Below are 55,930 nucleotides of genomic sequence, written 5' to 3' on the forward strand. Positions count from 1 at the left end.
GAGAAGGTTCTGAGGTGCCAGATGGTTGGCCCCTCGAGGCCGGGTGGGGGCTGCCCAGTCGCCTCCTCTTACAGCCACAGAGCGCAGTGCAGGCCCTGGCACAGACAGAACCCGGCTAGGAGCTGGGGATGCCTTTGTCTCTCCATTCCATCTCTTGGCTCCTCGCCCTTTCTCTGCACGTGGCCCCAAGCAAGGGGGCCCAGGGAAAAGCAAGGCACAACAGCTCTTTGACACATCTGGGCTGCAGTGTGGACTCTTTCTGGCTGCCCACTGGGCATCAGGCAGCTCCATTAGTCTGGGCAGAGCCTGCGAGGTCTTTGCTGTGCCTTCCTGCTTCTAATGAAGGAGGCCGGGGCTCTAGCTCAGGCCATCTCCGAAACACTTTGTCCCTGGGACCCCACCCCGGGACCCATCCCAGCCCCTCCCAGCACTCCAGCCCTCTTCACTTGTCTCCTCTGTGAGCTTCTTGAGACGGGAAGGGGTGTCTGGTTACCCTTGCATGAGGGTTACCAGGCTGTGGCGTGAGCCCTCCTCCAAGCAGTGCCATTCAATGGAAAGTTTGAATGGCCACTCTCTCCTTGACTAGCTGTGTAACCTTACACAAGTGACCCCGCTTCTCTGTACCTCTAATTCTCTCATCGTTAAAGTGCAGACAGCACATCGCATTGCGGCGAGGGTCTGGCGAGACGATGCGTTAGCACAGTACCCAGTATATTACAAGCCCTCTGGAGAATAAGCTGTTATTATTCCTCTCTCCCTGGGTCCCTGGAAATCAGCACCAGGCCTGAGAGAGTGTAGCAAATGAGTGGGCAAATGCATGCTCAGCCCCAGGCCCAGGGCGCTGGCTCCGCAGCCCCTCCTTGCAGTTTCTGGCTGGGTGGGAGATGCTGTCAGTTCTGCGTGGTTTCTCCTCATGGGGAAAGCTGCCCAGACACCTGGGGGCAGCAGGATGACTCTGCCTGGGCAGCCTCGCAGCCCACAGCTGCCCTGGGCAGACGGGACCCTTGGAGCACATTCCTGGGTGGGGAGCTGGGCCTGCCCACCTGCACCACTGGGCTCAGCCTCAACGTTTTCTGTCTGATGAGTTGGCCTCATCTATCAACCCGGCTGCTCCTCACCGTGCATCCGTGTCAGCTGCACGGAGCCGCACCTTCCTTTCCATGCCCCCGGGAAGCCCCTTCTCACCTGCCTACCAGCAGTTCTCACTCTCATGGCTCCTCACAAAGTCTCCTGAGGAGATTAGCCCAGGGCCTTCTTCCACCTTGGACCTGCTCCTCTCCATCTAAGTCACCTTTGGAGGGTGGGGTGAGGCTGGGGAGCAGCTGAGGGACACCTTAACCTGCTCTCTCTCTCTTGGCCAATGCTGGCCCTCCGGGGAGCGAAGGGGAGGCCCAGGTCTCCTCCCTCCCAGGCTCTCTCTCAGGCGAGGGACTGAGGATGTTTCTCGAGGGTCTCCAGGCTACTTGGGCACCAGTTGCCTTGCAGACCAGGGTGGGGGAAGGCAGACCCAGTTCCTCTTACCGAACGTGAGTGGGTGGCTAGGCACAGCCTGTGGGGAGCTGGTCTGGACAGACAGAAGGCACGAGGCTGGACCACCTGACCTTTGTGAGCCCAGAGGCGACAATTCCTGTGTGATTCTTCCCTCCAAGGAGCTGTCCTGGGAAAGCCCGCAGGTCTGAGTCAAGGGGAGGGAGTCTGGTATGGACCATATTCAGGGGCGGATTAGCTGGGGGAACTGCTCCCACCAGCAGGGAGGGGAGAGATAAAGCCTGGGAGCTGGAGAAGGGGGCCCAGCACCGAGACGTTCCCTTCCCTGACCCCAGGCCCGCAGCGGAGCTGTGCCTGGGGCGGGGGCGGGGCGCCCTTTTCCCAGGGTATGGCCGGTGGTGGAGCCCAGCATTTTCTCAGGCCCTTTATTAAATTTCTCAGGAGCATGAGGGGAGGTTATCCCTCCCCCTCTTCCCTGGGCTCCCCTTCTTTTGTCTCCCTTCCCAGGAGGGTCGGAAAGGAGCTTTTCTCATTATTGTGGTTATTAAAAAATAAATGAGCCAGAGACAGAGAGACGCACAGAGAGACAGGGAGGCTGAGAGACGGAGGCGAGCGAAAGGGGGACAAAGGGGACTGGCCGGCAGGAGAGGGAGCCGGGAAGCATGAGACGGAAGGAGGTGGTCCTGGGGACTTCGAGAAAAGTGGGTGGGAGAAGGGAGGCTTTGGAACTGCTGGGCTCTGTGTGGAGTCTCACTTGGTACATGGCAGTGTGGCCGTGGGCGAGCTCCTTCGTCTGCCCAAGCCTCAGTTTCTGTTGTCTGCAAAATGGAAGTCGTAATTCTCACTTTGAACCAGAAGAGTACCACTGTGGGACATGGGAAGAGGTCTGTGTAACACTGAGTGCAAGACCTAAACACCGATGTCCGCAGCATGGCTTCACATGTAGTGCCTGCTATGTGTGTGGGGGGAGGACATGGCAGCCAGAACTCCGTGGCACCGGGTGAAGCCCCGTCCCCTAGGCAGGGCCAGGCCTGTGAGTGACAGACAGAAAACCTTCTCTGGGGAACGACCGTTCCAGGGGGGCCAGCCCGGCTTCCTCGCTTCTTCCCTCCTGTGAGCTGGTTCTTGGCTACTGAGTGGAAAACAAACATGTTTTTCGTGGTTTCCTTTTATCTTCCAAATTAAGGACCTGAATAATGGACTCTGGGAGCAAACACCTGGCATGGAATTCCAACAGGTCACTGGGAACATCTTTAAGGGCAAAGGGGCTGATACTGTTTGTCCCCTAGGTTGCTTTTAGAATTGCTTTCCTGAAGTGTGAATTTCACTTGCACGACCATGCACTTTAAGTGCACAATGCAATGACCTTCGGTGAGAGTCACGCGACCGTCATCAAGGTGCAATGGGAGAACCTGTCCACGCCCCGCCCCAGACACCCCTCGAGCATGGTTGAGTTCATTCCCTGTCCTCACACCAAAGGGTGGCCCTTGGTGTCTGACTTCCGTCACTGGGCATCACCTTTTGAGCCTGACCCGTGCCACGGCCTGCAGCTGTATCTCACTCCTTTTCACTGCTGAGTTGCGTTCCATCCACGGGTGGACCTCAGGCGGTCTATCCGTTCACCCAGCTGGTAGACATGTGGGTGTCCACAGGGCATTTTAAGGGTTATCAAAATACTGCCCACAAAGTGATGAGGTCAGTATGTGTCAGACAATTTTAAACAGAGGAAGGAGTGAAAGAAAGTTCTTTGCAGGCTGACCCGGTGGCAGGCCCAGCTGGGGGCCCTTGACAGCAATTTACTCCTGTCTCCAGCCCCTGGGGTGGGCTGACTAGCACCCTCCCTGAGTGACGGAGGAGGAGGAGGCCGTGGCTTGTGGCTTGGAGAAGGGACTGGTCTGTCAGCAGTCACCCTGGGTAAGTGTGGAGTGGGGACTGAGCCCTGGGAATTGGCTGCAGGCTTGCGGAGCAGAGCAGGAGTGGGGGAGGGACAGGACCTTCCCACTGCCGCCCCCCACCCCCCACCCCAGCTGAATTCACACAGGCCTGGGCTCTGCACACCAGCGCCTGCCTCCACCCACAGGGCCTGCTGTCGCCTTTAGACCCCCTCTCCCGCCACATTCCCGCCCAGGCCCCAGGTGCGTCACAGCCATCCTGTCAGGCACTGCTTCACAGGTGCTGCATCAGTGATCCGCTGTAACCCGCAGGCAACCCCCGGGCGTGGGGCCATTGGTGCGAAGACTCAGAGGTTNCACACCAGCGCCTGCCTCCACCCACAGGGCCTGCTGCCACCTTTAGACCCCCTCTCCCGCCACATTTCCGCCCAGGCCCCAGGTGCAGTCACAGCCATCCTGTCAGGCACTGCTTCACAGGTGCTGCATCAGTGATCCGCTGTAACCCGCAGGCAACCCCCGGGCGTGGGGCCATTGGTGCGAAGACTCAGAGGTTCAGAAGTTTGCCAGAGGTCGCGTAGTTCACGCAAGAGGTGGAGCCCGGATTCCAGTATCGGCAGCTCTTTGATTCCAGAAGCCACTCTCCCTCCCCTCGCTCTGCTCCCACCCTCCCAGGGGCTGGAGCTCCACATCTGGCTCCCAAATGACCCCCCAGGGAAGGCAAAGGACACTGGGCAAAGGAAGGGGGTTCAGGAGGTAGGTAAGGCACCTCTTCCCTAGGGCTGGCAGGCGGCTCAGCCCCACGGCCCTCCCTTGAGCCCCAGGGCAGTAAGGGGTGCGGAGCCTCCCTCTCCTCTCCTCCCAGCTGCTGCTGGGAGGCAATGCTCTTCACAGTGGGCTGGCGTTGGGATGTGCAGGCCCTGAATCTGACTGTGAAGGTTTGGGGGTGACTGCACATGTACTCCTCATCTCACCTGTGTGAAAGGGAGAGGGGTCAGGCCTCTCCCACTTCCCGGGTGACTCCCAGCACACAGCTGTGCCTTGTCCTCTGAGTGCCAGCCCGGACAGGCAGGGAGCGGGTTTCCACGGAGAAGGCCATCAGAGCAGGGGTGTCAGTGGGGGCTGAGGGTAGGCCGCACGGCCTTCCTCTGTGTCGGTCTGTCCAGGGATGGATGAAGCCTCCAGCTCTGCGTTCCTCCAGTTACCTCCCCTCTGAGTAGGGGTCCCCGAAGGCAGGGCTGGGATTTCAGCCTTTCCCCACACCCAGCAGGAGGACAGCAGGAGGCAGCAGAGCTGGGCTAGGGGGCAGCAACTGCCCAGCAGCAGCTTTGGGTTCACAGTGGAGAAGCTGCGTGATGAGCGTGTAACTGAGTTAGGCCCACGGGAGGCTCTGAAGGCTCCGGTTTCCTCCCCACCAGCAGGTCTGTCTGGGTGATTGTGAGGGGCTGGGATGTAGCCGCCTTCTCAAAGGTTCCAGAATCCTCTGAGAGTCTGAGCCAGGCCTGGGGCAAGGCAGGGGCCACCCAGGACAGGGCAGGATGTGAATGTCACGCTGCCGGAGCTCCCTGTTGCTTCCCACTGTGCTTGAACACACCCTGTCACAGCCACACAGAGACCCACACGAGACCCTCGCTCCGACACGCACACACTCAGATGCCCTCTGCCCAGACGGGCAATGTCTGTCCTTCCAGTCACACACACTGCCAAGGGCTAACACACATGGACAGCTGCCCTGCGCAGGCACTTAGAGTCACTTGCACACTCACATGCACTTCTGGGGGCACACACACCCAGGCATGCACACGTCACTGGGCTCACTGTCAAGTGCACAGATTGAGACCTGTCGCAGACACACTCAGCATGTCCTCATTCCCAGGGCAGGTTCAGGGCCGAAGGGACCGTGAAAGCACACCTCTAGCAGCCTCAGCCCCCGCCTGGCAGCCCCCGCCTGGCAGCCCCCGCCTGGCAGCCCCCCCTACACACACCGCAGCTGCTGCACTATCACCCAGGGAGAGCCCAGCTCTTGCTCCTCACTCCAAGGTCAAGGAGTTCTCAAGACGTCCGTCTTTAGTCCAGTGGACCTTGTTGATCTAGTCCATTGGGAACCGCCTCTGGTGACTCACAACCTCAGGTGCTGGAGCCCAAGGCTCCCTCTCAAAGGGAAGGGGCTCTGGGAAGGGGTGGGCCAGTGGGAGGGTTCACAGGCGGCCCCGGCCAAAGAGAAAAATTGGTTTGGATTAGGGAGGACACCTTGTCCCATCCAAGCTCAGAACATCCGTTTTATTTGTTTCCTTAAACAAAAGGAGGAGCGAGGGGCCCAGTCCTCCATCCCTGTGATGTCCTCAGCAGACAGGGGAGACACGGGGGTGAGGTCCAAGGCAGGGACAGGTCAGCAAACCTGAGCAGGAGGGCTGGTCTCCACGCCCTCCGCCTGGTTCCCCCATCTGTGCAGAATGGTTTGGTAGGGAGGAGAGGCAGCCTGGGCTTTGAGGGAAGGGAAAGGGAAGGGCTGAGGGTCAAGTGATGGAGGAGAGGCCCCACCCTGTCCACAGCCAGAGGACCGGAGTGGGCACTTTGAGAATGAGCTAGAACAAGACTAGCCTCCAGTGGGGCCTGAGGCCTGAGCTCCAGGTCACTGGAGCTCCGTTCACTTACTCCCCTCATTCATTCCTCGGTTAGAGCCTTCCTCTGGGTTCCCACGGCTCCTGGACCGCAACTGGTGTCTCTCTGTTGTGACTAGTTATCTGCCTCCCTCACGAGATGGTGACCTTATTTGGCGTCATTCATTCATTCACTCATTCATTCTTTACTAGATGCATACCCTGGGGCTATTATTCATCTTCTCTAAAGGATGGGTAATAATAGTAGCCTCCTCAAGGATTTCAAGATCAAATACGTTATTATATGTGAAGCTCACGGAACACCACTTGGCAAAAGTAAGTGCTATGGAAATGTTAGCTTTAAAAATATATAGCCACATGCTGGACACTAACAGGCACTGGGGACACAACAGTAAGGTGGACACAGTGTCTACCCTCAAGGAGCTCCAAGTCTTGGGGGCTAGGGAATAGAATGGTGTGTCACCCCCCTCCCCCTGCTTTTTGTTTTAAGAGAAAAAGAGGAACATCGATATGTTGTTCCACTTAGTTATGCATTCATTGGTTGACTTTTGTAAGTGCCCTGATCAGGAATCGAACCTGTGAACTTGGAGTATCTGGAGGATGCTCTAACCAACTGAGCTACCCGACCAGGGCTATGGGTGCTATCCTGATCAAGCAGTCACCAGAATGGGTGATGGCTGCTGTGGTGGGGGAAGCAGGATTTTACGGAAGCACCAGGCAGGGGTCCTCACCTACACAGTGGCCTGGGAAGAGGCCTCTGGAGGCAAGGACATTCAAGGTGAGACCTGAAGCTTCCTTACCCTCACTCTTCTTCCTGAGCTGGGTCTCTGACATCAAAATCCGTCCATCCTGCCCCAACTGGTGTGGCTCAGTGGGTTGGGCAACGTTCCACAAAGTGAAAGGTTGCCTGTTGGGAACCACCCTGCCTGGTGTCAGAAGCTGTAACCCCCATGACTGAGGCTGGGTGACCTTTGGACCATAAGACACTAAGGAGACAAAGCTTATCTCCCTGTTAGGGGCGCCGCCTCTGCCCCTTTTACTTCACCCTGCCTGGCCCCCAGTGCATGATCAGTTAGCCAGTGATGGAGTCCTCAAGGGAGGGATGACCTAAGACAGGCACAATCACAGGGGCCCCCAGGGAAGGACTTGGGGGGCTATAGCAAAGGAGGTGATGGACCCTCGCTCCTCGGCTCTGACATAGCCTGAGTCCTCATTCTGTCTGCAAGAAGTCTCCTAATCTCTTGGCTGCCTTACTTCCCCTGCCCGACTTAAGCCTGAAACAATGACAGAGGGCGAGTTCCTCCGGTGATCAGGCCTAAGAAAGAATACATAAAATCCCATGAAACCTGCTTTGCTAAGAATGCTCTCAATTAAACGATAAGGGTGAAACAGGAAGTGAGTTTGTTTCCCAAAGTTTTGTAGCCCTTTAGCTAACAGACCCTGACTCAGAATAAGCCCTCCTAGTTCTCGGTATGTTATCTATTGTTTGATCCTTACTGCCTGACAATGACTAATGAGCTTTACCTGTATTCCTGTGCTAATTGAACCCAGTAAAAGCCCATTGAGGAAAGGGCTCTTGGCCCTTCTCCTTTGAGAGATTGGCCACCTTTCCTCCCCAAGCAGATCAGGTCCTGGCAGACTTATTCTCATCCGTGGCGCTGGCAGGGCCCTGCAGGCAGAGCCCCCCCACAGTTGCCGGTTCATTTCCTGGTCAGGGCACATGCGTAGATTGTGGGTTCAGTCCCCAGTCTGGGCACGAATGAGAGGGAACCAATTGATTGATGTTCTCTCTCACATTGATGTTTCTCTCCCTCTCTTTCTCCCTCCCTTCCTCTTTCTCTAAAAATAAATAAAATCTTAAAAAAAAATCTGTCCATCCTGAGCCTGTGGTCTGACCTCCCACACCTGGCTTCTCAATGGCCTGGACTGGAGACCCTGGCTCACTAGGCCTACCTCTGCCCATCTCTCCCTCCCTAGAATTCCTGGGCGCTGCATCTGGCTTCTGTCAGAGCAAGGCCTTGGGGCCTCCACTTGCCGGGCAGTTCTCAGGAGTGTGTCTGCAGCTGTGGCAGATGTGAGCCTGGGCTGAGGCCATGGTGTGGGGTGGGGGTGAGGCCTGCGAGCACACCCCACTTCCAACACCCCTCACTAGGCCCCTGCCCGGCTCCACCAGCCCAGCTGTAGTTTTCTTACCGGACCCTTCAGACCAACACATCTGGGGACAGCAAGGACAGTGTGTCTTTCTTCAGAAAAGTGAAGTCCGGGAGGAGGCCGTGTGTGACTGTGAGGGTGCAGGGCTGGGGGTGCTCAGGCCTTGCTGGTGGCCCTCAGCACCGTGTCTGGTCAACCGCCAGCCTGTCTCCAAGTTTAAAAGGCTTCTCCCTCAGGGTGCCACATCTCAGACCCCAGCACAAACACCAAGCCCACTACACAGATAGGAAAACTGAGGCCTGGGATGCTCGGAGGGGTTGGGGGCAGGTCTGTCTGCCCATCCTCCCAAGGCAATCTGTCTTTTGTGGGAGAGAGGAGGCCAGTCTGTCTGTCACCCCACCCTCCTGTCCTCGGGCCACTCAGCCCCCAGCCCCTCTTGATACTCCCTGGCCTGTCCCCACCGACCCCCTTCCAGGGAATGTGACGAAAGGTCTATTTATTATACTTTAGCTCACACAGTTGTTTCAGATGTTTCCAATTCATTCGCCTGCTCAGACATCTGTTCCTGGTTGAAGTCAGAAAAGAGAAAGAAAAAAAGACCACTTGGTGCATTTCGCGCACCCTCAGTCCAAGACATGGCCGAGCACTTCCCACCCTCTTTCTCTCCCATGCCCACCAACGGACCCTCACAACCCGCTCCTTGCCCCCACCCACACTCAGGCCCCATTCGCTTTCTCTCCACCGCATGTGTGTGCACACCCCCACAGAGGTGCTCAACCCAGGTGTGCCTTGTTTTATTGAGTGGTGTGCTTCGCAGAGCTTCACAGATGATGTTTCTTACAACCTGAAGGTGAGCCCTTCCACCAGCAGAAGATTATAACTTGCCTTATTGCTGTGCTGTCTTCACTGCAGCGGTCAGCAAGTGACTTGCGACATCTCTGAGGTGTGTCTACACCCAGCTGACGCTGCAACCTCGCTTGCAGAGCCTCATGCCTGAACGCCTCCCGCATCTGTCCCCTTTCGGGGATGCACACCCCCTTCCCCAGGTCCTTCACTGTCCGAACACCCTACAGGCCACAGACGAGCCTCACAGCCCCAGAGGGTGGCCTGTAGGCTGGGTTCCTGACCCTCTGAGTCCTGTGACCTTGCTCTGGTCCTTTGAGTGTCCATTCCCTTGTTTATGGAATGGGGTCGTCACCTTCCTTACTTTATGGGGCTATTGGGCTGGTTAAAATCTTGTGTGTAAGCACCTGGCCTGGTGCCTGGCAGATGGTGCACCTGGATCAGCACCTGGTCATTGTTACTGTCCCTGCTCCCCCTACTGCTATGCACGCACATGCACCCCCCACACAGCTGCTCCGGCACTAACTACATGGGCTCAGGACGGGACCAAAAGGTCTCCGGGTCCCTGGGAACCTGACGCCGCCCCCCCAGATGTGCACAGCTGCACATGCATTTGTGCTTAGCAATCCAGGCCAACTCTCACACGGGAGCAAATGCACATGCGCTCAGAAGCAAAGCCTCCCACTTACACACTTTTTTCCCCACTGAACAAACGATCCTTTTTATTTAATTTTCAGAACTATGAATTGACTCATTTAAATAGAAAAGTTTGCATATGTGTGTGTCTGAACACTGTCATAGTGGAGATTAAACCATTTTTTTTCAGTTATGTATACTGGAAATGATAATGCAGTGTGAGTGTGGGCGGGTGTGCTTGTAAATCACCCATCATGAAATGGCTAATGCATTGAGTCTTCAAAAAAAAATTCACTGAGGTGGAACACAGCCTCTCACAACAATGCCAGCTGGCACACTGTTACAGATGGGTTCCTAGAACACTCACCTAGTGGGGGAAGCCTGTACTACAAGGGGCCTGCCCTCCAGAAGATAATTCCAGTTTTTTTGGAAGGGTCCTCCTTTGTACTCATATTATTTTTCCTTTTTTAAAAAAAATCAAAACACAAACTTTATTTTTTTGTTTCATAAATTACTTTATTGTTGCTCAATTACAGTTGTCTGCATTTTCTCCCCACCACACCTCCCCAACCCATCCAAACGCACCTCCCTCCCTTGCTTCCACCCTCCCCCTTAGTTTTGTCCATGTGACCTTTATAGTAGTTCCTGAAAACTCTCTGCCCACAGTGCCCTCCCCCTCCCCTCTGGCTGTTGTTAGATTGTTCTTAATTTCAATGTCTCTGGTTATATTTTGGTTTTTTCTTTTGTTGATTATGTTCACTTACACACTTCTTAACACATGCATACCACCACAGTGCACACTGTACTTGCACTACCCTTCTCTCAGCCCATTCACGCATTTACACGCAGCTCTTACATACGGTAATCCCCAGAGGGAGGGGTTAAAATTAGTGGGGTGGGGCAGGTCTGTGTTCCTGGGCCAAGGGCTGGGGTGGGGATGGAGAGGGGAAGTCAGCCTCTCCCCAGCTTCTCTGGGGCCACGGGTTGGAGGGCGGGGAGATGATAAACACCTCTCCTGATGCCTGGCCTTGTCCACCCCAGCCCCGCCCCCACCTCTGAGGAACCCCTGAGCAGCTCTGAGTGAAAGGGATGCTCTGAGTGGGGGTGGGTGAATCCATAGGGTCAGAGTGATGACTCTCCTGCCCAGACGGTTCATTGGTTGGCATGTCAGACCTAGGCCATGAACTTGGAAACAGCAGTCCCCCTCTCTCCTCTCGCCTTTCCCAGTTCCCTGCGACCACAGGTGGCCTCCATCACCGCCAGTCAGACCAGCCCAGGACCTCTCCTGCCTGGGGTGCTCCAGGCAGACCTAGCTGACCCCTTGCTGGGTTCCTGGAGGACACAGCAGAACGAGTGTGGTGGTGGCGGGCTGCTGCGGGACTCAAGAGCCCTGAGAATAGGGGGCAAGGAGAAGGGTGTCCAGGGCCCCACCTGGCACCCTCCACTTTTTCCCCAGCTGACCGACTCCGGTGTCTGTCTGAGTCACGGCCCCTACCCCCGACACTGCACACCCCAAAGCAGCTGGAAGGATGGACTTTGCTTGTTAGAGCTCAGAGATCCCAGAGCAGCCGAGGCACCCCTGCCCTGGCAGCCAGCTCAGCACGTGTGTGTGTGTGTGTGTGTGTTGGGGGGTCCTGAGTCAGGGCCCCGCTGCCAGGAGCTCCCCAGTTCCCCAGCTCCCTTCCCTGCCTGAAGGGGTTCTTAGGCAAACCGGGGCCTCCTCCTCCTTCTCTCCTCTGTTCTTAGAGTCAGAACAGACCTGAGCTCTCAGCTGTTGACTTGCTTTGTGATTTGGGGTGAAGCATTTAACCCCTTCGAGCTTTGGTTTGCTTCCCTGCCAAGTGGGAGGCCAGAGGCCTTGTGGGGAGAACCTGTGAAGATCATGACCACAAAGGCCTTGACCCTACCTAGGTGCTCACAGAAAGCTTGTTGACTCGGGGCTGGGGCCAGGCCGCCTGTCTCCCCTCCAGGGCGGGCTGCACCCTCAGTGGGAGGGGTGTCCTTCCTGGGTGAGGAGGGGCAGCACCCCCCTCAGGGAGCCTTCCCTGCCTCTTCCAGTTGTCCTGTCCAATCTCCTACATCGTAAAGGCTACAGGCCCTGTGGGGACAGGGGTTCTACTTGGCGGCAGGCAGTGCGGATGGTGCTTGGAGGTGCCCCGTGCCCTCTGAGGGCGACCTCTTCTCCCACCCATAAGCGGGGACATCCAGGACATGAGCCCTTCTTCCCCTCCCCATCCCAAGGCCAAGGGCAGCCAGCACTTGCTACTGCAACACTTTTAACTATTGCACATCTGCAGGCTTTGCAGTCCCGTGCCCTCCCCATTTCTACCCCTGAAGAAGGCTTCTGTGGGTTTGCGGGCTGGGGTCAGGAACTATGGAGGGAGGAAAGGAGGAAAGGAGAGAGGCTCTTGCCTTGATCCTCACCCAGGAAATAACAGATGGGAGGGGGTAATAAGGACTAAACATTTATTGCCGCCCACAGTGTGCCGGGCACCGCATTGAGACCGTGTGTGTGCACCAGAACGCGGCTCCATGAGGGCAGAGGTTTTTCTGTTTTGTTCGCTCCAGTGCCTGGCACACGGTGGGCACTCAGTCAACACATGCTGACTAAATGAATCGTACCTGTCATTCTCTCCTAACACCGTGAAACTGATGTAACTATTATCTCCGTGCTGTGTTATCTTCACCTGAGGCTCAGAGGGGTTAAGTGACTTGCTTAAGGTCACACAGCCAAGGGGATGACAGATCTAGGCCCATCTCCGACCGCCTGACTCCTGAGCAGGCCCAGATGACTGATCTACAGACACACACGTCACAAGGAACGGATTCAGTCCCACCCTGGGAGCTCCTGCCTGACTCGGCTCCCTGCCCCATCCACACTGTCCCTCCACCTATGCCCCCCTTTCCTCAGCCCTGAGTGCATTGCAGGCCTGGCTGCACTGAACTGAGCGTTCACTCCCCAGGGTGGGGGAGGGGCTCTCTGTTGCCTGTCTCCTCCCCTCCGAGTCCAGGGCCCCAAGCACCTGAACCCCCTTGGCTGTCCAGCCTGCTCTGGGAAACTGCTGTCTGAGGTGGGCTGGCAGAAGGAAGGACTGGCAAGAGCTCTGTGGACTAGGACCCAGGACCCCTGCCCTCCCACCCTACCCCCAGGCTAGCTCTCCAGCTGGGTCTCCAGGAACCAGGACCAAGACCCTCTGCCCTCGTTGCCCATGTGCGTGTCTCTGGCCGGCCGCCTCGCCTGCACACTGTCCCCCTCCAGTCTGCCAGTCTGCCCCACGCATTGCAGTGAGGGTGGCCAGGCTCCCAGAAACCCGGCCGTGTGACACCCCTGCTAAAAAAAAGGAGTCCTTGCACCTCACAGTGAGCACTCCATCATCTCCTACTTCCACCTCCGGACCTTTCCCTGAGGCTTATGGAAGCTAAGTGGCTTGGTCAAGGTCACACAGCCCAGTAAATAGCAGACCGACCTGTGCTCTCAGGTCCCAGCTGAGAGCCAATTTCTCCGGGAAATTTTATGGCTTGTCCCTCTCCGTTCAGGGATCCCTTGGCCTCCAATTCACCTGGAAGGAAGCGCAGTCCCTCTGAACTGCAACCGCTGCTGCCATATCTGCCCCTCTTCCCCTCTGGGCAGGAATGGAGCCTGTCTTGTCACTGTTTCTAGTTTTTGTTGTTGTCTGTTGTCCTTGTTTTCGTTTAGAACTCGATATATAGTAAGTGCTTAAATTCTGATGGAATAAACGAAATGAGCGAGTGAATGGGAACTTCAGCCGGCTCCGTATAGACACCCTGCTTTTGTTTGGAAAGGCCGGGCCACTGGAATTGGGACACGTGGGTTCTGTTCTCTAAGCTGCAGTGTGACCTTGGGCACGTCACCTCTCCTCTGGGGCTGGTTCCCTCCTCCGTGAGGTGGAGGAGAGCTGATGGCCAGAGGCTCCTGGAGGCTGTTTCTGCTCTGCCCGCCATGTGCCCAGGGTGCCCGGCCCGGCCCTGCAGTCCCTGGGCAGTGGGCCATTGCTTTGTGATTGCTCTGCGTATCCTTCATTCCACAGAATAAAGCCTGACTCTCTGGTTTGGCATTCAAAGACAATCCAGTCTCAGCCCCAAGTTCTTCCTGATTTCCTCCCCTCATTCCACGCAATGCACGCACACGCACACACACGCGCACACGCACACACGTGTACTTGCTCACGGACATTGGGCAAAGCAACCACTCGGCTGAGGCTTCGAGTCCAACCCCGAAAGAAAAGAGGGTTGGGGCCAGCACATGTTGCTGGTTCCAGGCCTGGGCTTTCCCCAGCATCTCGCTCGGGGCGACAGAGGAGCATGACACTTGAGTTCGTATCCAGGCTGATGGTGTGGTCATGGGCACGTCACTCAGTGTCTCTGGACCTCAGCTCCCTTAGGAGAAAACTGGAAACGGTAATACTGTCCCTGTGGGGGAGCTTCGATCAAAAGGAGGGAGAGTGGCCACGAAGCACACTGGGTGCCGTGTCACCTGGAGAACAATTTAGTCAGCGCCTGCTCTGTGCCCTGGCTGCTCTGGCTCAGCGGGCTGAGCACCAGCCTGCAGCGCACAGGCCTGCTGGGTGGGGGCGCTGGAGAGGCAACCGATGGGTGTTTCTCGTGTCGATGTTTCTCTCCTCTTTTTTTCCTCCCTTCCCCTCTCTCTAAAATAAAAAAAATGAAACCTTTTAAAGCAAATCTGCTTTGTGCTGAGGCCCCTGGCGAGGATCTGAGAGACCCAAATGCGTCCAAGGTCCAGGTGCTTCTTCCTCAAGGTCCCTCCAGGAGAAGGTCTCGCTGGTCATGTGATGGACGGGACAGATCGCAGGCTGGGGGAAAGCGTTACAATGAATAGGACAGGCAAATAATTACAACTCAGGCCACATGACAATTTATACAACTTAAAGGGAAAACCCCTCAAAGACCCCAGCACACTAATAGCTCAATCATATGGATATAAAATTCACAGGAGACAAATTATAAATGTTCGGTGGTAGGCAATTGTTAAGTATATTCCATCTTACCAATTATCAATGAGAGAGGCAAGTTAAAGGAATGATAACATTGAATCATTGTTGCTATCATTGTTGCTATCGAATCAGCAAAGTTACTGTGCTTGAAAGAAAATACCCAGTGTAGGCCACATCATTATGGAAAGACGACCTCAAACACCGCCACCCCTTTCATTCATCAGTTCAGTGTTTCTCAGGCACCTCTCTGGGGGCCGGAAGGCAGGTTGGCAATAGAGCTACAGAGGCTTAAAGGCACTCACACCAGCGACGCGCCCAGGAGCCGCGTCTGCGACGCTGACTGCGGCGGCTCACACAGCTGTGCTTCCAAACCCAGAGTCTGTCGTTGCTGGGTGCAACTCCTCACAGGGGCTGCCTCAGTGGGCAAGCCCTGTCTCCTGGTCTGCACAATGAGGGTAAGAGTACCCAGCCCACGGCATTGCCATGAGCACCGAGAGAAACAGCAGGTACCAGCATACCTTGGAGATAGTGTGGGTTTGGCTCCAGACCACGGCAGGAAAGGAAATATCTCCACAAAGCCAGGGACTCACACAAATTTTTTGGTTTCTCAGTGCATATAAAAGTTAGGTTCATACTGTAGTCCATTAAGTGTGCAATAGCGTTATGCCTAAAAAGAGGTGCATACCTTAATGAAAACATACTTTATTTCTAAAACATGTTATCACCTGAGCTTTTAATGAGCCATGATCTTTTGGCTGCTGGAGGGTCTTACCTTTGATTTGTAAAAAACGCAATATCCACAAAATGCAATGGAGTGCAGCACAGTGAAATGAGCCACACTTGCATGAACCACCAGGCCTCACGTGGCTGCCCTGTGGCGGGACCTGTGTAGTCAGGGCGTGTACTGCGCACTATTTACAACAGGGGAACCCACCTAAGGGGCTAGCAGTGGAGGAGGGGAAATGTGTGTTGTTACATTCACCACTTCCCCTCCAGGAGCTGTTCAAAATGGCACTTCAAAAGATCTCTAATGACACAGCCCAAAACTAGCAAAATGACAGGGGACAGAGACTGTATGTGACGAGTTGCATAATTGTTGTAAAGCAGCCTATGTGGAAGGAAGGAATTCTACCACAATGGTGGTGGTGGAGGGCGGTGGTAAAGGGCAGTTCTAATCTCTCAGGCAGTCACCTGTGTCCTCTGACCTCAGTATCCCACCCCCAGGGACTGCATCAGGGGCTGACCAGAGCCTCCACGCAGGGCAGCTGAACCCTGTCTCCCTGCTGGGGAGACAGGCTGGGACACTGAGGACAAGCAGACACTGGGCAGGACGATGTGTGGTCACAGAGGGTGGAGGCCGTGTGGGGCCGCGAGTGGACGTGCGGAAGCAGGAGAGGCTGGTCTTCCGAAAGGAGGCACAGGTGGGCACGCAGAAGCGGTGCAGAGGGAGAGCTGGGCCACGGCGACCGTCACTCCCCCGGTTCCTGGGAAGCAGCCCGTCTCTCCTGCACCTGCGTTCCTCTCCCGAACCCTGGTCCGACTGTGGGTTGCAGCATTTTTATGAACCTCCTTTGCCTTAAGCTGGCTTCAGAGGGTTTCTGGGGTTTTTGCCACCAAAACCTTGCATTAAGATGGGAACATTCCATCTTACGCGTCAAGTCCCCGGTGAAGTGCCCGACTCGTTACTGGCAACAAAATATAGTCAATATTATTATTTCATGTACTCCTCGTCGTAAGCTGATGAGACAGAACGCATCACACCCATTGGAAAAATGAGGGAATTGAGGCTCACCGGTGCATTCACCGATACTCCTAGTGGAGTTCCAGTGCTGGGCATACGGAGAGACAAGGTCCCAGCTTCGAAGGTGCCTGTGTTCTAATGGGGAATGCGGACACTGAAGAAATGAGTAATAAACAAGAAGGCGTCAGGCAGAGCTGAAGCGCCATGAAAAAACCATGCAGTCTGGCTCATTAGAGCTACTGTGGACAAGAGCAAGCCTCTCCGAGGAGGTGGCATTTGAGCTGAGACCTAAATGACAAGAACGGGCAGGCCACATGGCAGAAGGAAATGCAAGAGAAAGGCTTTCAGGCAGGATTGGGTTTGGGGCCTTCAAAGGACAGTGAGGGGACCCCCGGGGGCAGGGTAGGCAAGCAGGGGCAGGCCACCCAGAGTCTTGTGAATCAGGGGATGTGTTGCTTGTAATTCTAGGTGCGGCAGATGGATTTAAGAGTTTTGCTAAACAGTCCCCCCCAAAATATCTACATCTGAATCCCTAAGCCTGTGAATGTGGCCAAAGGGATTTTGCAGAGGTGGTTAAGGTTCTCGAGATGGAGAGAGCAGCCTGCATCACGCAGGTGGGCCTGATATGATCACAAGGGCCTTTCAGAAAGGGAGGCAGGAGAATCAGAGTCGGAGAAGGATATAGGTGATAGAAGTGGACATCAGAGAGATGCGGGGAAGGAGCCATCAGCCAAGGAATGTGTGTGGCCTCTAGAAGGTGCAGGAGGCAAGGAAACAGACCTTCCCCAGAGCCTCAATAGGAATGCAGCCCCAATAACCCACTGTAGACTATTGACCTCTAGAACTGTCGGACAATGAACATGTATCTTATCTCACAGTGCTTGTGGTAGTTGGTTATAGCAGCAGCAGGAAACTAATACAAGCGCTATGTCCTATTAGTTTGAGTGATGTTTCTTTAAAAGTCAAAGTGGTGTTGCGGATGTAGGTGGGATGTTGCAGGTGCAGGAGGGAAGCCGGAGGCCAGGCAGGCAGTGGTGGTGCTTGGAGCAGACGCTGGTAGAGGAGGTGGAACCCCATTCATGGATCCAGACCTCTTCTGGAGGCAGGGGAGAAATTGCTTGCTGCTGGGTCAGATGTAGGTAGGGAGTAAAGGCAAGATGCCACCCAAGGACAAAAACTCCTGGGTTTTGCCTCCAGCAGTTGGGTGGCTGGAGATGCCGTTTATTGAGATGGGAAAGAGAGGCGGAAAAGCAAGCTTAAAAAACTCAAGGGTCTTGGATGGGATCCTCTAGCCAGCAGGTGGCAGATGTGGCACTAGCACCCGGGTGTCCTAGGGTCAGGCCCAACACACTGGTATCTGTGAGCAACTCGCATTAAGGAAAAGAGTTTAGGAGATTTTCAGTCAACATTTAGTTAATACTGGATTACAATTCTCCTGAGAAACAGAACCAATAGTGTGTGAGTTTTAAGGAATTGGCTCAAAATCTTTAGGGCAGGCCAGCAGGTTGGAGACCTGGGGAAGAGTTGGTGTTACCTTTGAGTCCAAAGGCCATCTGCTGGCAGAATCCCCTTTTCCTCAGAGGAGGTCAGTCTCCTTTGCATGGAAGCCTGCAACTGATTGGGTAAGGCCCACCCACATTATGGAGGGTAATCTGCTTCACTTAAAGTGCACCAACCTAAATGTTAATCTCATCTAAAAAAATACCTTCACAGAAATACCTGGAATAATGTCTGTACCATGGCCTAGCCAAGTTGAAACATAAAATTAACCATCACATTTACTTTTCTTCTTATTAAATACTATACTTTTTTTAAAATATTTTATTTATTTATTTTTAGAGAGACAACGAAAGGAGGGACAAAGAGAGGGAAAGAAACATCAATGTGTGGGTTGCCTCTCGCGTGCCCTGTACTGGGGACCTGGCCTGCAACCCAGGCATGTGCCCTGACTGGGAATTGAACCAGCAACCCTTTAGTTCACAGGCTGGCACTCAATCCACTGAGCTACACCAGCCAGGGAAGATGTTATACTTTTTATCTATATTAGTTCATGGTGGAAGAGAAGGGCAGAAGGCCAGAAATAACGATAGGCTTGCCCACAGTTCCGGGCCGAGAAGAGAGGCGGGCGGAGGGACAAGGAACAGGAATCAGCACAGTGGAGAAAAGCATCCCGAGAAGGAGGGCATGTCAAGAGTTGCAGAGCCACAGAGAAGGAAGAAATAAAAGGAGTTACAGAACACAGTGGTTCGGAGGTTGTCAGCGACCTTGGCAATGGGTCGTGCAGGAAGAGTGAGGGCGGTGGACGGGAGAAGAATTCTTTCAGATGCAGGCACTGGGAACTCGAGTCCAGTCGGGGAACAAGCCAGCAAGCGATTACAAAACACAAGGTCCAAACACACAGAAAGGCGGCTGTGGTAGGGAATGATGGGGCACTACTTAGACAAAGAGGTCAGAAAGGGCCCTTCGGACAAAACGGTGTGTAAGCCGAGATTGGAAGGAAGAAAAGAAACTGCCCATGTGAAGAGCCATGGGAAGGGCGAGCCGGCAGAGGACCTGTGCAAAGGCCCTGAGTCAAGAAAGAGTGGAGTGTAGAGTTCTCAAAGAATTGCAAGAAGCCCAGTAAGGCTGAAGCTGAGAGGCGATAAATGAGGCCGGAGGGATGTGGCCTTATAAGGGATGGTGTTTGGATTTCATTGTAAGTGGGACGGAAAATCACTGGAAGGTTCAAGCAGGGGGTGAGTGATGGAACCCGCTTCAGGATTTTCAAAGTTTTCCGCAGCTACTGTGTGACGCCTGTGTTGGTCGGGGATAGTGTAGAGGTGGGGGAACCAGTCAGGGGTGCTTACAACCACCAGGTAAGCAGCGAAGGTGGCTTAAAGCGGTAGCAGCAGCGAGGCGAGCAGTAGACGTGGTTTGCGAAACGGTCTGGAGGTAGGTCCAACAGAGTTTGCCAATGGAGTGGATGTGGGAGGTGAGAGAGGGGGAAGAATGAAAAACAACTCCCAGCTTCCTGTTTATCAGGTTCACTGCTGTTTACCAACGGGGAAATCTGGGGAGAAAGAGGTTCTGGGTAGGGATCACGAGTTTGGTTTTAGGGGCAGGAAATTGAAGGAGTCACTCTTGGCTGTCTCCGCTGTCTTCACGACGAGGGTGGGGCTTGAGTGGCTGGGGGCCCAGCTGAGGCTGGCTGTGACTTCCCGGTGGCTCTGTCCCAGGTAGCTGGAGGATTCTTCTGCGGAACTCAGCAGAAAGGGGTGGGAGGGATGGCAGGGTGGCTGAGATGTGGAGGCAAGGCCAGCGTGGAAGGCATTACCCAGTGGTCAAAATGTCAGGAATCCGAATTAGGAGGAAGTGAGCAAGAGGTTGGGAGCAAAAGAAGGTTCTGGTAGGCTTCTGGTGGGCTTCTGGTGGTCTAGAAGTCTGGGGTCTTAGAGTCCACTTTCTCAGGGATGGAACGCTTTGGGTGAAGCTAAGGGGGAGTGGCCATGTGATTGGGAGGCCGAGTGGGCCAGAGCATGGGAGCACGTTGGGGGTGGCATGGACCAGGAGAACGAGGTCCCCAAAATGATGCTAGAGCCCGCAACGGAAAAGAGGACCTTGAGACAGATGTCCAAGTCCTGTGTGAGCAAAGAAGTCACCAAGGGCCACTTGGCAGGTCCCCAAGGTGAGAGGAGGAGGGAGATATCTGCAGGATGGCGAAGGGAAGGCCACGAAGAAGAAAGGATGCGAGCGGGAAAGGTGCTCACTCCTCCTTTTGACAGAGCGAGTGGTTTTCCAGACCCCACCAGGTGAGGGCTGCTTCGTCCTGGGTGTGCGTTAGGGGAGCCCAAGCTCCTTCCATCGCACAAGGTGGAGAATTGGGCAGGGAGTGTTTATGGTGTAGCAGGTTCCCAGCTGACACAGGGGGACCTCTGGAAGGGACATTGTGAGAGAAAAGGGGAAGAGCCAAGCAGCACTCCTGCGAATGACCCCCCCACCCTATCTAACTCCTGAAGGTCTCCCCCACCTCCTTCAGTCCCCCCCTCTCGCACTCAGCCTTCCCCAGAGCTCCCAGGCACTCCTTCTGAAGCACACACAATGCCAGTCCTGCCTCTCACCCACTTCATAATCCCCAAGGGGTGGCCCACTGCCCTCCAGGTAAAGTCCCTGCTCTTTAGCTTGGTATCTGAGGCCTTTCTGGATGGATCTCATCTGCTGCCCTCCTCCTGGCCTCTCTCATCTTAAACCCCCGCAAACCTGCGCTACTTATAGCCTCTGAGCCTTTGTACACGGCATTCCCTCTACCTGGCAGGCCTTTTCCTCATCTCACCTGCCTGGAAAATGCCAACAAATCCTCCAGGCATCTCCTCCCAGGAGAAGCTTCTCTGACTCCCTCAAGGAGCTATGATCGCTCCTTCCTTTGTGCCGTCATCTGCCTCATCCACCCGCCTCTCCCACCAGACCAGGAGCTCCTGAGGAAAACAGACATTGTGATACTCATTTCTCCACGCTCCATTCCCAACCTGGTACCTGGGACGCAAGAGCACTCAGTGACTGATAAACAAAAGGATGACATTATAGGAAATTATAAGAGCCAATGCACTGAGGACTCACTATTATTCCTGGCACTGCATTAAGCTCTCTTTAAATGCACCACCTATATCATCCTCCTACGGACTGTGGTGGGGTACATATTGTTACTAATATCCACTTTGCACATGAGGAAACAGGCAAAGCGACTGGCCGAGGACATGGAGTTCGTCAGTGGGAGAGATGGATTTTGAACTCAGAACTCGGGGCTAATTCCAGTGTCCATGCACTTACCTACTATCCCCTGTTGCCTCCATAAAGGAGAGAACCACAAGCTCTCAGAGAACAGGAGGGACAGGGAGACTAAGGTTTGCGGGGCTGTCTGCGAGAAATTGACAATAAGAAGTCAGCTTTTCTTTGGGTAACAGTGAGGATCACAAACGCTGTTGGTTGCCTACCCAAGCGCCCATTCCACCCGCCTTCGGTGCTTCCAGAGTTTTCCTCTTGCCTATGAACACCCTGGGCCATGCAAGGCAGGCACACCCCAGCTGGTCTCAGTGGCATCACCTCTCTTGTCTGTGATTGGTTCATTGGTGGGTGTGTGATCCAGTTAGCAGCTCCTTAACATTGTGGTAAAATACACATAACACAAAATTTACCACTTGAATCATTTTAAAAGAGACAGCTAAACCTGTTGCAGGACTTGGTTGGTGAAGACGTAGGGCCTGGAGCTTCTGCAGCCTTCCTGGGATCATGAGGAGAGGAGCCAACACGTTGAGGTCAATAGAATGAAAATATAGGGAAGAATCTGATGTGACCGCCGAGCTACCGGATCACCCAACCTCAGTCCTTCTTGATACATGACATAATAAACCACCCTGCTATCTAAGCTATTTTGAGTGGGTCCTCTATTACTTTAGCTGAAAGTATATTGACACAGTGGCAGTGCAGGTGGTAGAAGAGTTTTTGCCTGGTAAAGGATGACACAAACCATATGAACTTGAACAGTCTCTAGGAGCTACTGCCCTGGTCGACCGGACCACTGACCTTCAGTCTTCGAATGAGAATGATGATCTTGGCCTGGGTGAGTGGTGATAGCAACTTGGGACATCGTCTGAAGGTACAGTCTGGCAGCCTTGGGGTTCAGTTTACCAAACGTCAAATATGTATGTCCATGGTGCTGGGACCATGAGGATGAATCAGACATAGTCCTTGCCCTTCAGGGGCTCACAGTGTAATGGGAGAGATGATCACAGGCCAGTGATGAGTGAGGTACAGCCTACATCAGGTCCAGAGGCTGATGGGCAAGGTGTCAGGGCAAAACTTCTTGCAGGCATTTCGGACGATGATCTGAGAAGGGTCAGAGGGAAAAAGCATTCCTAGGCAGAATGAACAGCACATGAAAACTGGGGGCAAAATGGTTCACTCTGGGAAATTACAAGCTGTTTAGCATAATAGGAACTAGGCTAGCCACTTTCTGTCTCTAAGCAAATTACTTGACCTTTCTGAGACTCAGAATTCACATTTATAAGAAAAAGAGAAAAAGGAAAGGAAAGCAAAATGGTTGCAAAATTAGGTAACAGAATGCATACAGGCAAGCACAGTGCTTGGCGTATATTAGATGCACAAGAAACCCTCTTTATTATTCATCCACTATTGTCACGTGCTTCTAATTCCTTATCTCCTCTGACCCAGGTGGCTGGCTTCCCTTTCTCACTCATTCCTGGGCCTAGCAGTGAGCACTGCCCCCCCCCCCCCAACTCCCACAGACTTTACCTCGGGCGAGAAACCCGAGCCCACTGCCTGGCCCGGGACAGCTCCTAGGGCTGGGTGGTTTGTGTTATTCCTTCTCTTCTCTCTCCCTTTTTTTCCTCTAAATGCAACAAAATAAAACCAAACAAAAAGCCCAATGCCTGGCGTGGCTTGTCAGGGAGTTATGCAAGTGTGTAAAAAAATAAAATAAAATAAACATTGAGTTTTCAGCATTTGTGGCTGTTTGATTAGGCACGGAGCGGAGCCAAGGGCCGGTGAGGCTTAGGGAAGGCTCAGGGCAGAGGGGAAAGGGGAGGAGCTGGAGAGGGGGCTGGAGGGGGCCCAGGCCCAACTCGGAAGTGGCTGTTTGCCTCCTGCAGCCCTGGCAATGCTCTGGCTGACTGAGCCCAGGCAGGGGGCATTGGGGACCCACTTTGGCCATCTACTCTGGCCATCCACCATCCCTATTCCCTGGCCATCAGGATTCACCAGGGGTCACTCCACCCATTCCCCAGCAAAAGACTCTGCTCCTTTCTCCGTAGTCAGGGCTGCCNGCTTAGGGAAGGCTCAGGGCAGAGGGGAAAGGGGAGGAGCTGGAGAGGGGGCTGGAGGGGGCCCAGGCCCAACTCGGAAGTGGCTGTTTGCCTCCTGCAGCCCTGGCAATGCTCTGGCTGACTGAGCCCAGGCAGGGGGCATTGGGGACCCACTTTGGCCATCTACTCTGGCCATCCACCATCCCTATTCCCTGGCCATCAGGACTCACCAGGGGTCACTCCACCCATTCCCCAGCAAAAGACTCTGCTCCTTTCTCGGTAGTCAGGGCTGCCCCCTCCTCTCCCGGGAAGGAGACTGATTCCACAGCCTGTCTTCATTACCCACCCACCACCCCCAATCAGTGTAGTTTTTCAATGCTCTAACTTAACTCCTGCGAACGACGGCTTGTGCCCATTTTCCTTTACCCTGTCTAAAATTAAGCTGGAGAACGGCTGGGTGTCACTGGCAGGGTGAGTCTCCCTGCCTCCCTTCCTCAGGCTGGACTCCGACATCATCTGGGGTCACTGCAGGTGTCTGTGGCCCCTCGGGACGCACTCCACAAACATTTGTAGAGCCCCTACCATTTACCAGACAGTCGAATCCTTTATTTCATTGAACCCTCAGAACAGATGACAGCCCCGTGGCTCAGAGAGGTTGAGTAACTTCAGCCCCACCACACAGCTGCTAAGTGATGGAGCAGGGACTTGAGTTTAGGTTTTATTCCAAAGTCTCCCTCACTCTCCTATACCAGTTCCGTGTGGAAGTGCCCTCACCTGGGTCCTAGGGTCGTGGAGCCTCATGTTTTCTCTGAACTGGGAAGATGCTCTGGAGACTTGACCTGGAGATGAGGAGGGCGTGGCCGGGACGACAGACCCTGTTGAGCTTGTTCCACGTCACTTTCTTGATCCCGATAGGGAAACTGAGGCTTTGGAAGACTGTTCGGCCCTGTTCCGACCTCGGAGTGCCTGGACCTGCAGCCCGGACTCTGGCGCGTGAAATCCGCGGGTTGCGGGCCGGCGGGGAGGGGCGGAGCGAGAGCAGAGGGTCTGCGCCAGCGTCCAGAGCGCGCGTGCGGCTGCCAGCCCTGCGCTCCGAGCGCAGCGCCCTAGCTGCGGGCAAGGGTGGGCGGGAGGGGGCCACGGACTCCCGGGCCGGGCGCTCCAGTCCATTTTTTGCTGCGGATCCCGGGAAGGGGGGCCGGCTCGGGGGTGGGACTGCAAAGGGGGGGATTCCTTCCCTCGTGCGAGCGGAGGACTGGCCCTTCTCCGGGCTGGGAGCTGCCGCCGAACGGAGGCGCGACGGGGAGCACGAGCACCGGGCGGAGAGCGAGGAGCGGACGGCCAAGCGGGGCACTGGGTAGAGCGAGGGCCGGACCAAGCCGCCCCAGAAGACCGATGTGCCGGGTGGGGCTCTAGCCCCGGAGGGCGTGAGCCGCTGGCAGATTGAGCAACTTGGGAACCAGCGGGCGGAGCGCGGGAGAGCCCAGCGCCCAGGACAGTCCTGCGGCGGGCGGGTGAGCGGCCGCTCCCTCGCCCCTCCCGGGTCTGCCCCCTCCGCGGCGGGCAGAGCGGAGGTGAGTCCCCCCGCCCCCCTTAGGTACCCTTCCCTCCTCCCTGGAGCCCCCTTCCCCAGGACCTGGGGCGCTGCTGGCCCTTGCGTCGGGGTTCGGCCGGGCTGAGTTGCGGGGGGCAGACAGGAGAGGAGGCGGACTCTGGCCACTCTGGCGGGAGAGGGCCCCTCTTGGAGCCCCTTCCGCAAGCCCCGTTGCCCCTAGCCCGCGTCATCCCTCAAGCCAGGGGGCAGCCCCCTCCCGGCTGCCGCCTCGGGTTCCCCTCAACCCCGCAAACCCACTGATCTTCACTCGCGGTTCTGAACGCCCCCCGTCCGCCAGCCCCGTTCAACGCCACCCTCATCGGGAGGCTTCGACTCCTGGTCTCATCACCTCGGGTTCCCCCGAGTCCACGGCCCCTGGTTACCCGCACCCCAGTCCCGCAGCTCGGGCCGGGTCCGACGTGGCAGGCGGCGTGCGGGGCGGCCCCTCACACCAGCGGTGGGGCGGCTCAGTGGCCCGCAGGGGCGAGCGCCAGCACTCGATGGCGTTACTTGGTGGGGAGAGGTGGGGGCTGTTTGCTCTCGGCTCCCAGGAGTTGGGCAAGGGCGGATCCTGGGTGCGCGCACTTGGGTGCAGGAGTTTTCTTACGAAATCAACCTCTGGACTTGGGGAGCACGTTTGAATTTTGGGGGGCAGTCAGGGGAACTTCAGGTTCCCCGCCCCTCTCCCTGCACCTGCCGGGCCTCTCCTGGATGGTGGGAGGTGAGAATTTACACGCTCATAGCAGCGATGGAGGAATGAGAAGCAGCCTTCCCTGCTGGCCCTCGGTTTTAGGGGACGAGCTGGGGTGCGGGGCGGGGGAGGGGGGGCAGAGCCTGACCTAGCTCTGGGGACACTCTAATCCCGACAGGTCGGACAGGCGCGTCCTTGGTCCCTCCCCTCCGCCCAGCAGTTCCTCTGTCCCCGCCCGGGCAGCCCACTCTGCAGCCAAAGCTCTCCACCCGCTAGAGAGTCTTGGGGAGGGCTAATGAGAAATGATGTGGATGGTTTACATTTTTGGGTCTGTGTCCCGCCCCAGACAGAACACCAATTTATCCTGATAGTGTTGCAGGCAAGAAGGTGAAAGGTATTCCAGCCCTCTAGGAGGACTGAGTCCCCGCCCTCACTCCGCCTCCAGCTGTGTCCCCCTCCCTAGCTCTGGTCCTCCCCCTCGCCGGGCCACCTAGCACGTGAGTCCTCTCTCCTCAGTAGCCTGTCCTCGGTCTGCCCCTGTCTCCGGCCCCTTCCTCGCCTCCCTGAGTCTAGTCCCCAAACCAGGGCGTGCCCCCTCCACCCCCAACCCCATCCACAGCTCCTGGTCCCTTGCTCCACCCCCAGAGCCCCAGTCCAGAGTGAGCAAACGAGGGATCGTCCAGTAAGTGGGCCGTAACCCCAAGACCGGTGACCTCTCAGTACCAGTAAGTAACGTGGGAAGAATTTCACTTTCCTCCCTGAGGAGGCAGTGGGGGCCCAGCACGAAGCAGGCGGTGCAGGTTCATAGTGAAGGCGAACCCCTCACTCCCACCCTGGCGGAGGCCCGTGGCCCTTCTTCGCCCCTGGACGCCTGAGACCTTGATCGCTGCCAGCACTTCCCATGACTGGCTCTGCCTGTGCAGAGTAACGGGCCCTGCAAACAGAACTGTTGGATGTGTAGGGAGTGCCCTGTCGCCCCAGGGGCGAGTGCGATCAGACAGAGGAGCCAGTAGAAATGAGGTGGCTACTCAGAAGAAAGCCCTCAGCTGTCTCCTCCTTCGGCTTCCTTCCTACTTGTTGCTTGTAACCCTGGCATAGTGAATTCTTACGTCCTTTCCATGGTTGATGCTATATGTATTTTTTTAAGTGCTTGAAACACTTCCCATCTAGTGATGGGTGACCGAGGCCAGTGTCATTTGCTCCAGTGAAATTCCGATCTGGATCCTCCTCCCCACTTCCCAGCCGGGATCCTGGTTTGATGGTGATGCAGGTGGGACGGGCCACATAAGATCCTCAGTGGCCGGACCTGGGTGGCCATGATAGGAGCTGGGCTGAAAGCTGAGATCTGCAAGGGTGGGGGGCGGGGCTGGGGAATTTAGGGGAAGGCAGAGGAACACAGAGGGAGGTAGCTAACTTTTGCTGAGCTCTACCCCTGGGGTGTCAGACTCCACACGGGCAGACACGGGGAGGGCAGAGATCCCTAGGAGTCCTTCTCTGTACCAGGGACCCCAGGGGTACTGATCCCACAGGGAGACCCAAGAAAGAAAGTCTCAGAGACCCAGGATATTTTTAAAGTTGATTTTTAGAGAGTGAGGAAGGGGCACAGAGAGAGAGAAACTTCCACTTGTTCCACTTATGCATGCATTCATTGATTCTTTGTTTCTGTATGCTCTTTTAAATTTTTATTTATTTATTTTTAGAGAGAGGGGAAAGGAGGGAGAGAGAGAGGGAGAGAAACATCGGTGGGTGGTTGCCTCTCGCACACCCCGCACTAGGGATCTGGCCCACAACCCAGGCATGTGCCCTGACTGGAAATAGAACCGGCGACCCTTCAGTTCACAGGCCCGTGCTCAGTCCACTGAGCCACACCAGCCAGGGCCATTGGTCGATTCTTGTCTGTGCCCTGACCCGAGATGGAACCCACAACCTTGGCATATTGGGGCAGCACTCTAACCAACTGAGCTACCTGGCCAGGGCCTGGCAGACGCGGGATTTAACACCGGGTGTGTCTGCTGTGGTCTCCTCCTCCAGGGTCTGTGCCCGCCTGGGGTCCTCAGACCTCAGTTTGAGAAATGCTGCAATTAAAGGTTAACCCCTCACTACAAGTGATCACTTTGGGGCCAAGGTGCTCAACGATAGGGATAGATGCAAATATGGAAATTATATAACAGTGCTCAGTGTTAATTTATGTATCCAGAGGATGCAAAAACTGTGTCTGTTGCTTCTTAGATGACCATTGGAATGTAGACACAAAATGAAGTCTTGGTCATAGAACATGTAACAAATATTCTTGAGTTCTCACTATGTGTCCGGCACATTCTAAGCAGTTTCGTATGTCAACTCATTTAAGCCAGAAAAAAACCAACAACCTTCTTGCAGATAAGGAAACTGAGGATCAGACTAACTAAGCCACTAGCCCAGGGTAACAGCCAATAAGCAGGAGGGCCAAGATGTGAAGCCAGACAGTCTGACTCTGAAGTTTATGCCCCTGACCCTCATGCTCTGTGGCCAACCTCTGAGACTATAGACTTGGGGCTGAAGACCCCAGTTTGATAAACTGAAGGTGATGGAAGTGTGCAGTGGGGGCTGGGGAGGGCAGGAAGGCTTTGGAAGGTCGTGCAGGGAGTACTGGAGGGGCAGGTAGGGGCTGGCAGCTGACAGGACGTTGGGGGCTGCGGGCCACAGCAGCAGGTGGGATTCATCAGCCTTGTATAAACACTTCTCACAGGCAGCTTAACCACTTGAGTGTGTCTGGCCTTCAAAGCTGGTGGGAGAGGCCGAAGAGGGAGGTGCTAAGCTCTCCTGTGGGATAATGATTTATCTCCCAGGCAGGTGGACTCCCCTGGGGCCTTCCTGAGAGGCAAAGTGGGAGAGGAAGGGGGCAGGGACTGGGAGGGACACTCCAGCATTCAGATTTCTCACTTTGTAAGCCAAAAGTGCGGCCAGCTCTCAGAGCAAGCCTCTGAAATAGGCGTAACTATCCCCATTTTATAGATGAGAAGACTGAGGCTCAGAGAGGCTAAGTGACTCGTCCAAAGACCTCTATCCAGTGGATGAGAGAGTGACGCTTCCCTGGCATCTACAAAGCTTCCGGAGGGCTCCCTGTTTCCTCATGTCCTTGGGTGGCGTGGGTGGGCTTGCAGCCACCCCCAAACCCCACGCGTGCAGGCACGCGTGGGCCCTTGTCTGCTGTGTGTTAAAAGCGTGTGTTCCTGTGAGTGTGCAATGGGGTTTTGTCCTCTGACTCCTGGGTTGGACTCCAACTTCCCAGACACATTTTGCTGGGGAGGGACCAGCTCCCCCTGCCCCCAACACCAGGCCAGCGGTCTGCAGACCTGGCGCTCACCGGGCTGGGGGATTATCCCCATTCTCTGTGTCTCTGCCTGGGGCTGGTGTAGCTGCCTCTTTTATCCCCTCACAAAGGCCAGGCCCGCAGGGCCTGCTGTGTCAGAGTTTCTGTGGGGGGGTGGGGGGGCTTATTTCCTTTCCTCCCGCCAAGCCCGGAGGGCTGCACAGAGACTGCCTGCTCATCAGGGGCCGCTGTTCTGGCTCCAGGACAGGTGACAGGCATAGGGGGTGACGCAACACTGGGCAAAGAAAGCTGCGGGGTCCCTCACAGAAGGACAGAGCTCCCCTTCAAGAGACACGAGGTTTCTGCAACCTGAGGTCTGTAAGGCAGACCTGAAGAAAGCCTTTCGGCCAGACCTGGCCAATAATGGGCAGGGGGAGCCAGGTGGTCCCCAATGTCCACAAGTTCAGTGCTGTGTGGGTCCACCAGGCTCCAGTTGCTTGGGTCGCCAGCTCCCCTCTCAGGGAATTCTGCAGGGTGGGAAAAGGGGCAGATTTCTGCGATAGGGTTGTCCAGATGGGCAACATCCTGAACTCTCATAGGCTCCTGGGAGGGAGGCTGCATGGGAGTGTCGGAGGCCTGGGTGGTGGGCTCCTTGGTACCCCAGAATTGACCCTTCTCTCTCCTCCCTCAACAGGTTGGGTTTTGGAGGTGTCCCCGCTGAAGTGACAAGTTCTCCCAGGTGACACTCCAGGTGGCTCTGAGGAAAGCTCTCTGGACCTCCCCACGGGCTGATGGAGAAGGGGGCTCCTCACACCCTTCTCTGCCCCCCGCTGAGATCATGGTGGATTTGGGGCTCCGCCTGGGCCTGGGCCTCGGCCTCCTGCTGCTGACCCGGCCTTGGGGGCGCTAACAAGAGCCCTGCACCATCCATAGCCCCAGAGACCACCCCTCCTACCAGGGGCCCTGAGCTGGCGAGTGACTATGCGGCTTGGGCTGTGCATGGTGGCCCTGGTTCTGAGCTGGATGCACCTCACTGCTGGCAGCCGGGGGACCAAGGGGAAGAGACAGAGGCGGAGTGAGTAATGAGCGCGGCTGACTGTGGAGGGCCTAGGAGCTATGGGCGTGGGGGGGGTGGGCACTGGGGGACCCTAGGGCTTTTGGTGGCTTCATTCTGTGATGACCATTGTCAATTTCTACTTGTGTAGATTACTCAATAGATGATCCTGTGTGTAGATTATCCAGTTTGTGGATTCATTTGTCGAGACTGCCCACTCCGTAGATTACTCACTTGGTCTCTTTTCCCCTTGGTAGACTCTGCTTTCTAGATTGACCGTTCTCCTGTGAGGATCCAGTGTGTGGGTTATGCCCTTTGATATAACACCAGCTGTGTGTGGTATCCATGGAAATGCTCCCTGGGCCCCGACTCCTGGATGCTTGGTTCCCTCCGCCCTGACAGTTCAGTGGTGGCTGAAGTGTAGCCCTCAACCCTTTGGGTCAGGAACTCTGCCCAGCTGGATGGTAGGGCCACAGCTCTCCCCGCCCAGATCGAGGGGCAGGCACGGTGGTGCTGGATGGTCATGAGCCTCTCCAGTCTTGTGGCTTTTAACCCTGCCCCGTGGGAATCCAGGAGTTGCACCGGGGGGTGAAGGGGAGGCAAGGGGCAGGAGTCAGGCGCCGTCCCCCTTCCAGTCAGGGCAACTTTGCTCTTTCCTACTTTCTGTTAGAGTCCACGTAAGAGATCATGGGTAGAAGGCGTTCTTGGAGCTTAAAATAAAATAAAGCTATCATTGTACAGATGGGGAAACTGAGGTCACAATAGGGAAAGAGACAACAGGCCTAAGGACACACAGTCAGCATTGGAACCCAGGTATCCTGCTTCCTGTGAGCCGAGTCTTCTTGAAAACAGAGCTTGGTAGAGTTCAACTTGAACCTGTCCCCACTGCCCTCACTGTCCCTCACAGAGCCCTGTTCTAGGCGCTCCCAAGAACCGGTCCTCTAGCCTTGGCTCAGTGTCTCCAGCGATGGGGGTTCCCTACCTGCCCATTAAGTTGTGGGAGTGGCCACTGCATGTGAGAGGCGAGGGTCAGGAGTGAGGTGGAGCCCGTGTTGCAGACCTGGGGCTCAGCCCCAAGCCCTGTCTTTCAACGTCCACCCCCCCACCCCCATCAGAGACATCCTGCCCATGGCAGGCAGGTCCTCTGACCCCTGGCCCGGCGGCCCTTCCTGCTTCCCTGTTGAGTCTGGCAGACTGAGGCTGCCAGTAAAGGTTGGAAGGCAGCGGAGTTTGGTTGGGTCTCCTCCACAGGAGTGGCCAAGGGCAGAACCCAGTCCAGGGACAGAAGCGCGGAGAACCGGTGAAGCTGAAAATCCCCGGCTTAACAGACAATTAGAGCCGGTTAGGTTCAATCAGCAGTGAGGCCTCGCTTTTCCTCCCGCCGCCTCTAACACAGCCAGTGTTTGGGACTCCGCGGGCCAGAGGCAGTTCAGCGGTTCCCGGGGTCTCCTCTGTTTCCAATGCGAGAAAGTGTCTGAGTGTAGCCACTCATGCCCGTGTGACGTGCATGAGTGATCACGCGGTCCCCGACCTAGGCAGAGCCGCACACCCGCCTAAACCAGGGGGCAGAAGACCTATTGTTCTAAACTTTGTAGTAAAAAAAAAATACTGGCCTGGCCATCAGAAAGGGCCCGGCCCAGCCATGACCAATTGAAAACAGCAATTGTGACACTTTCGATACAGTCATAACCCACAGCCTGCACAGCAGGAGCCCGGTTTTTATTACCGAGTGGTGTGAGGGACAGACACTCTTGATGGTGAGACTCGAGGATGGGGTAAGGTGAGGGGAAAGGCTTGGGGTCCGAGAGGGACTCGTGCTCAGAGAGGGACAGGGTGGCTGTTGCTAGGCAGCACTGCGTCGGGAACACCCATAGGCCTGCGAGCGTCGTGGTGTAGGAATTTAGTGCGGCTTGCACGAGACGATGTGTTACGTGGAGCGAAANTGTAGTGAAAAAAAAAAGTACTGGCCTGGCCATCAGAAAGGGCCTGGCCCAGCCATGACCAATTGAAAACAGCAATTGTGACACTTTCGATACAGTCATAACCCACAGCCTGCACAGCAGGAGCCCGGTTTTTATTACCGAGTGGTGTGAGGGACAGACACTCTTGATGGTGAGACTCGAGGATGGGGTAAGGTGAGGGGAAAGGCTTGGGGTCCGAGAGGGACGCGTGCTCAGAGAGGGACAGGGTGGCTGTTGCTAGGCAGCACTGCTTCGGGAACACCCATAGGCCTGCGAGCGTCGTGGTGTAGGAATTTAGTGCGGCTTGCACGAGACGATGTGTTACATGGAGCGAAACCTGTGCGAAATACCAAGCTCCCTATTGACTCCAGGAGGCATGTCATTGTCATGTAAGTGATGTGTGGACCATTTTGCCCTGGGGTCACCAGGGAGAGCAGGGGGGGGGGGACAAGCCAGACATCTGCGTGTGAGTGCTTTGGCCTGCCACCCACGTGGAGGGATGCTGGGTGGACTGTGGGGCAGAGAGAGGCTTGCTGTGCGTATGAGCCTCAGGTCTGTGGACTCTGTCCCACACCCTGCAACTGTGTGATGGTGGGGCCGCCAGAAGCCACCTGATGCCGCTCTGATCTGGAGCCACACACTGGTTTTAAGCCAAGAAATGGCTGTTTGGGGGTATGAGTGATTGTTTCCCTGCACGGAGGGGCAGAAGTTGAGTGAGGAATTCTCCAGCCAAGAGTTATAAGCCCCGGTGGGGCGTCCTTCTGCTCCTCCGCTCACTGAGGATGCGTTTCAGCCCTGAGCCTCCTGCTCACTCACCTTCACGCTCCTCTTCCCACCTGGATGTCCTGCTCATCACCGGGCCCTTATTCCCTTGCCATCCCACACACTGAGGGCCCCCTTCCCTTGTTGAGACCCTTCCCCTATCAGATTCCTGGCTCTCTTCACTCAGTTCTGCCCCACGAAGCCCCATTCCTTTCCTGACCTCTCCGGAAGGCCCCCCCTTTCGTCCTTTCTCACGCCCCACTCCCGTCTGGAGCTTTCGGCCCGTCCTGCCCTGGCCGTGTGTGGAGTTTTTGTCCCTCCACTGAAGCCCCATTCATTCCTGGGGCCATTCCACAAACGGCCATGTGGAACCTGCACAGCCTGGCTCTGGGTCATAGAAATGGATCTTAGGAAGTGTCTAGAGGAGGTAGGAGGAGTGCAATTTCAATCTCGTCTCTCCATGCTACAATAGAATGAAAGGGAGGCAGGGAGGGCCCAGAGCCAGCACCTCCTGAGCTGTGATTTTAGGGATCAGTAGGTGGCCCCTGGCAGGGGAGTGGGGACTAGGCAAGGGTGAGCCTGCACAGCCACAGGTGTGGAGTTGGGAAAGGAAGAGATTGTTTGCTCTGGAAGTGGGGGGCAGCGAGGAGTTGCAGATAGAGAAACGGTTTCTAAGAGGAGTTCTGGGGAGCCCTAGGGTTCCAACGGGGGCATGTGTGCGCGTATCCATCTCCCACACGGAGGGTCTTTTCTATTAGAAACGAGGGTTGTGGTGCTGAAACAAACAGCCCAACGCCCCTCAGGACAGAGCACGAGGCCGAGGGAGAGTCTGGGGGGACGATGGCTTCAAGGGCGGGCGGGGGTCAGGCGGTGGAGCGCTTTGTACTCCTGGGGCTGAGGAGTCTGCCCTTGACTTGACTTGAGCTGCGGGTAACGAGGAGCCACTGAGAGGCTTGAATCAGAGCAGCAGCAGGTCCAGCTGCAGGACAGGGCGAGGGGCGGTGGCTTGAGATGGGAGGCAAACAGGTCAGTTCAAATGTATTTGGGCCCAGGTGAGAAAAAGTAAAGGTCTAAACTGAGCTCCTGGTTGAGTTAAAGAATGCTGGGTCTTCTCAGGGAGGCGTGCAGGATGACCTTGGGCTCCAGGAATAGATGTGTCTCCTGGGAGAGCGTGAGGCCTGAGAAGGGCCCTGCTCACTGAAGCCCCTATTCCCTGTCACCCCCCCACCCCCACCAACTTAACTCAGGTCTCTCACTGAACCGATTTCCAAGGTCATTCCTCCTCTGGGTCACTGCGAGTTCCTCTCCACCCCTCACTGACCTTCATCCAAGCCACCCCAGCCCCCTCCCTATCCAGTTCCTCTCCCCACACTCTATCAACACTCGGTGAGCTTCGTTCACATACCCACCTCCCTGATCCTCTGTCCCACTCACCACATCCTCAGACCTAAATGCGGGGGACCCTCATCCTTTCACTGAGCCCCCATTTAGAAACAAGACAGGTTCTGCCCTCCAAAGCTCTTTCGAGTGGGAAATGATAGCAACACGTGGTGATGTCTACTATGATGCGTGCAAGTGTTCGGGGTGTGGGAACATGGCCAAATATTCCATCCAGATTTTGCAGGGGGGGCGAGATCAGGAGAGACCTCCTGGGGGAGGTGACTTTAGTTTTGAGGCTTGAAAGAGTCAGGCTCTGGAAGAGGCATAGAGTGTCCCAGGCAGAAGGACCAACTTGCACAAAGGCAAGAGGTGTAAAGTAGTGTGATGTGCCCAGAGAAACAAAAATAGTTCCATATGGCTTAGGGGTAGAGTTGAGAGGTGAGGCCGGTGGGATCAGCTCATGGAAGCTTTTTAGGAGAAGGTGGGGGTGCTGAGTCTTAATTCTGCAGACACAGGAAGCTGTTGAGGAGTTTCACACAGGGGTGAGACACCCTCAGTTGTGGTTTTAGAAAGATGGGTAACTGGGAGAACACACGCCGTTCTTCGGGGAGGCAGGGGAGCTGATTATATGGACATCAACTTGAAGGGTTTCGGACAAGGGTGAAGGAGGAGGAGAAGCAGCAGAGAAATGGAGGAGGGCACAGCCTTGCCTCCCTGACTCAGTGAAACGGGCTTCGCTGAGCGCTTGGGAGCAGCGTGGGAAGGGGGTGGTGAAAGGGCAGAGCTGGGTCGGGGGACTTGTGGAGAAGTTGGAGGGAAGGTGCCTCCCCCTCTCCGAGGCCCCCTCCACTGGGCCCACCCAGCCTCTTTGGGCAGGCTGCTGCCCGGCAAGGCTGCTCCTCTCCCTCCCACCCCCTCACAGGCACAGGAGCTGGAGGGAGCCTGGCCAACGGGCTCTGACCATGCCCTCCTGTGGTCCCTGTCCTTGTCAATAGAATAAAGTCCTCTTTCAATTCTGTGAACACTCTAGGACGGTCAGTGCCTCGGAGCCTCTGCACGGCCCTTCCTCTCGCCTGGCACACCCTCTTCACCTAACCGGCTGGGGGAGGGAGTGCCCTCCATTCACCACAGTGCACAGCCAACCCTGTTTCCCACATTCCTGGGTGGGTTTTTGTTGCTACACCTCCACACTCCCGGCTCCTAGCAGCTCTGGGCATGTGTTAGGTGTGCAATAAACGACTACGGAATGAATGGGCTTTGGCTTTTCCCTTTGCATCATTATGCAACACCCCCAACACACGCAGAGCCCTGCATCCCCTGGCTCTCTGCCCCCTCCCTGCCCACTCTTGCCTTGCTAGGCTGAGGACACCCTTTGGTCCCTGCCCCCTTGATAAGCATCTTTTTCCACATTCAGCTGAGCCCTGCCCATCAATGAACCCCTCAGCTCCTTGTTGAGCCCCAAAACCTCATGGAGCTTACCTTCCTCGTCCCTTGTCCCTCACCCTGGCTTTAAGCCTCAAGGCCAATTTTTCCACCCGAGCTCTATAATTTGACCCTCCCTTGTCCTTGGGCCTTTAGCCTGCCTCTGCGTCTTGAGATCACAGCCCCACTCCCAGCTGGTCTCTTCTCTCCCTCTTTCTGTGTTTTCTGACTGCCCACCCCTCCTTGCTTTACACCCCGCTCCAGCCCTTCCGCTCACTCTTCCTCCCACTGTGGTTTTGCTCTCCTCCATACCACTCCACCAAAACTGCCCTTCTCAAGGCCGCCTCCTAATGCAAACCTCCTTAGATTCCCCTGAGAGCTCACTGACCATGACCACGGCCTCCTCCCAGCCCAGGTTACTGCCATCTCTCCCTTTCCGACTCAGCTTCCAGCCCCCACTCGCTCTCAGTCTCCTCCTACCTCTCCAATGATTCCGATCCAGCTTCTCTCTGCGCCCCTCTTCCCCTGCTTGCCTGCTGACCATGAGTGTTACCCAGGCCTTGCCCTTGGCCGTCTTTTCCAGCTGTACAGCTCCTGCCCCCGGATGTCTTCCACTCCCAGGCTTTGACCCCGGTGATGGCTCCAAGGATGGATCCTGAGTTCTCTCCCCGTCCCCAGCCAGCTTCTTGAAATAAGATGGCTCTCCTTCCCCACCTTCCTCAGCCCCCGCCCCCTGCTCTCCATCCCCACCTGAGGCATCCACAACCTGTTTGTTGCTGTTCTTTACATGACACCTCAGCAGTTTTGGGCATGTGATGCCTCCCTCCTCTGTGGAATGTAAGCCAAGTGTCCTTGTCCTTGGCTTCCTCATGGAAGCCAAGATGCAATATGCTTTGAAGTGTCCCCCACCTGCCTGGTTGCCCCTTGTTGGCCTCTCAGCTAGCCCTTATTTTCCTGTCCTTCTCTTAAATGTCTGACTCCTCCTCTCACTGTCCATACCCACTCTCCTTGTCACCCCATGGACCTCCGTGCCTTTGATGACTCTTTACAGTTTAAGGACTCCATGTCTCGATCTCCAGCCAACGTATTTCCCTTGAGAAACCAGACCACAGGTTCAAGTGCCTCTGTATCAACACAGCTGAAACTCTGCTACTCATCGTTTCCTTCCCCAGACCTGCTCTTCCTCTCGTGGTCCCTCTCTTGGTGAAGAGCCGACAGCTACCTCATCACCCAAGTGCAACACCTCTGGGTCATCCTCAACTTGTGCTTCCCCCGACACCGCCCAGTCTCGTTGGTTCTACCACCTGAATACCTGGCGCGCATCTCCTCCCTTCCATCCTCTTGGTTCAGCTCCATGCCTTTGGGCCTGGGAGTCCTCCAACCTCCGGCTTTGCCCTCCAACAACCCTCTCTGCACACTACAGAGTGATCTTTCTAACACGGAACCCAGACCACGTCCCCTATCTTAAAGCCCACGGTGATTCCTCACTGCCTTTCAGGTCCCCACGTGCGCACTTTTTTCTCGCCGTATCACTCATAGATCTGAAGGGAAACGCACTCGGGGGACCTGTTGTTGGTTGGATGGGAGGTAGGCAGCGGGATTCTGAGAGGGCCTTTTGCAAACCTGTTCCTCACCAAAGTGGTGAGGAAGGAGTGAGTATGGGGACCTGGCTGTAGAGGGTGCACATGAGACCCCTGAATGACTTCAGGTATTGAAACCAAGGCAGAACCGTAGAGGGAGCAGTCATTTCAACAGTGAATTAAATAAAAACCTTGAGTAATCTAGGATTTAATGTATTTGAGGTAGAAATGGTACCTGATATCTCTGGCCATGTAATTAATTTGTAATATAGCTGAAGAAAGGCCCAAAGTGGAAAAGGAACCCCGAGGGCTCTCTCATGAATCCAATACAGCATCTTTACAGCAAAGATACTTTGGGCCCTGTGCTCTAAACCAACAAGAACAATAGTAGCTTTGTTATTTTTTTTTGATTAATTAAAAAGCACTGACTCTATACAAATACATTTAAAAACCAGCCTAGTCACACTTTCAGTCTCCATGCCGCCTTGTATTGTGCCCCCACTGGCCTCCACGAACTCTGTGCCCTCTGCCTGGAGCACACGCTGACTGTGAAGCCTCGTTCAAGCGATTTAGCTCCTTCGTTTCCTCAGCAGTGAAATTGAGGATTTGAAAGAAAATAACCGTGCCCACTTCATGGGTTGTAGGGATTAAAGAGTCCATGCTCGCGAAGCCCCAGAACGTACGTCGACCTTCGGTGACATGCGGCCCTTACGATGATTACGGTTTTGTTGTTACGATTATTATTGTGTTCGTTCTTCTCCTCATCTTCCTAAGTCCTCCTCCTGTCCCGTTGTGAAACCGCGTCTCATCCCCGTTGCAGAGGCCGGTCCTCACGGCCCTCCCAAGGCGGTATCCACATGTCCCTTCTTCTGGGGTGGGAAGCCAGGCACCGCAGTTGCAGGGTGACAACCTGGGGCATGGGCTCCAGGTCCAGCCCACTCTGAAGCCTGAGTTCTGGCAGCGGCAGGACCTCCTGCCCCCTCCATTCTCCTTCCCCCAGCTCTCTGTCTCCAGCCTGTATCCACAGCTCCTCGCTGCCTGGCTCCTCCCCAGTGACTCGTAACTGCTCTCCTTCCTTCTCCACTTGCTCCACTTCCCATGGGCCTCCTTTAGGGGCTGGCCCACGGTCCCTGGGTACCTCGGGCCTGAATACTGGGACTCTTCCCAGACCCCTCCTCCTCCCGTTGGTTGCCGGGGCCTGCTGACTGTACTTCCTCAGTGTCTCTGAACCAGATTTCAGTTAAGACTCTCATCTTTCTCACCTGGATGATCTGGTCAGCTTCTTCCCAAGTGGTCCTTCAGTCCCTGGTCCTCACCCAGGCTACCATTCAAAGTAGGTCTTGCTCCCGCTTAAAATTTGCCTATGGCTCTTTGTTGCCTGATCAGCTCTGAGAAAGGTCCCCCCGAAAACCTCTGCAAAATGTCTGGGAAATGCAGCACTCTCTCTCCCCTTCTTGCTGTAGAGAATCTTGTTTAGACTTGTTGGACCCAGGGGTTCTTGGTCTTACCTGAAACAGTGGCCCCCGTGAACATTCAGGGGAATCACGTTCCAAGGAATGCTCTTCGGGAAACACTGCCTGGCAGGATCAAGTGCAAGTTCCTTAGCGTGACATAAACGGCCCCTTAAAGTAGGACTCCTTATCTTTTACCACTCCCTGCCCCACTCCTCCGCACCCGAAATTACCTCCTATTCCTCTCGGGTTTTGTTATGCCTCTGTAGTCCTGCTCGTAGAGAGCCATTGTCTCTACTTTCTAATGGACAAACCTACTCATTCTTCAAGAGTTGGCTCAAATGGCACCTCCTGTGTGACTCCTTCCCTCTCTTCTTTTTGGGCCCACTACTGCTTGGTCTTGTGGCTGTCACTGTGTGGCTCTCAGCACTTGCCTGTTGACGGGGCTGTCTCCACCCCTGAAAGATCGCTGCAGGCTAGGTGTCTCTGCCTCCACGTCCCCTGCGCTCACACCGCACGTGGCACCTGGGAGGGGCTTGGGGAGTGCTGGTTGAACACGCGGATGAGGAAACACGATCGAAGGTCTGCTGTGGGCTGGTGATCACACTGTCGCAAAGGCCGATTCCAGGCCAGGGTTGCTCAGCCTCAGCACCACCGACATTCCTAACCAGATCATTTGTTGTAGGGGCCTCCCCCTGCACTGTAGGCTGTTTAGCGGCAGCTCTGGCCCCTCTTCCGTAGGTGCCAGCAGCAACCCCCTTCTCCAGTGTTACAATAAAATTGTCTCTAGACATTTCCAAAGGTCCCCTGGGGAGCACCATCGCCTCCGGTTGAAACCACTGTTCTAGATATAGGCATTCCTGTTGTCATCTTGTCTCTGGGCAGGTGGCGTTTTTCTCTGGTAGTTGTAACCCATCTCCTTCTTGTCCTTAAAACTTTCTCAAGGATAAAAAGCCCTCCTCCCTTTGGAGAGAGTAGAGGTAAGTTTGAGGAAGGGTACGGCTCCAGTGGCTTCTCTGGGGACGGTGAAGCGAGCCTGGAAGGCGAGCTCATATTATGCCTGGAGCAGCGGAGGCGTTTCCTCCGGATCCAAGCTCTTGCTCCAGGCATCTGTCCTCCTGAGAGAGGACCCTGGGGAGGTTTATAAAGCAGGGAGCTGCCAGCCTGGCCTGCGCTTTCTAAGAACCACACTCATTCTGCAGCAGGCAGGTCCTAGCTACTCACTCCACGTCCTCGTGGGAGCCTGGGAAAGCCCGAGGTCTCTCCCACGGCTGCCTTCTCACCCTGGTTCCATCCCTGCAGTCAGTGCCGAGGGGAGCCAGGCCTGTGCCAAAGGCTGTGAGCTCTGCTCTGAGGTCAACGGCTGCCTCAAGTGCTCACCCAAGCTGTTCATCCTGCTGGAGAGGAACGACATCCGCCAGGTAGGCGTCTGCTTGCCGTCCTGCCCTCCTGGATACTTCGATGCCCGCAACCCCGACATGAACAAGTGCATCAGTGAGTGTGGGCAGGGCTGGGGAAGGGCTGCAGGGACTCTGGACCTGGGGGAGGATGCTTGGAACTGTTGGTGGCCAGCAAGAGGTGTAGGGGGACTCCACGAAGGGGAGACGAAGCTTCTGATTCCAGAATCCGGTTGTTGCTGGCCAGACGTCTCCCCCGATACCCCATCCGCAGTTCCAACTCTGGGTGTCGGTATCAGAACTACATCTCCTCCCGCCAGGCCTGCACCTACCTTTATCCCCGCAGGTCAGTCTGTGTCCCAAGCCACCACCCAAGCCACAGACCTCAGAGCCAGCCTCTCGTTGGTGCCATCCCCATCCGCCCAATAACCAAAGCATGCCTGACCATCTCCTTTCTGTCCTCGCTGCCATTGTCGTACCCGGGCCTCCCTCCTACCTCTCCTGGACAATTGCAATGACCTGTTGATCTGCCCTCTGACCCTCCTCTGGTCCCCTTCAACTCGCCTTCCACACCACAGCCAGATGCTTCTGAGACACACAACTATCCCATCACACTTCCTCTTAAAAACCACCACTGGCTCCATGGACTGCAGAGACATGCAGGCCCCAGGTGGCCCACCCCTCCCCCTCCCTGCCTTCCTGTCTTCTCGCTCAGCTCCTTTCTCCCACACTAGCTACGTTTCCAAGGGCTTTAAGGCACGTGCTGTCACACCTCCGTCCCGTCTCAGCTAAGACGTGCTGGGGGACACATGGTGAACACACTCCAGTGAACAGAACCAATCTTCCCTGCTCTTTGTTCAGTGCCTTGGACTCTAGAATGCATTTCCAGGTTGCACATCAGAAGGGCTACGGACACTGAGTGACAGTTCTCTTTTTATAGCTGCTAACAGCGAGGCTGGAAGGGGTACGATGGACCCCAGCTCGGCCAACCCGGGTTATGCTCTCAACTCAGCTACTTGTTCATTGTGTGACTTTGGGCATGTTGTAACCTTTCCAAATCTCACCTTTAAAATGGGAGTACCAGTTCTTCTTACCCCTGGGGTTTGCGTGGGAGGCATATGTAAAGCCCTTCATGTCTGGCACTCAGTAAATGGTAGGTGCTATTGTTCTTACTGTAGTCCACCTGCAACCAAACCCTGGAATCAGAACCAGAGAGAAGGAGGGAGGGAGGGAGGCGAAGCTGAGATAAGCCACAGAGGCTAAGAGGGTTCGGTGGGGGTGGGGAGCTTTCGAGGTTGCAGGTAGGCCCCTGGGGCTACCCCCTTGGCCCTCAGGGTATTTGGGGTGGGGAGTTCCTGGCTGCACCAGCTCCTGGGAAACTGGCCGCCCAGGCTCCAGGTGCCAGAGGCTGGGAGGAAGTCAGCCCCGCCCACAGTCTGGGAAGGGAGAGATTGTGAAAGACCCTGCCTGCTTCTCCAGCCCTGAACCCCCCTCCCCCCACTTCTCCAGAGGAGGGAGAGCTGGCAGGAGGGCATGGGAGGGACCCAGGAGTCCAACTGAGGCGATTCCTGGAACTGGCCTTGGCCTTGCAGAGGGAGAGGAATTTGCCCTGGGATTTCTTCCCCCTCCTCCGAGCTGATTCTTTCTGCCCCAGGCAGGAGGAAATCCAGGGTTTGAGTCTTGTGGATGCCCAGCAGTGAGGCAAGAGAAGACCACATAGCCATCTGTGGTCAGGGGGTCACTGTATTCCTCAGTTCAGCTCTGGTTGGGTGGTCCTCTGGGGAACCCTGCTCCCTCACCCCCGCTAACCCCAGAGGACCCTGCCCTCCTCTGAAACTGACTCTCTTGGGCCTCACTTGGGGTTCCAGGGCCCGGGATTGAGTTTGGGTTGGGATTGGCTGATCCTGGTGAGTCCCGGCCAGCCCTGAAGAATGGGTGCATCGGCCTTCTCCCCCTACCCCTGTCCTGTCCCAAGACTCCTCTCTGCAGTAATCACAGCTCTGGATGACTGTCCTGCTGTCAGTGTGGGTGGGCCTGGATGGTGGGCATCATCATGGGGAAAAGGGGAGGTGTCCACTTCCAGGCTGAGCCAGAGGCCCCCACCCTGGTCCTCTCTGCAGAATGCAAGATTGAGCACTGTGAGGCCTGTTTCAGCCACAACTTCTGCACCAAGTGTCAGGAGAGCTTGTACCTGCACAAGGGCCGCTGCTACCTGACCTGTCCGGAAGGCTCCGCGGCAGCCAATGGCACCATGGAGTGCAGCAGCCCCCGTGAGTCACATGGGTGCTGTGGGCAGGGGGCCCCCAGGAGGAGGGCAGGCTAGGGAGAGTGGGCTGGGGAACTGCCCAGAGAAACCTTACCCCACGACCACCCTCTGGGGTTTCTCCCAGGGCTCATCTGCCCTCTGGGCCTGAGCCCCAGGTAGAGAGCAGGTGGGAGGAGCTCTCCTGGGGCATTCTGGGCCAAGGAGGAGATGTGACCCTCCCCCTCTTCCTTCTCTCCCTTCCTGCCAGCTCAATGTGAAATGACTGAGTGGTCCCCGTGGGGGCCCTGCTCCAAGAAGAAAAAGACCTGTGGTTTCCGGAGGGGCTCTGAGGAGCGGACGCGACGGGTCCTCCAGGCCCCTGGGGGTGACCATGCCGTCTGTTCCGACACCAAAGAGATCCGGAGGTGCACGGTGCGGAGGACGCCCTGTCCTGAGGGTGAGCCGCAGACTCTGCCTCCCTGGGGCTGGGGGTCAGCCACGAGAGGTCTGGCCACCTCTGCTTCCTGCCTGTGGCCCTGGACAGGGTCTTAGGCCAGGGCCGAGTGAGGCATCCCCAACTTAATGCCCCATGCTGTGCAAACCTGGGTCCTGGTGGGGACCCAGAACTCTGCGTGGTGGGAGCTGGAGACGTCTGGGTCCCTGTCCTTTCAGTTCCTCCATTTCTTCTGAGCCAGTGGATGTGGGCAGTTGATCAAATGAGCGCGTGAAAGGGGGTGTGAAGACCAGAGAGGTGTAGGGATTTCACCAAGGTCACTCAGGCTGCCTTTGGCAATGATGTGGCAGCTGGCTGCAGAGGGCAGGTGGGGCCATCCTGCCTGTCCTAAAAACTGAAATAAATGTCTTGGCCCATTGGGATCCCAGGTCTGAGGAAGACATGAGGAAAAGAAGGGTGTGTGGTTTATCCAGAGGTAGAGGATGAAAAGGCTCTTGGGACACCCCCATCATGGTCCAGGGTCCTCCGAAGTGGCTGAGGGTCAGAGGAGGCCTTAAAGGAACCCCCACTGCCTAGAGGCAGCATTTCCAGCCTCCTCCCAGCCTCCCCCTGCCCAGCTTCCTCACCACCCCGCTCCCAGGCCCCTGGCCATGCCTGGGGCCTCCCTGCTTGTGGCAAGAGGTTCTGTGTTGAATCTTCCTGCTGTTGGGTTGCAGGGCAGAAGAGGAGGAAGGGTGGCCAGGGCCGGCGGGAGAACGCCAACAGGAACGCCAGCAGGAAGGAGAGCAAGGAGGCGGGCACCGGCTCTCGGAGACGCAAGGGACAGCAGCAGCAGCAGCAGCAACAACAGCAAGGGACAGTGGGGCCACTCACATCTGCAGGGCCCGCCTAGGGACATTCTTCAGCCTCCAGGCCCACGCAGAGAGTGATGAAAGCTTTACTGAACTGGAGCCCGGGGTCAGCCTGTACACACACTCTGCACACGCACATGGGCACATGGATACACATGCAGATCCCTACATCCAAACATGCAATCAACATACATGCAAACATGTGTGCACACATGTGTGGGTGCACACACTTGAAGCTGCCGAAAAACACTTCTGCCCCTCAGACATCGCGGTATGAACAGGGCAGGAAGATGGTGGGGTCATTGCCTCCTGGAAGAGGCCCAGCTGCACACCCTCGGCCTGCGACGCCCTCCGGGGACGTGGCCGAGGGAGCATTTCCCAGCGTCCAGGCCCACACTTTGCAGAGTGGAGCCTTCTGGAGGAGCTGGTAGGATGAGCCCACAGTGGCAGGCAGAACCCAAAGCGTGAGGACTGGTCCAACTATCCGACTTGATAGTTACACGCCCATGACCCACGCCAGGATGGCCTTGACTCTGAAAACTGCTTAAAAGTTTATTTCAAATTAAAAACAAAAACTAAATGACCACAGTAGCCCCCAGGCACCACATTCTTTTTTAGGGTACAGGGACTGGTGGGGTATGCCTGGGGGTGGGAAGGGACAGGGCTGGATTTTAAGAGACCCCCCACCCCCGCCACGGGCCCCCCAGACAGAGCAGGAAGAAAACTTTGGGGATACTCACGGTGGAGCATCTTCTCTATCTCCCTGTTACCCGGAGTGTGGTCTGGGGCACCACTGATGTCGTCACTGGGCAGCTGGTTAGACATGAGAATCTCAGGTCCCATCCCAGGCCTGACGAAGCAGCGCCCGCATTTTAAAAAGGTTCCGGGTGAATGGCACGCACAGTCAAGCTCGAGGAGCATCGCGCTAATTACCTCTGAGGATGAAGGGAGGCTGGTCAGCCACAGGAAGACTCCCCGCCCGGGAGAGGTAGAATCTCTCTTCCTCGGGGCACTCCTAGGGGAAGGGGGTGCTCGGGCTCTCGGAGATGGTTGGGGACAGTGGGCCCACGGGCAGAACTGTGGACCTGTCGTGGCATTTGGAATATCCGCTGGCAGCCATCCATGCACCAAGCTCTGGACTAAGCGTCAGGTTTCTGGAGGGGAACCAGACCGGAGGGCCTTGGGCTTGTGGAGCAGAGAGGCTGGTGGGGGTCGTGGGCGAGAATCCAGCACGCATCCGAGTACATGTATAATTCCAAGTGGGCGGAGTTAAGGACAGGCTGCCACCGGCACATACGCATAGCTGTGCAGGCAAATAACAGGGAATGAATGTAAAAGGCTTTATCTCAGGGAGATTTATCACCTGCTTTTCAGAGCAGGTGATGTTTGAGCCAAGCCCAGGACGAGCAGCAGGAGTGAAGAGAAAGAGAAGGACTGGAATTCTAGACCAATGCCGTCCAATAGAAATACAACGCAAACCAATAATGTGATTACAATTTTTCTAGTAGCCACATTTAAAGAGTAAAGAGAAACCGGTGAAATTAATTTTGATGATATCTTCTATTCAGCGAAATGTATGCAAAATGTTACTTTTTCACATGTACTCAATACAAAAGATTATTAATGAGATCTTTTATGTTTTTTCAAACTAAGCCTTCGACATGTAAAGCAATTTTATAGCATATCTTATTGTAGACACCGTCTTTTCACCAGAAAGGGTTGAGCTATGTTTACACTTGATCTTAGCCAAAAGGCCAAGAAGAGATAGTTGAGCCACAGTTAGATTTCATTAAAATTAAAGTTGAAAAGTAGATTTCCATACGCAAGTTCTTTCGAGAGTAGTTAAGTCTGCCAATATTGAATCGAATGTTTTTACATTTTAAATTTAATTAATTAAAATGAAATAACAGTAACGACTCAGTTTTTCAGTTGCACTGGCCACGCTTCAAGTGCTCACCAGGCAGGTGTGGCTAGTGACTGCTCCTGCATCGGGCGGCACAGCTCCACACGGAGGGTGTAGCACAGGCAGATTCCCGCGGTGGCTGGCACTTGGTCAAGGTACTGAAAGAGGCCAATATGGCTAGAAGGCCTGGGGCAAGTGCGATGAGATCACCTCAGAAAGGCCACTTGGAGCTGGGTCTGTGTTCTCAGAGCCAGGGGAAGCTTCGGGAGGGTTTTTAGTTGCAGGCCAACAGGACCGGATTCGCGCCTTGCCAAGGTCACATTGGCTGTGGTGTGGAAGACAGACGGGAGGGAAGCTGCTCAGGAAGCTGTCCTGCGATCTAGGTGACAAGAGTTGAAGGCTCGGACTAGGGTGTGGTGATGGAACCGGAGAGAAGCGGACAAAGTCAAAAGGTATTTGGAGGATAAAGTTGGCACAGTTTGGTGATAAACTGGATAGGGAAGAAGGGAGAGAGGGAAAGGGAGGTGTCAAGGACAAAGCCCCCGTGTCTGGCTCCAGCCCCCAGACATGGTGGTGCTGGGCTCTGCCATGGGGAACCCATACAGAAGAACGCATTGGGAGAAGAAGGGAGAACGTCATTTCGATTTTGACCTTTTGAGTTTGAAGTGCCTCTGAGACAACCCGGCGAGTCGCCATTCTGTCCACACGATACAGGCCTGCAGTGCAGGGGGGACATCTGAGCTGGAATATCGATGGGGGTAGAGAAGGCCATTGAGGCTGTGGGTCTGGAAAAGGTTGCCTAAGAGAGTACTGGGTGACTCGAGAGTTCAGGACTCAGGTCTGAGGCCCTGCAAGTACAAAGGGCATTTCACGGAGGATCAGTCGGCCAAGGAATCAGAGAAGGAGCAGGGGAGAGGGAAACCAGGGCAATGCCGTGTCCTGGAAGCCAGCAAGCAGGGGGTGAGATGGAGAGGCCCAAAGGCTGCCGAGACGTTAGGTGAATGAGGACTGGAAACTGACCACCAGACTTCCAACCTGTGTGCCGGTAGTGGCCTTAGCAAGAGCTGTTTGTGGAAATTGGTAGAGGTAGAAATCAGTGCAATTTCTCCAGGAAGTCTAGCTGAGAAAAGAAGTATGTCAGGGGCTAGAAAGAGATATGGGGTCGAGGGCGTGTCCTTTTCTTTTTCATTTTTATTTTTTTTAGGTGGGAATGACTTAAAAATGTTAAAAACCTGCTGGGAAGGGTCCAGTTAAAGGAAAGAGAATGAATACAAAGGAGAGAGAAGAGGGCAGTCGGTCGTGGAAGGCTCTGGGGGAGGGACAGTTGTACAGGAGCAAGGAGAGGGTGGTAGAAGGGTGGGAAGGCTGGGAGTCTGGAAGGTGGGCCATCTTGGGTCTGTCCCCCTTACACTCAGTGAGCCCATACCTGGAAGCCCCGTCACTGCCGGTCGGGAGCTGGGTGGTCAGGGCTGCCCTGGGCCAGCCCTGCCTCTCCCCCAGCTCCTCACCTTGGCTTCTTTCCCTGACCGCGATTCTGTCTTCGCCAGCCCCTCTGGCCCTCTCAGTCTCCCATCTCTGGTTTGGGTCTCTCTGCCTTTGCCCCTCCTCTGTCTCTGATGCTGTCCCTTCCTCCGTCTCTCTTTTCATCTCCCTGTCTTCCTCTGTTCCTACCTGGTTCTCTGTGTGTGTGTGTGTGTGTGTGTGTGTGCGTGCGCACTCTTGTTTGTCTCTGTTTTCCTGCCTCTCTTCTGGGTATCCATCCTCAGTCCCTGTGTGTCTTGGTTGTCTCTGGCTCTGATTTGTCCCAATCTTCCAGATCCTCAGGTGATCGATACGCAAAGTGTGACCTCGGTCTCATCCAGGAGCTTTTTCAAAACGCAGAATCTCAGGCCCCTCCCAGACCTCAAGGATCTGAGCCTGCTCCATAACAGATGACCCCCCAGGAATTCATGCACACGTTAAACATTTAAGGAGTGTTGCCTTTCGCTTTTCTCTAAAACGACATCCAAATAAAAATCCAGAGTTTTCGCAACATGGGCTGATCCAGATCCTGTATCTTCCGCACCAGCTGGGTGATGCTCTGAGGCACTCAACTTCTCCGACTCACCTCCTTGAGTGTCCTAAAGCTGCTCCTGAAGCTCTGGGCAGCCAAGGGCGGGAACAGAATCTCCCCGTCTGCAGGAGTGACGGGAGGGAATTCTGATTCTGATACGCTGGGTGCTCCCAGGTGCAATCCGGCCCTGAAAACATTAGCCCCACCCGCATCTACTTCTGTCTGTCTCACTCTGCCCTTTCAAGAGTAAGACTAGTGGGCCCTGGCTGGTGTGACTCAGTGGCTTGAGCAGCAGCCTGGGAACCAGAACGTCACAGGTTCATATTCCCGGTCAGGGCACGTGGCTGGTTTGTGGACCAGGTCCCCAGTCAACGGATCCATGTTTCCCTCCTTCTCTTTCTTCCTCCCTTCCCCTCTCTCTGAAAAGAAATAAAATCTTTTTAAAAAACAGAGTAAGACTATTTTTTGAGCAGGAGTTGTGGTGTGGGTTTCAAGATGGCAGACACTTACCTGCTCAGAGCCCTAGAAGCAGCCCACCTGAGGCCAGAGACCATAAGGATGGATTAGAAGTCACACATGATTTTCAGAGTGAGTGGGGGTGCTGGAGAAAGTGAATTGTGTCAAGATTCCTACCCTGGCCAGGTAGCTCAGTTGGTTAGAGCATCATCAAACCAGTACGCCAAGGTTGCAGGTTTGATCCCCAGTCAGGGCACATACAAGAAGAAACCAATGAGTACATAAATAAGTGGGACAACAAATCGACATTTCTCTCTCTCTCTCCCGCCTCTCTCAAATCAATCAATATTTTTTTAAATATTCCTAACACTGCTCCCAAGGTTTAGGCAACAACAGCATGTGGTTTGTTTGTGACTGTTATCTGCCCACATGTTCTTTTGGAAAATGTCAGCCTTTTCCTCTACGGGGTCACAGACTTGCCCAGATTAACACATCTCTGGCCACTTTACCCAGTGCCGGTTCGGCATGTTTCAGATGAAGTCTCCAGAGAAAGCGTTTGTTTTCCATGTCAGTATTTTGGGTGATCGAGTTGTGTTTTCTGGGTTTGTTTTCCTTTAAGTATGTTTCCGCACTCTGGTTTGTTTGGTTTGGTTTGGTTCAGAAAGACTAGGAGGGAATTTAGGAAAAGGGTCAGCTTTCTGGGCCCTGAGTCGGGTGGGTCCCTGACACAGAACTGGTGATCTAGGTGCTGGCTTCTCTGCCCCTGACCCTTCCAGGGGCGGGCCAGACTCCACCGAAACCAAAAACAGGTGGAAACTTCACTGAAAGGAGGGAGAGGAGGAAGAGAAGACCAGAGAGAACGGGTTCCATTTCGAAGGGTTAAGTGGATTCATTGCAGACAGCCTGGAGGCCAACAGAACAAAAGCCTAGTGTAGGGGAGAGGAGAAGGTCTGGGGATCCGGTGCCTCAGGGCTTGCTGAGGCCGAGCCTACCAGAGCTGGGCGCACCTGTTTGGTGTCGTCTACCCCCCTGGCTCTCCTGAGGGAAAGCCGACACAGGGTGAAGAATACACAGGTTTTGGCTGAAGGGTTAGTCGAGGCTCCTTCAGCATCACAGAGACCCTGGACAGCTGTTACATGTGGGCCCCCTTTGTATGGCGCCTCTCGCTACCAGGTGGGTGGTGGGAAGGAGAAGAGACCCAAGTCAGTGGCTGGAGAAGGTGGCTTGGGTCCTTCCCTAGAGCCTTCCAGAACTTAAGTAGGAAATTGCGAAACAGGGCTACATTTTAAAAGAGAAAGTATGTGAAATATGGTTCCTCCCTCGCCCGTCCGCTCTCCCAGAGCTTGGTGCGGGGAGGTGGGTCAGATGGGTTCCTGGCTGGACTCGGTCTGGCGTGAGAAAGCGGGCAGAGCCAGGCCTTCCAAGGTTCCTCAGGCCATGCTGCGGCAGCTGTCAGCCTTTGGTTATTGATTATTGTTAATGGGATGTACTGTTTGCATCTGGTGAGCATCAGCCTAGCCCATGGATAAAGCCGGCTCCTTCCTCTGGCTGCGTTTTGTCTCCTGAAAGGGCTGGCTTCTGAGGGCTCCCTCTGCAACCCAATATGTACCATGGGCTGCTGATTAAATAGCTGGAATGTCTTCAGGTCGAGCCAGGCCTGTCCATAAAATGGGAGGCATTTTGGCAGTTCCAAAGCCCCTGGCACCCAGTCTTGGCACTGGACTGTCTGTCTTCTTCAAGGAGCTGCGGTGGGCCTCCCGCCAGCATGCTTCCCTGGGAAACATCGAAGTGAGTTAAAGTCAACAATGAGTTCATCTCCAAAAGGAATAAGCCGGCAGCCTTCAGGGCAGAGAAATGGAGGAGGGGGGAACAGGGAATTGGGGGCAGTGGAGGGGGTTAAGTGATGCTGGAACGGCCAGACCAGGTCCGAAGCCTGTCAAACAAGCTGGCAGCTCGAGGAACAAAGAAAAGTGCTTTTTCCCAGGCCAGCCCTGGAACGCTCACTTGGCAAAGTTGGTGACAACGAGGGTGTCACAATCCCAGGGACCATGAGAAGCATCCTCCCAAAGACTGGCAGCTGTAGCAAAACACTGACATGGCAAGAGGCTGGGGCAGTTGGGTGGGTGCATCGGTGAGCTCTGGTTCTGCTGGCCCCTGACTTGCCTGCTGGGCATGTGTGTGAGGATGGCCACTTGGGCGGGTGAACTTCACTGTCTCATCTTCAAGGATTCAAAGAGGAGGACTCAGGTGTCAAGGCCAAGTGAAGAGCAGGCTCCTGATTGCAGAACCAGCATTTTAATCCAAACATCCGGATCATTAGATTTCTCTCTGAGGGCTTTGCAGGTGGATAATTGTTCCTGATTGGAGCCAGGGTCTCACTCCTGTGCCCTTTACCGCCTGGAGCACGTCCTGAAGGGCATCAGAGGGCTCTCAACTCACTGCTCCTGACGCACTGGGGGGCTGAGGCACCTGGGGCAGGGCAAAGCCCGAGTGAGCCGCACTCTGGGACTGGCCTGTGCACTGAGTGGAGGGAGGGGAGCAGCACCTCCTCGCCTTGGACAGAAAAGCCTGATGATGGCCCAGCAGCTACTTGTGCCGGCTGAGCTACCTGTGCCCCATCCGGTCCAGATTCCGGATCTGCCCCGGGGGCTGGGAGACTGGCAACAACCGCCTCGAATATAGGCGTGGCCTTTCTCCTGGGGGCAGGACCACTATCGATACACTGTGTTTGATTTCACTCAAGCCCTCCCATTCGTCCTCACAGGGTATTTTATTGTACAAAGTATTTGCCTCCCACGCAAATGTACAATTCTCTCGCTGCCTGACCAACAACATCCACAGCCACGGCATCTCAGTTTCTCACAAACACATTCTCATCGCATTCCCGTGGTTTTACCCTTTTCCTGTCTGCCCCTTCCCCCCATTTTTGTTGTTGTTGTTCAACCTGCTTCACCCTTCTGGTCCTTCTGATTTCTCTCCATGCCGGCCAACTTCAGCATCTCCACTCCACTCAGGAGAAGTTCCTCAGCTCCTCCCACCACCATCCTTTGTCTTCCTTTCTGATGTGTGACCACACGTTCTTAATAACCATGCCTTGCCAAGTCCATATTTCCCCTGTATATCTAATTGCATTCGTCTTTTGTTGTTATAGGTCAAGGGTTTGTTGAATGAATGAAAAAAAAGTGAATGAATGAAAAAGTCCCACTGGAATGAGTTTATTCTCATATGATTCCTGGAGATCACAGTTACTGATAGTGTCTATTCCTTTTTCCTCCTGGGAGGTAAAACAAGGCCAGCCTCAAAGTTCATTAGGGCAGTAGATCAAAAGCAACTTGACTTTGATCTCGTTGTCATGGGTTGAAAACGTGGGTTGTGGCCACCCAGCTTTCCAGAATCATCTCCTGCCACTCCCATCCCTCCTCCCATCCATTCTTCCACTTGGAACTACTCGGTGGTGCCCAGTATAAATGAATTTCCAAGTTTCAGTGACTTTGTACAGGCTGTTTCCTCCCCCTAAAACTCATAGTTCACGCCCAGATCAAGTTGTTATGTGAAGGAGCCTGTCCCCCTGCCGGTTGCTCCCCGCTCTGTGTTCCTAGGGACAGTGCACTTTTATTACGTCTATCTCTGCCCCCAGCCTGATGTCAGCTCCCGAGACCGGGGATGGTGGGATCCATCATCGTACTCTCTGTCCTTCCCAAGTCTCACCAAGCTGTGTCTGCCTTGGAGACACGACTTACAACGCCAATGACAAACAGATCGCACTTGCACTGTGAAGCTATTTACTGTCACTGCCTCACTTCTGAATTCCCAACCTGAGAGGTGGATACTGTTATTGTGCCCACTTTACAGAAGAGTACACCGAGGCACAAAGAAATGAAGGGCACACAGCTAACACGTGGCGGAGCCAGGATTTGCGCTCAGCCGGTTTCTCTGCTGCACTGCTGCCTGGCTGTGTGGTAAGTCCCACTTTGCATGTCCTGACGCCACCTGTGTGCCGTGATGCCCAGCCTGTCCAGTTTCACTTGTTTATTGGGAAGAAAATGGGGGCCAGGAGGGGATGGAGCACATGTGCTCACAAATAACAATTCATGGGCATCCAGGAGGCCCTGCCTGTTTACCCCAGCCCCTCATCAGCACCCATCGCCCATGAAGCTGCTGGGGACGACCTCACCAGGGCATGGCTGCCAGCATGTGGTGCCCGTGTCGGGCCTTTGAGCCTCCAGGACTACCGTGGGGCGCTCCAGAAGCCACCCACCCTGCATGCAGCTCCTAAACACTCCAATGCACCAGAACCACACTGAGTGAAGCCAAGAGTTTCTTTCCTACCTGTGGCATGCTTTGCCTCAATGTCACCAAAGTCTGTCTCACAAAGGCTCTGAACCAAGAGCTCCCTGGGTTTCTGCCTGAAGCCCCTTTCTCTCTGGGCTCAGAAAAAGATCTCTGGGTTGGGCCAGGGTACTGGCAAACCAGTGCTGCTCCTCCCTGACCCCCTTTTCTCCTCTTCCAAGTCTCCCTGGGTCTCCTCCCCATGAAATTTCAACCTTGGCAGAGCGCCCCCTGCTGGTCCACTGACTGTAGCATCAGCTACACTCAGATGTGTGTAGTGGACCCCTCCCTCGTTTGAATCCCCAGAGAAGAAAAAATTAAAGAAATGTATCTCCACATTAGGACAGGCAACGCTCACTCTCAGAGGACAATGGCAACTAGACAATCGGCTGATAGTCAGCTAACATGCCATTCTGTGTGCGGAACACACACCAGAGCCCTAGGGCAGAGTTGTGAGCAAGCTTTTCCTGTAAAGGGCCAGGTAGCAAATATTTCAGACTTTGCAGGGGCAGCTACTCATCTCTGCCACTGTAGTTCAAAAGCAGCCACAAGCCATCTGTGAACAAACGGCATGGCTGTGTTCCAATAAAACTTTATTTATAAACACAGACATTTGTATTTCATAGCATCTTCACATGTCAAAACTATCCTTATTTTAAAAGTATAGAGACCAGCCCTGGCTGGTGTGGCTCAGTGAATTGAGTGCCGGTCTGTGAACCGAAAGGTCTCCAGTTCGATTCCCAGTCAGGGCGTAGGCCTGGGTTGTGGGCCAGGTCCCCAGTAGGGGGTGTGTGAGAGACAACTGATAGATATAACTCTCTTTACCTCTCCCCTCTTCCCCTCTTTTTAAAAATAAATAAGTAAATATTAAAAAAACATAAAGACCATTCTAGGTTGACGAGCCACACAAAAACAGATGGCTGGTATTTCATGTTTGGAGGGAGGGCTCTTGTTTGACTACCCCTGCCCTTGAAGATAAACTACTTGGTTTGTGTCTGGTGCATGGAGAGGTGGGGGAGGGGAGAGCACAGCAAAACCTGAGTCTCCAGGTCCTGGGCACTGTGGCCAGGTATCCTGGGGGTATGCCCAGCTCTGGGCTGGAAGCAAAACTGACAACTCTAAAGTCACTCAAATAGATGTTTAAAGTCCCTGGAAGATTCCTCCAACCTGGTTACACTGACTCGGAAGGACTGCTTTTTTCCCCCCCAAGATTTTATTTCTTCTTAGAGAGAGGGTGAGGGAGGGAGAAAGGGACACATCAAGACATGTGGATCAGGGCCCTGGCTGATGTAGCTCAGTGGGTTGAGCGCGGGCCTGCGAACCAGGGGATCGTAGTTCGATTCCCAGTCAGGGCACATGCCTGGGTTGTAGGCCGGTTCCCTGCAGGCCAACTTCCCGCAGGGGACGCACGAAAGGCAACCATAGATTGATGTTTCTCTCCCTCCCCTCTAAAGATAAATAAATAAATCAAATCTTTTAAAAAAAAAGACATGTGGATCAGTTGCCTCTTGCACACATTTATTGGGGGACCTGGCCCGCAACCCAGGCATGGGCCCTGACTGGGAATCAGACCAGCAAGTCTCTGGTCCAGTGCTCAATCCACTGAGCCACAGCAGCCAGGCCTGACTTGTCTTTTTCTAATCAAGGCTCTAAAGAGGCACACGCAGGTTTTGACCACTTCTCCCTCTGCTGTTTGAGAAGGTATTCGTTCTGCACTCCTGCCACTCCTCAGTCCGAGTCTCTACTTGGGAAAAGAGATTTTGTGCTCAGGCTAGACTAGACCGGACAGCTGAGCAAAAGGGACACAGGAGGCCAAGGAACATATTAGTGTTTTGCTGGGCAGAAGCTGCCTCTCGGGCAAGACTGACCTTCTGACAGACAGAGGTCCCCCTGACACACTGGTTTTGGAAGTTCATCTTTCAGGTTCTTTAACGTGACATTATTCTTCTGGAAACAACCCAAGGGACCTGGTTAACATTTTAGAAAGTGTTTTCCTAGGGAAAAGGGGGGTAGGCAGGAGACGAGTGGGTAAAGAATTACACAAAGGTTTAGTCTAACGGCTTAAAAATCAAAAGGATCATTGGACAGATAGGTATCGAGTGTAATAGGAAACACACCGATCCCAGGGAGATGACTTAATGGGGGCCCCCAGCCACCACGGAGCTACGATTTGGAATTATACCTTAAATTCCCACATTGGTGTGTTCTGGATCCATTTCTGAGGACGCAGCGAGCAATCTCGAGTTATCTAAACCAGGCCGAAAATTAGAGGCCATTAATAGCATCTCATAAAACGGCCTCTCAGGTTTTCTTAAGGGGAATATGCTGAGGACCAGGGGGATTCAATGACAGGAAGGAGCAAAACGCTGCTAGTTATTTTTCCACAGCTTAATCTAGAGATCTTTTTGAAGCGCTCCTTACCCAGCAATGCGGTGAATGCCAAGACCAATACAGACTGTGTTTCTCCCACTTGGAAGTGGTGACCAGACACACCCTCTATGAAGAGAAGTTTCTTGGGGTTCCCAGGGGTAAGTCCCTCAGCCCCTTTTCAGAGCCATCCAACCCGCCAGTTTGCTGCATCCTTGTCCCCAGACCTCCCGGGCATCCTGGACGGAAAATGGAAGGCCATTTGGCCAGCCAAGCCAAGCTTCCATTTAAGGTACCTCACTCTTCTCACATTCCCTTGCAAACTTCTGAGGTTGTATGATCAAGGACTCTCTTCTTTTGTTTCTTAAAAACGAAACACGACAACAAAAGCATATTCCAAGTGCGTCCCTGTTCTTCTTGGGTCCCAGAGCCTCTAACTGGGGCTATAACTCTTTCGCCTTGAGCAGCAGCCGCTCTGGGGGCCCAGCTCTTGGCCCCAGTGGCGGGGTGGGGGTGGGGTGGGGGGCAGGTCCTCGTGGAATTGCCAGAGTAGAGAGAGACCCAGGAGGTTGACTAGAGAAGCCTCTGCTCTCAGTTCAACCAGGAAGGAAAAACCAACAAGCTGGCACTAATTAAGAGCTAATGGCCTTACAGTGGAGCGTTGCCAGAGGATAACGACCCTCCAGCTGCAGCATAAATATCAAGGCATTTGGGGCAGAGCCAAGACATATATTTTCAGAGTGCGTTAGACACTGCTGCAGCCGTCCGCGGCCTGGCTCTGCTGAGGAAACGAGAGGAGTTAAGATCGGTGGGACAGGAGCTGGGTCTTAACTAGGGCTGCCCTCTGGTCCCGAAAGCCTCAGGGAGACTTTTAGGAAAGACTGCTTTTCAGATTTCACACTTTTGTGTAGACAAGAAACCTGTGAGGAGCTCCTTCAAATGTATGTTCTCTGGATCCCACCTTCAGAGGGTCTGATTTCAGGAGCTCTGGGGTGAAGCCCAGGAGTCCACATTTTTAACCAGTTCTCCCAAGTGATTCTGATGCCGGGGGTCCCCAGACCTCACTTTGAGAAATGCCACTTCTGAAGCTGCTGCTCCTTGCCCATTAGATCCTAATAAAAAAGTTTTTAAAACATGACGCAGCAGGCGAGGTCAAGATCCTCTGCTTCTGGAAACACCAGCTCGTTCTTTCCTATCAGAACGTGGCAGGAGGCTGTTTCAGAGACGTGGCATTTCCAGACAGTCTCTGTTGGGGTCTTCCCATTCATACCGGCCTGTGGTTCCTGGGAGCAGAAGTCCAGGGAATGAGGTGCTAACCACGAGTCTGGAGGAAAGGAGAAGGCAGCCCTTCTGTACCGTATCTACAGTGCTTTTATGGGCCGTAATTCCTATACCACACAGCTATCTTTCAGGGGGTTAATGTGTCTGTTTTAAGGCTGAAGCAGTTGTACGTGGGCCTTGCCTCCTCTGGTGACCACTGCATCAGAAAGGGGAGTGGAAAGGTAGACATTGTATCTCAACCGTGGTAAGCAGGGCAGGCAAAGCAAACCAG

General features: G+C 54.8%; 1 protein-coding gene across 1 annotated transcript; it reads left to right on the forward strand.

Annotated features, from left to right (window-relative positions):
- The first annotated feature begins 24,354 nt into the window (after window positions 1-24,354).
- On the forward strand, window positions 24,355-44,873 carry RSPO1 (R-spondin 1). Its single transcript, XM_037032623.1, has 6 exons — window positions 24,355-24,710; window positions 29,408-29,788; window positions 39,626-39,817; window positions 41,841-41,990; window positions 42,234-42,422; window positions 43,136-44,873. The coding sequence occupies exons 2-6, from the start codon at window positions 29,695-29,697 to the stop codon at window positions 43,309-43,311; spliced, it is 801 nt and encodes a 266-aa protein (XP_036888518.1). The 5' UTR covers window positions 24,355-24,710; window positions 29,408-29,694; the 3' UTR covers window positions 43,312-44,873.
- The last annotated feature ends 11,057 nt before the right edge of the window (window positions 44,874-55,930 follow it).

This window comes from Sturnira hondurensis, unplaced genomic scaffold (assembly GCF_014824575.4).
Source record: "Sturnira hondurensis isolate 20B ecotype Veracruz unplaced genomic scaffold, ASM1482457v3 Scaffold0021490, whole genome shotgun sequence".
Taxonomy (NCBI): domain Eukaryota; kingdom Metazoa; phylum Chordata; class Mammalia; order Chiroptera; family Phyllostomidae; genus Sturnira; species Sturnira hondurensis.

Excerpts from the sequence above, each read along its gene's own strand:
- RSPO1 (XM_037032623.1), top strand. The coding sequence starts at position 29,695 with ATGCGGCTTGGGCTGTGCATGGTGGCCCTGGTTCTGAGCTGGATGCAC. Across the intron at positions 29,789-39,625 it reads GGGGAAGAGACAGAGGCGGA|TCAGTGCCGAGGGGAGCCAG; the intron begins GTGAGTAATGAG and ends CCATCCCTGCAG. Across the intron at positions 39,818-41,840 it reads CGACATGAACAAGTGCATCA|AATGCAAGATTGAGCACTGT; the intron begins GTGAGTGTGGGC and ends TCCTCTCTGCAG.